The following is a 72,089-nucleotide window of genomic DNA, read 5'->3' as shown; positions in this document are numbered from 1 at the left end:
CATCACTCCATCTTAGATGATCTCGGGCCCAGAGAAGCCGGCTGCATTTCTGGATGTTGTTGATAAATGGCTTTTGCTTTGCATAGTAGAGCTTTAACGTGCACTTACAGATGTAGCGACCAACTGTATTTAGTGAAAGTGGTTTTCTGAAGTGTTCCTGAGCCCATGTGGTGATATCCTTTAGAGATTGATGTCGGTTTTTTGATACAGTGCTGTCTGAGGGATCAAAGGTCACGGTCATTAGATGTTGGTTTCCGGCCATGCCGCCTACGTGGAGTGATTTCTCCAGATTCTCTTAACCTTTTGATGATTATATGGAGCATAGATGTTGAAATCCCTAAATTTCTTGCAATTGCACTTTTTTGAGAAAGGTTGTTCTTAAACTGTTTGACTATTTGCTCACACAGTTGTGGACAAAGGGGTGTACCTCGCCCCATCCTTTCTTGTGAAGGACTGAGCATTTTTTGGGAAGCTGTTTTTATACCCAATCATGGCCCCCAACTGTTCCCAATTAGCCTGCACACCTGTGGGATGTTCCAAATAAGTGTTTGATGAGCATTACCGAACATTATCAGTATGTATTGCCACCTTTCCCAACTTCTTTGCCATGTGTTGCCGGCATCAAATTCTAAAGTTAATGATTATTTGCAAAAACATAATTAAGTTTATGAGTTTGAACATGAAATATGTTGTCTTTGTAGCACATTCAACTGAATATGGGTTGAAAATGATTTCCAAATCATTGTATTCTGTTTATATTTACATCAAACACAACTCAAATGGAAACATGGTTTGTAGACGGCCGACTTAGACGCTTTACTGTCCCATGCAGAGACAATTTGGTTAGGGAGTGAGCGGATGGACAGAAATGAACTGATTCAACATGTTAATGAAGGACATCAAAGTAGTTTTCACAAAAATGAAGTCCATTTTCTCTTCCTACGTCCTCCCTCCAGTCTACCAGAAGACAAGGCCACAGTCCTGAAGAGCCTAAGTAGTGGTGGCACTGTCCTGATGTTTAAACAACATTAAGAACTCTTTAAAAAGGTGAAGAGCATTATTTAATAAAAAGTTAATTCGATTGTAGATAACTTTTCATTTGCTATCATTTTAATAAACATTTATCAGCGTACAGATGATTATTGTCAATGGCATGTCTGTCTTGGCAAATAAAACTTATAAATGTTGGACATAAGACATCTTTTCAAACACTATGACAGAATCTTCTGATTAGTTATTTGATCGTTGTATTTTTGTACTTCCCAAAGACAGCAATGCAGGACACTCGTGAGAAAAATAAAGCTTAGCATTTGTGACCAATTGTTTATTATCATTTTCTGTCCAGAGATGAATTGTTGCAGATTGACGAAAACATTGCTCATTTTTTAAAACCAGACACTTGAACATGTCCTACTGTCAGTTGAAGCAGCGCCCTCTGGTGGCTCATTTGGACCACTGCACTGCCTCCACTTTGGGAACTTGATAGGCAAGGGCATCAAATTCTTCTCCAGGTTTTAGGTTTGGGCCCGGGAGCGCTACGGTCTGAAAGAATAATGGAAGACACGCTTTAAACCAGTGTTTCTGAACCCGAATCATTGTTGGACCACCAAACATAATCTGTTCCTCAGCTGTGGTGCTCACCTCTAATGTACAAACCCCGTTTCCTTATAAGTTGGGAAATTGTGTTAGATGTAAATATAAACAGAATACAATAATTTGCTAATAATTTTCAACCCATATTCAGTTGAATATGCTACAAAGACAACATATTTGATGCTCAAACTGGTAAACATTTTTTTTGTTGCAAATAATCATTAACTTTAGAATTTGATGCCAGCAACAAGTGGCAAAGAAGTTGGGAAAGGTGGCAATAAATACTGATAAAGTTGGGGAATGCTCATCAAACACTTATTTGGAACATCCCACAGGTGTGCAGGTTAATTGGGAACAGGTGGGTGCCATGATTGGGTGTAAAAACAGCTTCCCAAAAACTGCTCAGTCTTTCACAAGAAAGGTTGGGGCGAGGTACACCCCTTTGTCCACAACTGCGTGAGCAAATAGTCAAACAGTTTAAGAACAACTTTTCTCAAAGTGCAATTGCAAGAAATTTAGGGATTTCAACATCTACGCTCCATAATATCCTCAAAAGGTTCAGAGATTCCGGAGAAATCACTCCAGAAAACCACTGTCACTAAACACATTTGGTCGCTACATCTGCAAGTGCAATTTAAAGCTCAACTATTCAAAGCGAAAGCCATTTATCAACAACATCCAGAAACGCCCGAGATCATCTAAGATGGGCTGATGCAATGTGGAAAAGTGTTCTGCGGTCTGACAACTTTCAAAGCTTCAACAATTAGTTTCCTCGGTTCCCAAACGTTTGAGTGTTGTTAAAAGAAAAGGCGATGTAACACAGTGGTGAACATGCCCTTTCCCAACTACTTTGGCAAGTGTTGCAGCCATGAAATTCTAAGTTAATTATTATTTGCAAAAAAAAAAGTTTATGAGTTTGAACATCAAATATCTTGTCTTTGTAGTGCATTCGATTGAATATGGGTTGAAAATTATTTGCAAATCATTGTATTCTGTTTATATTTACATCTAACACAATTTCCCAACTCATATGGAAACGGGGTTTGTACATTTCCACCACTTGTGGCAGTAACGGTTGTATGAATGTCACATGACGACCTGTGTGAAGTTGTTCCTCCTTTGTCATTGAAAATACTAAAATAGAATTCCCATTTGTTCATGCTGCAAATGTTTTGTCTAATTATTACAGTTTTTATTGTATTAATGTTTTAACATCAGAATTACCATTCCCCACACCTTGTCAAAATACCCCCAAACTTGCTGCAAAAATATTTTTTGTAACTATTATAGTGTTAGTATTATGGAGCTGAATATGAATAATAAAACATCCATCCATCTTCTTCTGCTTATCCGGGGTAGGGTCGCGGGGGCAGCAGCCTAAACATGGTAGCCCAGACTCCCCTCTCCCCAGCCACTTCGTCTAGCTCTTCTCGGGGGATCCCGAGGCGTTGCCAGGCCAGCCAGGAGACACCTGAACACCTCCCTAGGGTGGCATCCTGTCCTGAATAGATGCCCGAACCACCTCATCTGGCTTCTCTCATTTGGGGGAGAAGCGGCTTGCTTTACTGTGAGTTCCTCCCGGATGGCAGAGCTTGTCACCTTACCTCTAAGGGAGAGCCCTGCCACCCGGCAGAGGTTGGGCCGCTTGTACCTGTGATCTTGTCCTTTCAGTCATAACCCAAAGCTCATGACCATAGGTGAGGATGGGAACGTAGATCAACCGGTAAATTAAGAGCTTTGCCTTCCGGCTCAGCTCCTTCTTCACCACAACGGATCGGTATAACGTCCGCATTACTAAAGACGCCGCACCGATCCGCCTGTCGATCTCACGATCCACTCTTCCCCCGCCCCTGAACAAGACTCCTAGGTACTTTAACTCCTCCACTTGGGGCAGGGTCTCCTCCCCAACTCGGAGATGGCACTCCACCCTTTTCCGGGCGAGAACCATGGACTCGGACTTGGAGGTGCTGATTCTCATTCCGGTCGCTTCACACTCGGCTGCGAACCGATCCAGTGAGAGCTGAAGATCCCGGTCAGATGAAGCCATTAGGACCACATCGTCTGCAAAAAGCAGAGACCTAATCCTGCGGTCACCAAACCGGAACCCCTCAACACCTTGACTGCGCCTAGAAATTCTGTCCATTAAAGTTATGAACAGAATCAGTGACAAAGGACAGCCTTGGCGGAGTCCAACCCTCACTAGAAACGTGTCCGACTTACTGAGTTACCAAGCTCTGATACTGATCGTACAGGGAGCGAACCGCATAATAATAATAAAACATTTATGACATAAAAACTATAACAGTTCGACAGAAGTTGTTTGCAACACAAACGTAGGATGTTTGGGACAAGTTTGGGGAGATTTGAACTAGGTGGAGGGGCTGGAAGACATTACTCGCCAGAAAATGTATTTTATCCATCCATCCATCCATCCATCCATCTTCTTCCGCTTATCCGAGGTCGGGTTGCGGGGGCAACAACCTAAAAAGGGAAACCCAGATTTCCCTCTCCCCAGCCACTTCGTCTAGCTCTTCCCGGGGGATCCCGAGGCGTTCCCAGGCTAGCCGGGAGACATAGTCTTCCCAACGTGTCCTGGGTCTTCCCCGTGGCCTCCTACTGGTTGGAGGCGTTCGGGTGGCATCCTGACCAGATGCCCAAACCATCTCATCTGGCTCCTCTCGATGTGGAGGAGCAGCGGCTTTACTTTGAGTTCCTCCCGGATGGCAGAGCTTCTCACCCTATCTCTAAGGGAGAGACCCGCCACACGGCGGAGGAAACTCATTTAGGCCGCTTGTACCCGTGATCTTATCCTTTCGGTCATGACCCAAAGCTCATGACCATAGGTGAGGATGGGAACGTAGATCGACCGGTAAATTGAGAGCTTTGCCTTCCGGCTCAGCTCCTTCTTCACCACAACGGATCGATACAGCGTCCGCATTACTGAAGACGCCGCACCGATCCGCCTGTCGATCTCGCGACCCACTCTTCCCTCACTCGTGAACAAGACTCCTAGGTACTTGAACTCCTTCACTTGGGGCAGGGTCTCCTCCCCAACTTGGAGATGGCACTCCACCCTTTTCCGGGCAAGAAGCATGGACTCGGAGGTGCTGATTGCCATTCCGGTCGCTTCACACTCGGCTGCGAACCGATCCAGTGAGAGCTGAAGATCCTGGTCAGATGAAGCCATCAGGACTACATCATCTGCAAAAAGCAGAGACCTAATCCTGCGGCCACCAAACCGGAACCCCTCAACGCCTTGACTGCGTCTAGAAATTCTGTCCATAAAAGTTATGAACAGAATCGGTGACAAAGGACAGCCTTGGCGGAGTCCAACCCTCACTGGAAATGTGTTCGACTTACTGCCGGCAATGCAGACCAAGTTCTGACACTGATCATACAGGGAGCGGACCGCCACAATAAGACAGTCCGACACCCCATACTCTCTGAGCACTCCCCACAGGACTTCCCGAGGGACACGGTCGAATGCCTTCTCCAAGTCCACAAAGCACATGTAGACTGGTTGGGCAAACTCCCATGCACCCTCAAGAACCCTGCCCAGAGTATAGAGCTGGTCCACAGTTCCACGACCAGGACGAAAACCACACTGTTCCTCCTGAATCCGAGGTTCGACTATCCGGCGTAGTTTTTAAGTTGTTCTAAAATATATTTTAGAACAACTTAAAAACTGTAACGGCACAAATAAATGGCAACTTCACACAGATCACATGACACCCTCAAACAATCAGACCAAGTTTAGTGCACAAGTCATTTTCTTAAAAACAAAAATGTCAAAAGTGGTGCCAAATGGCAAATAATAATAAAATATCTATACAATATTGGCATTATTTTTGTGATCAGTCTGACCTAAACCTTGTTCTTGCTTGTTGTTGTATGAGCCTGTTTATGAGTTCAATAAACAATCTTTGTGATTAACACATGCCTTCATATCATTTGGCAAGGACTTAGACCTGTTCAACTGTAAGTTAACACCATGAGAATCAAGAGTAATATAACAAATTTATCTTTATGGACGTTCTCATTGATCCAGCTATCCTCAGGGTATTCAATTGATCGCAACAGGACCCTTTGATTTGTCTTTGAAGACGTTTCATCCTTCATCAGTTCATACTCAGACTGAGATCGGTCAGATCTAGTCTTAAATTTAGATTGGTCGGATCTAGTCTAGTGGTTGGTGCCAAAACCAACAAACGTTTATAACCCAACGGTAGGAGAATGTGCCTGTAGAAAGATATTTTTGCCCTTTTTTAGTGAGAATAACAATCCCACAGTCAAAACCAAGTGGAATTTCCTCTCATTAACATTAAGGTATTGTGTGGCAGAACCCGAACTGTGGATCGACCACCACCAGTCACAATAGTCGGAATCACTCACGTTAGCATTCCATTAAGTTGGCACTACCTTGAACCCCTGAACCAGATGAATCCTCTGAAGTGTAAATCTCATATTGCACATGTACGGAAAAAGATGTCTAAAAGTATTTTTATATTAAAATTAAAGCTGCAAGCAGCGTTGGTCGTGTCCGCCTTTGGCTGCTGCCCCCGAGACCCACGGCCGGATAAGCGTTAGAAGAGGCCTTGGAGCCACTATTTTGAGAATCTAATGCATTGTGAAAGTAATGCAGTTGTTGTATTGAAGTGAAAATATCAAAATTCCTGTTGATTTTTGCTAAAGTATGTTAATTATTAAAATGTAGGTCTAAGTGAGACCTACATAGTGGTTTTTGTTTCATGTCTCTCTGACATTCCTACCGGAAGTTACAAGCAGTTTTGTCTGTGTTTTCTTCCTAGGAGCAGTTTGTCCGTGTTGTATTCCTAGGGGGGCGGTAGAGCGCAATTTTGAGTTTTGAGGTTAGGTTTTTTCATCAGATCGCAATTTTTGCCAGACCTGATGTGTGTGTCAAGTTTGGTGAGTTTAGAAGCATTTTAAGGGGGTCAAATAACAGTTCAAAGAGGCAAAAATTACATTTTTTAGGAGACTTTGCACAAGGGTTCTTTGAAGGCGCGTAAAATCAAAACCTGAGATCTTATCAAAACTCTGTTCTATACTTTTAATCAGAAGGGTTCACTCTCTTTCCTGTGCGAGTTTGAAGCCAAAACAACAAACGCACTCAGAGGAGATAATGTTTGAAGAAAGGTGACCGGTTTTTACAAAACTTTTGTTTTGAAGGGGGGATTGCGAACTTCCTGTTGATTTTTGTTGGGGGTTGTCAATCTATGAAATGTAGGTCTAAGCGAGACCTACATAGAGATTTTTGTTTCATGTCTCTCCGACATTCTTACCGGAAGTGACAAGCAATTTTGTCTGTGTTTTCTTCCTAGGAGCAGTTTTTTCAGTGTTTTATTCAAAAATAGCGCTAGAGCGCAATTTTGAGTTTTGAGGGTTGGTTTTTTTCATTAAATCGCAATATTTGCCAGTCCTTATGTGTGCGCCAAGTTTGGCGACTTTTGAAGCATTTTAAAAGGGGTCCAATTACAGCGCAAAGAGGCAAAAATTGCATTTTTTGGCGGAAATTTTATTTTGAAGGGGTTTTTGCCAACTTCCTGTAGATTTTTTCTGAAAGAAGTGAGTGTATGAAAATTGGGTCTAAGTCAGACCTACATAGGAGTTTTTGTTTCATGTGACTATGACATTCCTAACAGAAGTTACATGCAGTTTTGTCTGTAATTTTTTCTTAAGGGGCGCTAGAGCCCAATTTTCATTATGGGGGATTGGTTGCTTAATATGTTGGGAAGGTTTGCTATACCGACGTGTGTGTCAAATTTGGTGAGTTTTGAAGCATGTTAAGGGGGTCAAATTACAGCGCGTAGGTGCGGAATAATAATAAAACACAGCAGTTTCAATAGGGTCCTTGGCCCATGGGCCTGCATACCCTAATAAGGTAAAATATGTGATAGATTACAGGGCAATGTGTATATTGTATTGTGCACTTATATTGCCATATATCAGCTACTGTGTGGAAGTGTAGGGGAACACATAAGAGGAACATAAAGGCATTGTATCAACTACAAAAAAGAGCTATAAGGATTATTCATAAAGCACATTATCTAGAACACACTAACATATTATTTGTTAAATCTGCTTTATTGAAACTGCAGGAGCTAGTAAAGTTAGACATTATGTGTTATGTTTAAGGCTGAAAGTAAAACATTACCAACAAATTAACAAAAAATGTTTGTCACCACTTCTGAGAATGAAGAGCATAGAAGAAAAGGTCATGTCAAACATCAGTATTAAAGGACAACTTTAAAACAAATGTGTGCATCAGTGGTGGGAGTTCAACTACGGAATTATCTTTACAATGAGATAAGACTGTAGAAATATATTCCAATTGAATAAAAATATATAAAGACAGAACAATAAGATATGGACAGCCATACGTGTTTACATTTTGCTTTACATTTATTATTTTACTTCTTTATTTTGTCTGATTTTGTATTTGTTTCGTATCATCCCATGAGGTGTATATTATTGTCTTTTGTTCGGTTTGTACTTCATGAAGTTTTGCAATTGTGTTTTTTGTTTGTTTTCATTATATTTGGGTGTATTTGTTTGGTTTGGATGCTATCCATTAAGTAAGACTGCATATTATGTTGAAGGGGGCAGGAAAATATAAGATTTTCTTCATCCTGTTCCTTCTCAGGCATTGGTGTGTAAATGTGTGTTTAGTTGCTGAGGTTTAATTGTTAATTGATCCAAGATGCACATCAATGAAGGAGATAAATAAAAAATGAACATTTTAGTCAGAAAACAAATAACACAAAGCTGTCCTGCTTTTCTCTAACTATGTATAACATATATGCATATTGGATTGTTTTTATCTTTGTGTAGAAAATTAAAACGAAAAGGCCTTCCTGATTTAGTGTACACATCATTACTCACCTTGATGATGGGGTCCTTGGCGGGGGCCCAGGACGGCACAATCTTTCCATGGAGCCGCCATAGGCCGTAGGGGTTGACTAGGTGTCGCTCGAGGACCAAATACTCCAAGACGTCCTTGGGCTGCTCCTCGTCGCCCAACATCAACCTTCCAAAGCGGTCGTAGATGGCCAGAGTCTGCAGAAGGACACGTTTCACCTCAACTACAACCCTTTTGAGGCAGTCCTGTTTTAGTCGCCAACCCGTCAATATGTAGCACCAAATTCTACTGGCATCGCCGAATTAAAGGTAACATAACTACAAACTTAACCAACGTGAACATGGTAGATTCAAGCATAAAATAAAATAGAACAAACAACAAGTGTAGAAATACACATTTTTACAAAGGAGTTCAGGGTGCGCCTCATGCTGTCTAGCAATAATAAGCGCTTGTGTTGACTTAAGTCTTTACATCTTTCTATTGAGTTATTTAATCCGTTGAGTGGATAATTGACAATGAAAGAAGACTGCATCAGTCTGTCCTCATCTGCTGCCAGTCACAACAGGAGCAGCTGATTGCTTGCACCATGTCCTCTTTGGCAAGGCAAGACAACTTTATTTATACAGCACGTCCATCCATCCATCCATTTTCTACCGCTTATTCCCTTTCAGGGTGGCGGGGGGCGCTGGCGCCTATCTCAGCTACAATCGGGCGGAAGGCAGGGTACACCCTGGACAAGTCGCCACCTCATCGCAGGGCCAACACAGATAGACAGACAACATTCACACTCACATTCACACACTAGGGCCAATTTAGTGTTGCCAATTAACCTATCCCCAGGTGCATGTCTTTGGAAGTGGGAGGAAGGCGGAGTACCCGGAGGGAACCCACGCATTCACGGGGAGAACATGCAAACTCCACACAGAAAGATCCCGAGCCTGGATTTGAACCCAGGACTGCAGGAACTTCGGATTGTGAGGCAGACGCACTAACCTCTCTGCCACCGTGAAGCCCTTATACAGCACGTTTACAACAATTTTTCAATTGGACCTAAGTGATTTACAGGTTAAAAAGCATTGAGCAAAAAAACAAAACCAGAACAAACAAAGACCATAAGCAATGCATAAGCTAAAAAAAAACAGTACAAAAGCAATACAGTGAAAGGGTTCGAATAAAAAGTAAAATTGCCAGATAAAAATAATAAAACAATAAAAGCGAGTCCTTGCTGCTATTGGCCGCGTCTCACCTGTCGGGAGTGCATGCGCACGGTCACCTGGCCGTACAGGTTGCCCTTGGTCACCATGTCTGGGCAGCGGACGTGGACCACCTTGGGGGCCTCCAGGGACTCCACAAAGCGCCAGCGGATGGTCTTGTAGCGGTTGCCCCGGGTCATCTCCTGTGCGGCGGGACAGAGGCATGATGGGAGCTGCAGCGGAGGCGTGCTGGCAGGTGAGCGGAGAACTTACGGGGTAACATCGCTCCGTCACCAGCGAGTGAAGTTTCTCTTTGTTGTTCCTGAAAAAGAGTCGGAGCGTGTGGATGAAAAAGAGCACGTCATGCCGGCCTTGACGTTCCACATCTTACGTGCACAGTGCGCAGTGAGCTTCGATGAAGATTTCCTGGGCTCGCTCGGCAAACCCCTTTGAGGAAAATTGAGGGTCAAACTCTTTGACCTTGCGTATCCTGAAAGGACGACAAGACAAGGTGATCTTGGGAGTTCGACTCCCGAGAAGGGAGCTGCTGAGGCCATCTTACGCCAGCTGAGAGCCGGCGCTCTGTCGTATCTGCTCGGTGCGCTGCTTCAAGCCTTCTCTGGACAGAGACGACAGACGAGCGTCGCCCTCTGGAGGGATGTAGGGGTCAAAGGTTCCCGCTAACAAGCAGAAAGACAAGATTGGAGCACTGTTCTGCTGCAAAGATTGAAAGGAGGCTTGTGAAACAGCCGAGTACCTGAGCAGGAGATGTTGATGGGCCTCTCCACGAACTGCTGTCGGAACACGATGCCGGCCGCCCGGGCCTTGGTCTCCGGTTTTACTTTCCTGCCTTTCAGGCCCACCGCTGGGGGGATGAAGTAGCGCTTCTTGGTCCTCACGAACACGACAAGGGGCAGAGGGTGCCGCCGCACACCCACTGAGGTTTCCACAGCCTGACAGGAAACAAAACACATAATTTTAATTTTACACATGATCCAATCTGGTTTGGTGGCTGCAGGATTAGGTATCTGCTTTTTGACGATGGTGTGGTCCTGATGGCTTCATCTGGCCAAGATCTTCAGCTCTCACTGGATCGGTTTGCAGCCGAGTGTGAAGGCACTGGGATGAGATTCAGCACCTCCAAGTCAGAGTTCATGGTTCTCGCCCGGAAAGGGGTGGAGTGCCATCTACGGGTTGGGGAGGAGATCTTTCCCCAAGTGGAGGACTTCAAGTACCTCGGAGTCTTGTTCACGAGTGAGAGAAGAGTGGATCGTGAGATGGACAGGCGGATCGGTGCGGCGTCTTCAGTAACGCGGACGCTGTATCGATCCGTTGTGGTGAAAAAGGAGCTGAGCCGGAAGGCAAAGTTCTCAATTTACTGGTCGATCTACGTTCCCATCCTCACCTATGGTCATGAGCTTTGGGTTGTGACCAAAAGGATAAGATCACGGGTACAAGCGGCCCTAATGTGTTTCTTTCGCCGGGTGGCGGGTCTCTCCCTTAGAGATAGGTAACGTGAGAAGCTCTGTCATCCGGGAGGAACTCAAAGTAAAGCCGCTGCTCCTCCACATGGAGAGGAGCCAGATGAGGTGGTTCGGGCATCTGGTCAGGATGCCACCCGAACGCCTCCCTTGGAAGGTGTTTGGAGCACGTCCGACCGGTAAAAGGCCACAGGGTGGATCATGAGATCGACAGGCGGACAGGCGATAGGCGACTGGGATGGGAATCAGCACCTCCAAGTCTGAGTCCATGGTTCTCACTCGGAAAAGGGTGGAGTGCCATCTCCGGTTTGGGGAGGAGACCCTGCCCCAAGTGGAGGACTTCAAGTACCTCGGAGTCTTGTTCAGGGGTGGGGGAAAAGTGGTTCGGGAGATCGACAGGCGGATCGGTGCGGCGTGTTCAGTAATGCAGACGCTGTATCGATCCGTTGTGGTGAAAAAGGAACTGAGCAGGAAGGCAAAGCTCTCAATTTACCGGTCGATCTACGTTCCCATCCTCACCTATGGTCATGAGCTTTGGGTTATGACCAAAAGGACAAGATCACGGGTACAAGCGGCCCAAATGAGTTTCTTTCGCCGGGTGGCGGGTCTCTCCCTTAGAGATAGGGTGAGAAGCTCTGTCATCCGGGAGGAACTCAAAGTAAAGCCGCTGCTCCTCCACATCAAGAGGAGCCAGATGAGGTGGTTCGGGCATCTGGTCAGGATGCCACCCGAACGCCTTCCTTGGAAGGTGTTTGGGGCACGTCCAACCGGTAGGAGGCCACAGGGTGGATCGTGCGATCGACAGGCGGACAGGTGATAGGCTATAGGCGACTGGGATGGGAATCAGCACCTCCAAATCTGAGTTCATGGTTCTCACTTGGAAAAGGGTGGAGTGCCATCTCCGGTTTGGGGAGGAGACCCTGCCCCAAGTGGAGGACTTCAAGTACCTCGGAGTCTTGTTCAGGGGTGGGGGAAAAGTGGTTCGGGAGATCGACAGGCGGCATGTTCAGTAATGCGGACGCTGTATTGATCCGTTGTGGTGAAAAAGCAGCTGAGCCGGAAGGCAAAGCTCTCAATCTACCGGTCGATCTACGTTCCCATCCTCACCTATGGTCATGAGCTTTGGGTTATGACCAAAACAACAAGATCACGGGAACAAACAGCCGAAATTAGCTTCCTCCGCCGGGTGGCGGGGCTCTCCCTTAGAGATAGGTAACGTGAGAAGCTCTGTCATCCGGGAGGAACTCAAAGTAAAGCCACTGCTCCTCGACATGGAGAGGAGCAAAATTATGTGGTTTGGGCATCTGGTCAGGATGCCACCCGAACGCCTCCCTTGGAAGGTGTTTGGACCACGTCCGACCGGTAGGAGGCCACAGGGTGGATCGTGAGATCGACAGGCGATAGGTTATAGGCGACTGGGATGGGAATCAGCACCTCTAAGTCTGAGTCCATGGTTCTCGCCCGGAAAAGGGTGGAGTGCCATCTACGGGTTGGGTAGGAGACCCTGCCCCAAGTGGAGGAGTTCAAGTACCTAGGAGTCTTGTTCACGAGTGAGGGAAGAGTGGATCGTGAGATGGACAGGCGGATCGGTGCGGCGTCTTCAGTAACGCGGACGCTGTATCGATCCGTTGTGGTGAAAAAGGAGCTGAGCCGGAAGGCAAAGCTCTCAATTTACCGGTCGATCTACTTTCCCATCCTCACCTATGGTCATGAGCTTTGGGTTATGACCAAAAGGATAAGATCACGGGTACAAGCGGCCGAAATGAGTTTCCTCCGCCGGGTGGCGGGTCTCTCCCTTAGAGATAGGGTGAGAAGCTCTGTCATACGGGAGGAACTCAAAGTAAAGCCGCTGCTCCTCCACATGGAGAGGAGCCAGATGAGGTGGTTCGCGCATCTGGTCAGGATGCCACCCGAACGCCTCCCTTGGAAGGTGTTTGGAACACGTCCGACCGGTAGGAGGCCACAGGGTGGATCGTGCGATCGATAGGCGGACAGGCAATAGGCGACTGGGATGGGAATCAGCACCTCCAAGTCTGAGTCCATGGTTCTCACTCGGAAAAGGGTGGAGTGCCATCTCCGGTTTGGGGAGGAGACCCTGCCCCAAGTGGAGGACTTCAAGTACCTCGGAGTCTTGTTCAGGGGTGGGGGAAAAGTGGTCCGGGAGATCGACAGGCGGATCAGTGCGGCGTGTTCAGTAATGCAGACGCTGTATCGATCCATTGTGGTGAAAAAGGAACTGAGCAGGAAGGCAAAGCTCTCAATTTACCGGTCGATCTAAGTTCCCATCCTCACCTATGGTCATGAGCTTTGGGTTATGACCAAAAGGACAAGATCACGGGTACAAGCGGCCCCAATGAGTTTCCTCCGCCGAGTGGCGGGTCTCTCCCTTAGAGATAGGGTGAGAAGCTCTGTCATCCAGGAGGAACTCAAAGTAAAGCCCCTGCTCCTTCACATGGAGAGGAGCCAGATGAGGTGGTTCGGGCATCTGGTCAGGATTCCACCCGAACGCCTCCCTTGGAAGGTGTTTGGAGCACGTCCGACCGGTAGGAGGCCACAGGGTGGATCGTGAGATCGACAGGCGGACAGGCGATAGGCTATAGGCGACTGGGATGGGAATCAGCACCTCCAAGTCTGAGTCCATGGTTCTCACTCGGAAAAGGGTGAAGTGCCATCTCCGGTTTGGGGAGGACACCCTGCCCCAAGTGGAGGACTTCAAGTACCTTGGAGTCTTGTTCAGGGGTGGGGGAAAGTGGTTCGGGAGATCGACAGGCGGCGTGTTCAGTAATGCGGACGCTGTATTGATCCATTGTGGTGAAAAAGCAGCTGAGCCGGAAGGCAAAGCTCTCAATTTACCGGTCGATCTACGTTCCCATCCTCACCTATGGTCATGAGCTTTGGGTTATGACCAAAACAACAAGATCACGGGAACAAGCGGCCGAAATTAGCTTCCTCCGCCGGGTGGTGGGGCTCTCTCTTAGAGATAGGGTGAGAAGCTCGGTCATCCGGGAGGAACTCAAAGTAAAGCCACCCGAACGCTTCCCTAGGGAGGTGTATCGGGCACGTACGACCTGTAGGAGGCCACAGGGAAGACCCAGGACTCGTTGGGAAGACTATTGATTGATTGATTGATTGATTGATACTTTTATTAGTAGATTGCACAGTTCAGTACATATTCCGTATAATTGACCACTAAATGGTAACACCCGAATACATTTTTCAACTTGTTTAAGTCGGGGTCCACGTTAATCAATTCATGGTACATATATATACTATCAACATAATACAGTCATCACACAAGTTAATCATCATAGTATGTACATTGAATTATTTACATTATTTACAATCCGGGGGGTGGGATGAGGAGCTTTGGTTGATATCAGTACTTCAGTCATCAACAATTGCATCAACAGAGAAATGTGGACATTGAAACAGTGTAGGTCTTACTTAGTAGGATATGTACAGCCAGCAGAGAACATAGTGAGTTCACATAGCATAAGAACAAGTATATACATTAGAAATACATTTGATTATATAAGGTTATTTACAATCCGGGGAGATGGGATGTGAATGGAGGAGGGTATTAGTAAAGGGTTGAAGTTGCCTGGAGGTGTTGTTTTAGAGCGGTTTTGAAGGATAGAGATGCACTTACTTCTACACCTGTTGGGAGTGCATTCCACATTGATGTGGCATAGAAAGAGAATGAGTTAAGACCTTTGTTAGATCGAAATCTGGGTTTAACGTGGTTTGTGGAGCTCCCCCTGGTGTTGTGGTTATGGCGGCCATTTACATTAAGGAAGTAGTTTGACATGTACTTCAGTATCAAGGAGGTGTAGCGAATTTTATAGACCAGGCTCACTGCAAGTTGTTTTACTCTGTCCTCCACCCTGAGCCAGCCCACTTTGGAGAAGTGGGTTGGAATGAAGTGTGATCTGGGGTGGAGGTCTAAAAGTAAGCAGACTTAATTGTTCTGGGATGTTTGGAGTCTATATTTGAGGGTTTTGGAGGTGCTGGGGTACCAGGATGTGCAAGCGTAATCGAAAAAGGGTTGAATGAGAGTTCCCACTAGAATCTTCAAGGTGCTTTTGTTGACCAGAGAGGAGATTCTGTAGAGGAATCTCGTTCTTTGGTTGACCTTTTTGATCACCTTGGTTGCCATTTTATCACAGGAAAGATTAGCCTCTAGAATGGAAACTAGGGAGGTGATCTCCTCTTTCCTGGTGATAACAATGTCACCCACTTTTATAGTGAAGTCACTGACTTTCTTCAGGTTGATATGGGACCCAAATAGGATGGATTCCGTTATCTCTCCCGGTTGTGTCAGGCTTTCCCCTGACAGTTTGTCCTCTGCATTTGTCTGTTTCCTCTGTGTTTAGTATCTCCTATCTTTAGCTCCTGTCTAGTGCTCTTATTTTCTCAGCTTCCTGTCTTGTTCCCTGAGTGCTGTGTTCCTCCTCAGCTGCGGCTGATTGGCACCTGGCCACACCCGTTGCCAATCAGCCCGCTCCTATTTGTACCTGCTTTGTCCTGTGTCGGTTGCTGGATCATTCTGTCAAATTTAGTTGGTGATGAACCCCAAGTTGCAGAGATGGAGGCAGGCATTGGATACGAAGACATGATTTAATATAAATAATAGAACAAAAACAAACAAAAAGCACGCATGTGGGCGGAATAACAAACTAAGGGAACTAGCACTGGGAGCTAGAAAAACAAAAAGGAACTTTAGCAAGGAAGCTAGTGTAAAACAAACAGGAAAACTGGAAATAGCTAATGCTAACAGGAACAGCTTACCGCTACGACGACCAGGACAAAATGTAGCACGACAGGTAGCAGCTGTAACAGAACGACATGACACGATAGCAACGACAAGAGCAACATGTGGCGGTATAGCTCGGTTGGTAGAGCGGCCGTGCCAGCCACTTGAGGGTTGCAGGTTTGATCCCCGCTTCCGCCATCCTAGTCCCTGCCGTTGTGTCCTTGGGCAAGACACTTTACCCACCTGCTCCCAGTGCCACCCACACTGGTTTAAATGTTAAAATTAGATATTGGGTTTCACTATGTAAAGCGCTTTGAGTCACTAGAGAAAACGCGCTATATAAATATAATTCACTTCACTTCACAACGAGAATACAATGATCCAGCAACTGCCACAGGACAGAGCAGGTACAAATAGGAGCGGGCTGATTGGCAACAGGTGTGGCTAGGTGCCAATCAGCCCTCAGGGAACAAGACAGGAAGCTGACAAAATAAGAGCACTAGCTCGGGGGTTGCAGGTTCGATTCCCACTTCCGCCATCCTAGTCACTGCCGTTGTGTCCTTGGGCAAGACACTTTACCCACCTGCTCCCAGTGCCACCCACACTGGTTTAAATCTAACTTAGATATTGGGTTTCACTATGTAAAGCGCTTTGAGTCACTAGAGAAAAGCGCTATATAAATATAATTCACTTCACTTCACAACGAGAATACAATGATCCAGCAACTGACACGGGACAAAGCAGGTACAAATAGGAGCGGGCTGATTGGCAACAGGTGTGGCTAGGTGCCAATCAGCCCGCAGGGAACAAGACAGGAAGCTGACAAAATAAGAGCACTAGACAGGAACTAAAGACAGGAGATACTAAACACAGAGGAAACAAAGACAAATGCAGAGGAAAAAACTAAAACATAAACAAACTGTCAGGGGAAAGCCTGACAAGTTGGCCTGGGAACGCCTCGGGATCTCCCGGGAGGAGCTGGACTAAGTGGCTGGGGAGAAGGAAGTCTGGGCTTCCCTGCTTAGGCTGCTACCCCCCCGACCCGATCTCGGATAAGCGGGAGAAGATGGATGGCATTTCATGCATGTTAAAAATAAACTGAAACTGAACTGAAAGTACATTACGTATACGTTCTTGCAGTTGCATAAACACTCATGACCTCATTTACTCTTTATTATAACAATGAAGTTATTAATATACAAGCCAAGGGTGACGAAATTGTTGTGCTACACTTCCGGCCAGAGTTAGTATTGCTTGCTGGCTAATGTGGTCCACTAAACTTAATAAAGCGTCTCCTCCGCAGTTTAAAATCCGGGACAAAAAGTCGATAGCTACCTTTAAAGTCAAATTTAATAACTACCTTTAAACTGCTCCATGTTGCTCTCTGGAACGCGGCAAGCGTCCTCGTCAGGGACACCGCCATCTTGCTGTCAATGGGCGGAAGTGACGCGCCAAACAACATCCGCTAGTCCCTTCTTCTTCTTCTTCTTCTTTTGTTTTTATGGCGGTTGGCAAGCAACCTTCTGGTGTGCATTACCGCCACCTACTGTAATGGAGTGTGGACCGAGGTGGATCCCTACTCTATATTCTTTTACTTAACCCAGTGTTTTTTAAATATGTGTATATTGCTTTATATCCTATGTTTTCTGAATGCAATCCTAATATATCTCCCACTTCTAACCTAATATTTTCTTTTGCTAACTTATTTTCCAGTATTTCTCTTTCTCTATTATATTTCCTACATTGTATTAAGACATGGTCAACATTCTCTATCTGGTGGCAAAAATCACACAGCCCTGTAGTATGTTTGCCTATCAATTTTAGTGAACTATTTAGATATGTATGCCCTAATCTCATTCTAGTCATAATGTCTTCTTCCTTCCTATTTCTACCCCCTCCTCTCATTACACCTACTTTCCTCTGGACTTTGTAAAACTCTCTACCTTTTGTTTCCTTATTCCAATTATCCTGCCACTTTTTATTGTGTTCTATCTTAATTATGCTCTTCACTTCTTCTTTACTGTGCTTCATCTCCATGTTTACTTCTGTTTTAGTGGTTGCTTGTTTTGCGTATCTATCAGCTAACTCATTTCCCTCAACTCCTACATGAGCAGGAACCCAGAGAAATGTTACCACACCTCCCGCTTTATTTATTCTGTAGATTGCCTGAACTATTTCATAAACTATATCTAGTCTTGTTTCTGATGTTATGTTTTTTATGCTCGTCAATGCACTGCTGGAGTCCGAGCACACGACTACTTTCCTAGCTTTGTTTTCCTCTATCCAGTTAACTGCCATATAAATTGCTACCAATTCCCCCGTAAAAACAGATAGTTTATCACTAATTCTTTTATTCAACACTATATTTCTCTGTGGGATAACTGCAGCAGCTCCTACTTTACTATTTATAGTTTTTGATGCATCTGTGTATATCATAATATTATCAAAAAACATTTCCTCAATCCGTTGTTCTATTTGGTAACTATTCAAATGTCTATTCTTCAGTAACTGCATGTCTACCCCTCCAATGGGCTCACCACCCATAGCAGGGGCCATAGAGGTCGGGTGCATTGTGAGCTGGGCGACAGCCGAAGGCAGGGCACTTGGCGGTCCGATCCTCGGCTACAGAAGCTAGCTCTTGGGACGTGGAACGTCACGTCACTGGGGGGGAAAGAGCCTGAGCTAGTGCGCGAAGTCGAGAAATTCCGGCTGGATATAGTCGGACTCACTTCGACGCACAGCAAGGGCTCTGGAACCACTTCTCTCGAGAGGGATTGGACCCTCTTCCACTCTGGCGTTGCCGACAGTGAGAGGCGACGGGCTGGGGTGGCAATTCTTGTTTCCCCCCGGCTCAAAGCCTGTACGTTGGAGTTCAACCCGGTGGACGAAAGGGTAGCCTCCCTCCGCCTTCGGGTGGGGGGACGGGTCCTGACTGTTGTTTGTGCTTACGCACCAAACAGCAGTTCAGAGTACCCACCCTTTTTGGAAGCGCTCGAGGGAGTACTGGAAAGTGCTCCCCCGGGTGATTCCCTTGTCCTACTGGGAGACTTCAACGCTCACGTTGGCAACGACAGTGAAACCTGGAGAGGCGTGATTGGGAAGAATGGCCGCCCGGATTTGAACCCGAGTGGTGTTTTGTTATTGGACTTTTGTGCTCGTCACGGTTTGTCCATAACAAACACCATGTTCAAACATAAGGGTGTTCATATGTGCACTTGGCACCAGGACACCCTAGGCCGCAGTTCCATGATCGACTTTGTAGTTGTGTCATCGGATTTGCGGCCTTATGTTTTGGACACTCGGGTGAAGAGAGGGGCGGAGCTTTCTACCGATCACCACCTGGTGGTGAGTTGGCTGCGATGGTGGGGGAGGATGCCGGACAGACTTGGGAGGCCCAAACGCATTGTGAGGGTCTGCTGGGAACGTCTGGCAGAGTCTCCTGTCAGACAAAGTTTCAATTCCCACCTCCGGAAGAACTTTGAACATGTCACGAGGGAGGTGCTGGACATTGAGTCCGAGTGGACCATGTTCCGCACCTCTATTGTCGAGGCGGCAGATCGGAGCTGTGGCCGCAAGGTAGTTGGTGCCTGTCGGGGCGGCAATCCTAAAACCCCTTGGTGGACACCAGCGGTGAGGGATGCCGTCAAGCTGAAGAAGGAGTCCTATCGGGTCCTTTTGGCTCATAGGACTCCGGAGGCAGTGGACAGGTACCGACAGGCCAAGCGGTGTGCAGCTTCAGCGGTCGCGGAGGCAAAAACTCGGACATGGGAAGAGTTCGGGGAAGCCATGGAAAACGACTTCCGGACGGCTTCGAAGCGATTCTGGACCACCGTCCGCCGCCTCAGGAAGGGGAAGCAGTGCACTATCAACACCGTGTATGGTGCGGATGGTGTTCTGCTGACCTCGACTGCGGATGTTTTGGATAGGTGGAAGGAATACTTCGAAGACCTCCTCAATCCCACCAACACGTCTTCCTATGAGGAAGCAGTGCCTGGGGAATCTGTGGTGGACTCACCTATTTCTGGGGCTGAGGTCGCTGAGGTAGTTAAAAAGCTCCTCGGTGGCAAGGCCCCAGGGGTGGACGAGATCCGCCCGGAGTTCCTTAAGGCTCTGGATGCTGTGGGGCTGTCTTGGTTGACAAGACTTTGCAGCATCGCGTGGACATCGGGGGCGGTACCTCTGGATTGGCAGACCGGGGTGGTGGTTCCTCTCTTTAAGAAGGGGGACCGGAGGGTGTGTTCCAACTATCGTGGGATCACACTCCTCAGCCTTCCCGGTAAGGTTTATTCAGGTGTACTGGAGAGGAGGCTACGTCGGATAGTCGAACCTCGGATTCAGGAGGAACAGTGTGGTTTTCGTCCTGGTCGTGGAACTGTGGACCAGCTCTATACTCTCGGCAGGGTTCTTGAGGGTGCATGGGAGTTTGCCCAACCAGTCTACATGTGCTTTGTGGACTTGGAGAAGGCATTCGACCGTGTCCCTCGGGAAGTCCTGTGGGGAGTGCTCAGAGAGTATGGGGTATCGGACTGTCTTATTGTGGCGGTCCGTTCCCTGTACGATCAGTGCCAGAGCTTGGTCCGCATTGCCGGCAGTAAGTCGAACACATTTCCAGTGAGGGTTGGACTCCGCCAAGGCTGTCCTTTGTCACCCATTCTGTTCATAACTTTTATGGACAGAATTTCTAGGCGCAGTCAAGGCGTTGAGGGGTTCCGGTTTGGTAACCGCAGGATTAGGTCTCTGCTTTTTGCAGATGATGTGGTCCTGATGGCTTCATCTGACCGGGATCTTCAGCTCTCGCTGGATCGGTTCGCAGCCGAGTGTGAAGCGACCGGAATGAGAATCAGCACCTCCAAGTCCGAGTCCATGGTTCTCGCCCGGAAAAGGGTGGAGTGCCATCTCCGGGTTGGGGAGGAGACCCTGCCCCAAGTGGAGGAGTTCAAGTACCTAGGAGTCTTGTTCACGAGTGAGGGAAGAGTGGATCGGGAGATCGACAGGCGGATCGGTGCGGCGTCTTCAGTAATGCGGACGTTGTACCGGTCCGTTGTGGTGAAGAAGGAGCTGAGCCGGAAGGCAAAGCTCTCAATTTACCGGTCGATCTACGTTCCCATCCTCACCTATGGTCATGAGCTTTGGGTCATGACCGAAAGGATAAGATCACGGGTACAAGCGGCCGAAATGAGTTTCCTCCGCCGTGTGGCGGGGCTCTCCCTTAGAGATAGGGTGAGAAGCTCTGCCATCCGGGAGGAACTCAAAGTAAAGCCGCTGCTCCTTCACATCGAGAGGAGCCAGATGAGGTGGTTCGGGCATCTGGTCAGGATGCCACCCGAACGCCTCCCTAGGGAGGTGTTTAGGGCACGTCCAACCGGTAGGAGGCCACGGGGAAGACCCAGGACACGTTGGGAAGACTATGTCTCCCGGCTGGCCTGGGAACGCCTCGGGATCCCCCGGGAAGAGCTAGACGAAGTGGCTGGGGAGAGGGAAGTCTGGGTTTCCCTGCTTAGGCTGTTGCCCCCGCGACCCGACCTCGGATAAGCGGAAGATGATGGATGGATGGATGGATGGATTTCCTCAATCCGTTGTTCTATTTGGTAACTATTCAAATGTCTATTCTTCAGTAACTGCATGTCTACCTTTGGGTTTTCATACATCCACGGTGGTATTGCAGGAATTGGTACTGTAGGGCTCACTTTAATATTGTCAATTTGTGTTTTTTTACATATATCTCCTATTATCCACCCAAAACTATTCATTTTTTTCTTCCCTTTTTCTTGGCAATTTATTAGCACTTGACGGGTTGGATGTCCTTGCTTGGATCCTTTTAAGTTTGCCCAATAAACTGCTGAGAGTTGATCTCTCCTCATGTCCAAAGGTTTTTCATTCATTTCTACTTGTAATGCTGCCACTGGAGTAGATTTAGTAGCTCCACAACATAATCTTAACGCCTGCGACTGGATCCGGTCTATTTTCTCAAGTAGAGTTTTTGAAGCAGATCGATAAATAATGCATCCGTAGTCGATAACAGACCGAATTAAAGTGATATATATTGTTTTCAATGTCAACCTATCAGCCCCCCAATCTTTACCCCTCAAAGCCCTCATTATATTTAACACCTTTTTACTTTTCTCCACTATCTTGCTGATGTGGGTTGACCAGTTAATATTTTTATCAAACCATATTCCTAAATATTTAAATACTTGTACCTCTTCTATGTTTTCTCCATAGAGTTTTATTTGGAGCTTGTTTTGTATTTTCCTCTTCGTAAAATGTATGACTTTTGTCTTTCCAACAGAGAATCTTAAACCCCAAGCCGTCCCCCAGTCTTGAACATTATTTACCGCTTTTTGAATCTTCTTTTCTATATAATTTGTATTTCTACCTCTCTTCCACATCACTCCATCATCAGCAAACAATGCCACCTCCACTAACCCTTCCACTTCACTAAAAACTTCATTTATCATGATGGAAAATAGTACTGGACTTATTATACTCCCTTGTGGGGTCCCATTTTCCACTTTGTATTCTCTACTATATTCATTCTCTATCTTTACTAATAATGTTCTACTTGTTAAAAAGTCTTTTATCCATCTGTACATTCTTCCTCTAATCCCAATCCTATTTAGTTTCATCAGCAACCCCTGTTTCCACAACATATCATACGTTTTCTCTATGTCAAAAAATACCGCAATTATACTTTATTTATTTGTCCCTTTCTAATTTCCTCTTCCAGCTGCACTGCTGGGTCATTTGTGCTTCTTGCTTTGCGAAAACCACTTTGGTAGTTTTTTATAATTTCTTTTGACTCTAAATAATATATTAATCTTTCATTAATCATTTTTTCCATTACTTTGCCCAAATTTGAGGTCAATGCAATCGGCCTATAATTTCCTGCCTCTTCCGGATCTTTCCCTGGCTTGCATATTGGAATTATTACAGCTGTTTTCCACTCATCTGGTAATTTTCCTTCTTCATATATCCTATTATATAATTTCAAGACCACTTCTTTGCCGATGCTACCTAAATTTTTGATCATTTGATAACTCACCAGGTCTTTCCCTGGCGTCGTATTTTTAACTTTTTTTAAAATTCGAACCATTTCATCCAAAGAAAATGTCATATCCATAGTGTTGATAAAACTATTATCGTTGTCTTCCTTCATTTCCTCAATATTTACACTAATTGTTTCTTCTCTCTTTTGTTTTTCTACATTTCTCAAATTATCCTTACTGTGCACTTTAACAAAGGTTTTTGCTAAAAGTTCTGCTTTTTCTTTATTTCCTACCACACTCCGCATTCCATCTTTCATCACATGATTTTTATGTTCTTTTCTGAGCCCTGACATTCTCTTGATCATTCCCCACACCTGGCTTAAAGGAGTAGTTCTATTTAGTGTTTCACAAAAAGTTCTCCAATGGTGTTTTCTTGTTTTTTTAATAACATACCTTACTCTAGCTTGATGCCTTTTATATTGGATCATGTCTTGGAAATTATGTGTTCTTCTCAATATTCTAAATGCTCTATTCCGTTCTTGTATTGCATCTGTGCACTCTTGTGTCCACCACGGCACTATCTTCCTTCTTCTCCCTATACTATTCCTTGGTATGCTCTGTTCGGCTGCTTCTATTATGCACTTTGTAATATCTGTATTTAATTGTTCAATATCTTGATTTATATCTACTTCCTTTAAAGTTATGTCGGTAATTTCCCTAAATTTCTCCCAGTCACCATGATTATACTTCCATCTTCCTTCTATCCTAGTGCTTTCTGTCCTATGATTTATGTTTATGTGAATGACGATTGGATAGTGATCACTTCCCATTGTGCTGTATTTATTTACTTCCCACTCCACCTTTCCTGCTAACCCTTGTGACACTAGTGTTAAATCTATTGCTGTTTCTTTACCCGTGACGATATCCAACCTTGTTCCCGACCCATCATTCACACACACCAGTTCTTTTTCCTCCAAAAGTGCTTCCAATGTATCCCCATTCCAGTCATCCCTTTCACCCCACATTGTGCTATGTGCATTAAAGTCACCACACCAAATAATATTGCCACTCCAGTGCTCCATTATTGTTTCTAGTTGGTGAATTTCTAATTTCTTGCATGGATTATAGAAGTTTAGTACTTTGTATCTTTCTTTATTATTCCATACTTCTACTCCTACTATCTCTAGTTCTTGTTTTACTTTTAATATTGAATAATGCATATCTTCCTTAATAAATATGGCACATCCTCCTCCTTGCCCATCATTCCTATCTTTACGTATCGTTATATATCCTTTTATTATAAAGTTTAATTTTGGCTTCAGCCATGTTTCTTGAATACATATTATATGTGGTTTATTTTTCATATTATTAATATATCCCTTTAATTCCTGTCCGTTTGCTATCAGACTTCTGGCATTCCACTGAACAATTAACATGGCGTTGGATTGTGGTAACATGACTCGGTCTCGTCTACTCTCTGTAGCTCACCTTGCACCTGTTCCCAGGATAGTTCTTTTAAATTTAAAAACTTTGCTGCTGCTTTGACAATTATTTTGATTTTCTCAGTCTTGTTTCTAGCCTGTTCTGTACAATTTATTACATAAGCCAGGAATACAACTAGTTTGTCCATGGAAATTCCTGTATTTGCTGCCTCTTGTTTTTTATTTCTTGAACTATTTTCACTTCTGTCCTGTTCTGCACTTTCTTGATTTCTTATTTTAACTGCCTCTGCATATGTAATATTTCGTTCAACTCTGATTTGCTGTACTTCTGTTGCCTGTTTTCTTATGATGCAGCCCCCATACGCTGCTGTGTGATTCCCGCCACAATTACAACACTTGACCTGTTCATTTTCTCCACATTGTCCATATTCATGCTCCCCTCCACACCTTCCACATCTCATTTTAGCATGACACACACTAGCTATGTGCCCATAGCGTTGGCACTTGAAACAACGTACTGGGGGTGGCACGTAAGCTCTAACATAGAAGCTTAGATACCCAATCATGATTCTCTCTGGTAGGACCTCCTCTGCAAATTGCACTAGCACGGATTCGCTCTCAGTCTTTTCACCGTTCCTAAATGCCATCATTCTTTTCATCGTAGTGACAGTTCCTCCTTTTATTTCTCTTTTCAGATCATCTAAATTTTCTCCTCTTGGGATTCCTGTCACGACTCCTCTTGCCCCCTTTCGTTCTCCCACTTCGATTTTTTCCTTTATTATTTTGTTGCACAGTTTTTGCAATCGCATTGCTTTGTTCTTTTGCTCTCCATTTTTGCATTTAATCAACAGCCGTCCGTCCCTGAGCACCTTCGCTATCTCCACCTCTCCAATGTCCTTCTTTAATCCCTTAACCAGTGTCATCAAACTAATGTCATTCATATCTTGGTTTGATTTAAATGTATAAATTATCTTATATTCATCCATCATAACCCTTTTCCTCTTATCAACCTCTTCATCGTCTTCATGCACTCTTTTAGTACTCGCCTTTCCTTCACTCCCTCCTCTCCCCTTCTTTCCTCTCTCCCCTCTAGTCCTATCCATTTCCATACTATCCTCATACATCCCGTCACTATCCCCTTCCATCTCGATCCAGTCACAAAACAGCTTATGCTCAACCGCCAAAACAGATTTAGATACTCTCGCCGCCGCCAAATTCACTCCAAATGTTTGGTAGTTCCGCGTCTCTCCTTCCGGAAGCTTCCCCAAACAACATCCGCTAGTCCCTTTCAAGTTAAAAGGGCTTTTGTTTCGCAGGAGCACATTTGTCAAGGTGTATTCCGGGCGCCCCATTAACTCTGTACGCCGGAAAATATTAGTATTTGTTTATGACGCATATTTCAAGCTTGTGCGGGATATCGTCCCCGGTATCATTGATATCATCACAACACTTTTTGCCGCCGTGACGATCGTCACACGGACGCGTTCTGTGACGTCACACGGCTCACGGACGGGCGGACAAAGGGTGACGTCGCACAAACCGGTATGACGTCACACGTGCCTCGCATGCACACGTGCTCCTTTGCCCGCCGTCCCGGCCAGCGAAAAAGTTGATCTCCCGCAAAACCATGAGTCTTCCCAATCTTAAGAATAATGGTAATAATGGTGATGAGGGAGATGAAAAGTTACCCACAGTGCATATTGTGCTCCAGTAACGCTAACGTTGTTGATGTCTCGACGCAGCCCAGCTAATCTGAGTGAGTAGAAATGATTGACAGGTTATTCAGTAGTTCTGGTGATTGTGTTGCAAAAAATTGGGTCCGACTCCTACCTATTAACCGTTTGTATCCATCCATCCATCCATCTTCTTACGCTTATCCGAGGTCGGGTTTGTATGTTATTAAAAAGTTATGATTCGTAGCATGGGGCAAGAGGGGGCTCTCTGCCCCCTTAAAAAAATGTCTTGCCCCCTCAAATCAAAATTTGAGAAAGTAAATTTGAATAAACTCACAAAATTACTACATTACAAGTTGACAAAATGATCTGCACTAGCGGAAAAATCCGCCGAAAAAGGGACACACACGATATAGTAGTGTCGGCCTCCCTCTCATTCCTCCCTCCGCTGTGCGTGTATTCACCATTCCACAGGCTGCGCAGCAGGCACACACCCCTCAGCCCTCAGTAAACATCCAATCACTGTTGCATTATGAAAGTAAAAGAAAAGGAAAAGTTGTCTACATTTTTCATATACTTGTTAGGATGGGTGTCTGTGTGTAGTCTTATCTGTCATAAGCACGTTTATCGTCGCGGACTTTCGGTGCTACGGAGTTCCTTTTTTTTTTTTTTACAACTTGATGAGAGCAGTGACAGCGGAGGCTCTGAGCAGCAGTGGTTTGGAAGGCAGAGAGCCTCCACTGTCCCTGTAACAAGCTACAAGTCTTTTATGATGCTGTTAATGAGGGTAAAAATGAAACATAAGCAGTCTTCCTCTGCTGTCCTCTGTTCAGAGCGGAGTCCCTAGTAGCGGCCCGTTTTACTTAGCAACGGTCTGGCAATCGACTGCTGGAATTCTTTTTCTGTAGTTTTTCTTGTAAGTCTACATTGTCAACCTTTAATGTTTCAATCTACATTTTGTAATAAACAAATTATAAGTTTCATTTGATATGACCAAGACACCTAAAAACAAAAACATTGCCGTTTTCATCAATTTACAAGCAAGTGGGCAACACACATACATTGGAGTGAATGAAATTTGTGCCCAAAGGAGTGCCCACGTTCTGTTTTATGAACTAGTTTGAGATTCTTTTTTATCATTATTCATCAGACTACCTTTCAGTTTTGTAAATATTGACTGTAGTGTGTGAAGTCCTACTTTGGGTCAAAATTTGAGAGTTAGGCCATCCAGTTAGGATAAATGTTATGTTGTTGGTTGATAAAATCTGGATGAAGGATGTTTTATTTTATTTTATTCATTTATTTTTATTTTTCAGTTTCCCCCCCTGAGGGATTGCCACCTTATTGTGGTCAGGGGGTTTGCGTGCCTCAGTGACCGTAAGAGCTAGACCAGCAGGAGCTTAGTCTTCAGGTGGGACACCCAAGTTGGACAGGTCTGAAGGTAGAGGCCTGACAAAGTGCGATCCACTACTCCAGGCTGGGGTTGGACACATAGCTAAAGACCCATTTCAATGAAGAAAGCATCGTTACTATAAGCACAAAAAAAAAAGTGCTGGAGCATGATGTGTACACATGATGCCCCCTTCACATTTCTGACTGCCCCCTCATATAAGCATGCCTAGAACCGCCCCTGGTCCAAAAAGTGACCAAACCAGTCAGGAAAGGAGGAGGGAACTGCTGTGGACTTAGACTTTGAGAAGAGAGGGGACCCACACACATATAAGCATGCCTAGAACCACCTCTGATTCGTAGCCACTCCTCCCCACATGCACACACCTTATTAGAATTCCCCCAAACTAGTACCAAACATTTGTGCTGCAGAAATTTTAGGTCTACAATCTGCAAAAATTTTAATGTATATTAACATTTTATTTTTTTCATGTTATTAATATTAGGTAGACCAAAACTTTTTGCAGCACAAACGAACTGGACACGTTTGGGGAGATTTTGACAAGTTTGGAGGGCTGGTTATGAAAAATGTTGAATTTGAAATACCAATAATTGACACAAACATGTATTTGGAAGTGGGAGGAAGCCGGAGGGAACCCACATAGTCACGGGGAGGACATGCAAACTCCACACAGAAAGATCCCCAGCCCGGGATTGAACCCTGACTTCTCAGGACCTTCGTATTGTGAGGCAGACGCACTAACCCCTTTTCCACCGTGCCCCTGGGGATAGGTTGATTCCATCCATTTCTATTTTCTACCGCTTATTCCCTTGTGGGGTCGCTGGCGCCTATCTCAGCTACAATCGGGCGGAAGGCGGGGTACACCTTGGACAAGTCACCACCTCATCGCAGGCCCAACACAGATAGACAGACAACATTCCCACTCACATTCACACACTAGGGACCATTTAGTGTTGCCAATCAACCTATCCCCAGGTGCTTGTCTTTGGAAGTGGGAGGAAGCCGGAGTACCCGGAGGGAACCCACGCAGTCACATGCAAACTCCACACAGAAAGATCCCGAGCCTGGATTTGAACCCAGGACTGCAGGAGCTTCGTATTGTGAGGCAGACGCACTAACCCCTCTGCCACCGTGAAGCCGATAGGTTGATAGGCAACACTAAATGGTCCCTAGTGTGTGAATGTGAGTGTGAATGTTGTCTGTCCTTCTGTGTTGGCCCTGCGATGAGGTGGCGACTTGTCCAGGGCATACCCATTCTTCCGCCCGATTGTAGCTGAGATAGGCACTAGCGCCCCCCGCGACCCCTAAGGGAATAAGCGGTAGGAAATGGATGGATGGATAACACACACATATACACTGGGTGTGGCGAAATTATTCTCTACATTTTTACCCGGTTTAGCTCGGTTGGTAGAGCGGCCGTGCCAGCAACTTGAGGGTTGCAGGTTCGATTCCCGCTTCCGCCATCCTAGTCCCTGCCGTTGTGTCTTTGGGCAAGACACTTTACCCACCTGCTCCCAGTGCCACCCACACTGGTTTAAATGTAACTTAGATATTGGGTTTCACTATGTAAAGCGCTTTGAGTCACTAGAGAAAAAGAGCTATATAAATGTAATTCACTTCACTTCACTACCCATCACCCTTGATCACCCCCTGGGAGGTGAGGGGAGCAGTGAGCAGCAGGGGTGGCGGCGCCCGGGATTAATTTTTTGTGATTTAACCCCCAATTCCAACCCTTGATGCTGAGTGCCAAGCAGGGAGGTAACAGGTCCCATTTTTATAGTCTTTGGTCGGGGTTTGAACTCACGACCTACCCATCTCAGGGCGGACACGCTAACCACTATAACACGTTGATACCATAAAACGTTAGTAACTTCAAAACCGTAACAGGACAAAGGCAGATTTTTTTGCAGTACAGAGGTAGCACAAATAATGGGACACATTAGGGGAGATTTTTTATTTTTATTTTTGGGGGGGAGGAATCTTATAAACTTTTATTCATCATATGCAACATTTACAACACAATCAATAAATAATAATAATTAAAAATAAAAGTACAGAAATAGTACAAAAACAGAACAGAACAGCGCCAGTGGGTTGTAAACTCAATAAAGTAACAAAAATACAATGCAATCTATATATAATTGTAACAAAATGTAAAGCCATAGGCTCACACAAGTTCCGTAAATATCGAAAATTTGGAGCACAGCATCAAAGTTTGCACAGCTTTTCGGTTGTCAGAGGTAGAAAGCGTTCTTAAAGTAAAGTTCTAATTATTTGTTAAAGGCACTGGCGACTTGTCCAGGGTGTGCGCCGCCTTCCGCCAGATTGTAGCTGAGGTAGGCATCAGCGCCTCAAGAAACTCAAGAAAGTAACTAACATTTGGGGAGCTTTTATTATTTTTTTTTTTTTTCAATTTTAGAAACCTTTATTTATGCATTTCTAAATATACAAACAGTTTTTTGATTGATTGAAACTTTTATTAGTAGATTGTACAGTACAGTACATATTCCGTACAATTGACCACTAAATGGTAACACCCCAATAAGTTTTTCAACTTGTTTAAGTCGGGGTCCACGTTAATCAATTCATGGTAAGAGTAAAAGTAAGCTGAGAAATAATAATCAAAATATGTACAAAAACAGTACAAAACAGCGCCAGGGGGTTGTAAATTCAAAGTAACTAAAATAGAATGATATATACATATATATATATATTTTTTTTTTCTACTGCTTTTTCTCTTCGGGTATATATATATATATATATATATATATATATATATATATATATATATATATATATATATATATATATATATATACATATATATACACACATATATATATACATATATATATATATATACATATACATATATACACACATATATATACATATATATATATATCTATATATATATATATATATATACATATATATATAGATATATATATATACATATAAAACAAAGTGTACAGCCATATGCTCACACAATTTCAGTAAATATCTTAATTTTGGAACTTACACTGTATGGAAAAGAAAATTTAACAATAATTTTACCTTTGCAACCTCATTATACTATTGGCTAGGATATGTATATATATGTATATATATATATATATATATATATATATATACATATACATATATATATATATATATATATATATATATATATATATATATAAAACAAAGTGTACAGCCATAAGCTCACACAATTTCAGTAAATATCTTAAATTTGGAACTTACACTGTATGGAAAAGAAAATTGAACAATAATTTGACCTTTGCAACTTCATTATACTATTGGCTAGGATATATATATATATATATATATATATATATATATATATATATAAAACAAGGTGTAAAGCCATAGGCTCACACAATGTCAGTGAATAATTTTAATTTGGAACACAGCATCATAGTTTTCACAGCGTTTTGGTTGTTGGAGATAGAAAGCATTTATTAAGTAAAGTTGTAATTAGTTTTTTAAAAGCACAAAAAATAGGTCGGGTATTATACTTACATTTATGAATATAAAACTTAGCCAATAGTATAATGAGGTTGCTTGCAAAGGTAAAATTAATTTTCTTTTTTTTTTTTTTCCATGCAGTGTAAATCCAAATAGCACATCTTTAACATTTGGGGAGCTTTTGACAAGTTGAGGGGGTTTGATGACGTCACGAGTCAGAAAAGAGGTCTTGGCAGCTTACCACGTGACTGGGGGTGGGAGGAGGGGGGGCGGGGGCGGCTCCGGTGAGTGACCGGGAGGAGACTAACGTAGCGCAGGGAGGTTTCCGGTTGATGTCGCTCCTTCTGACGCAGACGCTGGTGCAAACGATCCGTGTCCGCCCGCCCGTCCTCCGGTGTGCCGCGGTAATAAAAGTCCTCCTCCTTGCAGATAAGACGGTGAGAGCGGCCGGTCACTGTTCAGCAGCCATGGCCAAGAGGAGGCCCTTCGAGCGGCTACCCGCCGACGTCTTCCCCGTCAACTACGGGCTGTCCCTCAAGCCCGACCTGATCAACTTCACCTTCCTGGGCAAGATGGAGGCGAGGGTGCAGGTATGTTGGACGCGGGTGTGCTGGGTGGAGGTATGTTGGATTTCAACACCTGGAGGACGTTTGCAGTCTGCAACATGGGCTTGAGCTAGCCCGCTTGTCCTTAAAGGGCCACCGGCACGTAAATGACGCGCTATTTTCCCCCTTTCTTACATATTATAACTTATATAATGACACAAGCGAATAAAATATTATTATTATTATTATTATTAATGTAGTGTGTGTTACTAGCCATGTTAGCTTAGCAACACATGCTAACTGTAGCATGCTAACGCCGTTTTATTATCATTATTATTATTGTTATTTTCCCGGCCTCCTGGCTCAGACTTTGTGAACGGCCGGACAAAATAAATGTTTGCCTCGACGCCGTTGTCGAGCGTGAGTCCCGGGTTGGGTGACTTTGGTTGTCGGGCGACAAGTGGCGGCGAGCTAGCCCGTTAGCTTAGCTCGCTGGTGTTTGCTAAATCATGGCATCGTCACGTCGCCCCCTCCCACCCGCCACACGCTCCATTCCGCCGGGGTCAAATGTTGTTTTCACGGCGAGATGGTGAAGTCGGACCACAGTTGGACGGTGCGTGTTTGCTTCGTCGACCACGTCCCTTTTTAACCAAATAAACCAGCTCACTTTAGTTACATTCAGGGTTCGCAGGGGTGCTTAAAACCTTGAAAATGATTGGATTTTAAAGGCCTTCTGAAAGCCACTACTAGCCACCACGCAGTCTGATAGTTTGTATATCAATGATGAAATATTAACATTGCAACACATGCCAATACGGCATTTTAGTTTACTAAATTGCAATTTTAAATTTCCCGGGACTTTTTTCTTGAAAACGTAGCGTAACGATGATGTGTACTCGTGACGTCACGGGCTGTTATTAATGTAGCCGAGTGTTCTGGGTTCGCATAATTTGGGTACTGATAAAATAAAATAATAAAAGGGAGTCATGAGAGCAGGTCCGGTCTCCACCACTTTATTGTTCCCTTCTTTACACCTATCTCCATACACATGTCTCACCTTCTTCAACAACCCACCTTTATATAGACCTCTTACGGCAACACTGGAGGGACACCCTGAACTGTTTGTTACACACGTCCCCCCCTCAATTAGAAACGTCCCCGTTTCATCACAAACAAAATAGGTAACAAACAAGGGGAAATAGAACAGAGAAAAGAAAAAAAATTCACAATAAATCAACAATATATTTTTTTTAAACCGTATTGCATAGGCTAACACACTGGCCCCTCCAAAACATGCAAAAACTCCCATATGCGAAGGATGTCACTCCAATCGCCCCATTTGTAAGATAGTTCAATTGTGTGAAGGAGGTCGCCCCCAGCGAGATGGTCCGATGGTGCGCAGGAGGGTTACCCCAGTCGCCCACTGCGAGATAGTCCGATTGCGCGCAGGAGGTCGCCCCAGTGACCCCCTGCAAGATAGTCCGTTTGTGAGATAGTTCGTTTATGACGCTCCATCATGCCATTAGACTTGGGGTTATAGGCAGTGGTGCACGTCCTTTTTTTTCAAGCAACATACAGAGTCTAATTGAAGGGGAAACACCCTGGGGCCCTCACGGCCCCCATGGGAACCTCCGGGCCACATCCAGAAGGTCCATGACCACCCTACGGGTGGGCTGACAAACCTGGGACCCGCCCACGGGGACGTTAAGGGCACCGACGGGTCCGACACGCTCTGTACTTCTCACGCCACCGTCGGCTGTCTCTCAGCGCGAAGGGCCAGCAGCAAGACCGCGGGAACGCCTCCGCAACCAGCCGGGCCACGCCCGCAGCAAACACCTCCACGCTCTCCCCCGGAGCACGCACACTCGCCGACAGGTTGGCCCCCGAACCGGTCCATTAATTGTCTTTGTTTAAAAGCTGCCCCCAGTCTCCCACGGGACGAGTCGGGAGGATCCGAAAATCCTCACCAGCTCCTGGTTACAGTTGCGGTCGGCTCCCTCCGTCGGTGAAAGGAGCGGTTAAACAAAAAGTCCACTTTCGACATTCATGCCGTGTGAGTGTCCGTCAAACAGCGCCTCCGGGCTTAAAAAGAGTCGTGGTCACCACACCACGTGTCCGCAAAATGGCCGGGAAGCTTAGCAGTTAACTCGAAACTCACGTGTCCCGTGTAAAACTTTCTTCTTCTTTTTTTTCAACACAGCAGTTAAAATAATCCCACCGCTGCCACCAATGTAGCCGAGTGTCCTGGGTTCGCATAATTTGGGTACTGATAAAATAAAATAATAAAAGGGAGTCATGAGAGCAGGTCCGGTCTCCACCACTTTATTGTTCCCTTCTTTACACCTATCTCCATACACATGTCTCACCTTCTTCAACAACCCGCCTTTATATAGACCTCTTACGTCACAGCCTTACGGCAACACTGGAGGGACACCCTGAACTGTTTGTTACATAAATATGAACGCTGCACACACACACAGCTAAAAGTCGTCTGCTTTAACGGCATAATTACACAGTATTTTGGCGATCTGTGTTGCTGAATCTTTTGCAATTTCTTCAATTAATAATGGAGAAGTCAAAGTAGAAAATAAATGATAAATGGGTTGTACTTGTATAGCGCTTTTTTACCTTCAAGGTACTCAAAGCGCTTTGACACTACTTCCACATTTACCCATTCACACACACATTCACACACTGATGGAGGGAGCTGCCATGCAAGGCGCCAACCAGCACCCATCAGGAGCAAGGGTGAAGTGTCTCGCTCAGGACACAACGGACGTGACGAAGTTGGTACTAGGTGGGATTTGAACCAGGGACCCTCAGGTTGCGCGCGGCCACTCTCCCATTGCGCCACGCCTTCCCTAAAAGACGGATTTGGGAAGCTTTAGCCCAGGGGTAGGGAACCTATGGCTCCAGAGCCAGATGTGGCTCTTTCGATGACTGCATCTGGCTCTCAGATAAATCTGAGGTGACGCTGCTTAACACAATAAGTAATGAATAATTCCACTTGTAATCAATGTGTTAAAAATAACGATCAAAATAGAAAACATGCTAATGCATTAGAATCCACTTGTCCTTTTTTCTACCGCACTCGTTCAAGAAGTTGCATTATGGGTTAGTTTAGGGCTTGCTCTCCTGGGGGTTCTTCAGACCACCAAACACCGACACGAGAGCCTATTTCAGGATTACAATATTTTTTTTATTTTTCAATAAGTCTCTCAGTTGGTTTCCAGCAGTTGTCTTTTTTTTCGTTCTCGCTCTGGCTCCAGCTCCAACCCCGTCTCTACTCCTGGCTGCGGCTTATAAACAGAGCGACAGGGATTGAGACAACAAGGCGCAGGGGGGCCATCCACGCACCTTTCGCTGATTTTGAGGCTGGTCCTGGCAACACCCTGCTTCGCTGCTGGCCCGCAGGCCACGCCCCCTCCACAGTTAGCTTCAGAATAACAATGTTATTACAAAGAATAAGAGACCTGTTATACTCTAGAAATGTTACTCTTACTTAAAAATGCACACGTTTGTGTTCAGTGTTAAAAAATGTTTTATGGCTCTTACGGAAATAGTGAAGTGAAGTGAATTATATTTATATAGCGCTTTTCTCTAGTGACTCAAAGCGCTTTACATAGTGAAACCCAATATCTAAGTTACATTTAAACCAGTGTGGGTGGCACTGGGAGCAGATGGGTAAAGTGTCTTGCCCAAGGACACAACGGCAGTAACTAGGATGGCGGAGGCGGGATTCGAACCTGCAACCCTCAAGTTGCTGGTACGGCCACTTTACCAACCGAGCTATACCGCCCCACATTTTTAATACATTTTTAAAATATTTGGATTCTTGGCTCTCGCAGCCAAAAAGGTTCCCGACCCCTGCTTTAGCCTTTAGCCACACGAGCACACGGTGATTCCTTGTTTAAAATTTACGGAGTTGAAACTTTCGTATGGATCACAGCGGACATGGACATGTCAACCAGCAGGTTTCGGTGAGAAAATTTTGGTTAAAAAGTCGCCACTTACCGGATATCAGCTGAGCTTCTGCCTCCCGTACAGCTGCCGTCGACTTCCCCGAGACACTGCGCGTCAACACCCGGCCGTGGACGTACACTTCCGACTATCAGGTACTGTTAAACTCACTAAAACACTAGGAACACAATAGAAAATTAAAGCTGCAAGCAGCGTTGGTCGGGTCCGCCTTTGGCTGCTCCGCTTTGGCTGCTGCCCCCGCGACTCAAGCCCTGGTCTTAGTCAGACCTACATAGAGGTTTTTATGTCATGTATCTACGACATTCCTAACAGAAGTTACAAACAGTTTTGTAATAGATGGTCTTTTTTCTGCACCATCAAGGTATATATTGACGCTTACATAGGTCTGCTGATAATGTTCCCCTTTAAAGGCACTGCCTCAAGCGTCCTCTAAAACCTTTCGTCACGTCCGCTTTCCTACGTAAAAACAGCGTGCCGCCCTAGTCACACACACACGCTAATGCAATGCAAGCCATACAGGTCACACTGAGGGTGGCCGTATAAACAACTTTAAGACTGTTACAAATATGCGCCACACTGTGAACCAACACTAAACGAGAATGACAAGCAAATTTCGGGGGAACATCCGCACTGTAACACAACATAAACACAACCGAACAAATACACAGAACCCCTTGCAGCACTACCTCTTCCTGGATGCTACAATATAAAAATGTATTATTAGCCTGTGGGAAAAGTTTATTTTGATATTTACCTGAAAAAACTGCAAATAGAAAAGAGGCATTCAATTTCTATTTAAATTTGATTTGATATGCCATTGCTATTTTTAAATTATTAGTATTATTTGTAACTGGATTTTGCATGTCACTATAAAGTTATATAAGTCTTGCTTGTTCAATATTCAATGCAAAACTTGTTTTAAAAGGTTAAAAGGTTAATTTGTTCAACCTCGGCCCGCGGCTTTGTTAAGTTTAAAATTTTGGCCCAGTCTGTACTTGAGTTTGACACCCCTGGTCTACACAAACACTGCTTCATTTTCTATGCCCCATTCAGTCAATGAAAACTGCTGTTAGGCTTAGGTTTTAGCATATTTCCCATATTTTTTCTACAGACAGCATTTGGTGACCTCAAACAAAAAGGCTATGGATTGATTCACACTGGTTTTCGCCTTTGGTACTGGAAAAACTGGAAAATTGATCTTGAAAGTCTTTAAAAAGTGCTTGAATTTGGCCATGGAAAAGCTCTACAAACCCTGTCTGATGGGGTTGCCAACCCCACAGTAAGGAAATCAGCTATTGGCTGCCATGAAAGTGGCAAAATGATGTCATCTAATTTGCATAAATACCTGTGAGTATACAACACCTTTACGGCCCAGTTTCGCGATCTTTCTCCTGTTTCGGATCAACGATTAAAAGACGAGTTGAAAGGGGAACTGCTCTGTTTTGGAATGTTGTCTATCATTCACAACTCTTATGTCAGGCATGTGTTTTTCTTTTTTTTAATGCATTCTAACTAGTAAATAAACACTAGCAAAAGTAAGATCGCAATGGGAGTCGCTCTAAAAAACATCCCAACACCTCCACCTAGGTTTTATTTCCACGCTGTAAGTATAGATTTAATTGCGGAGGTTAGTTTGTCTTTATTACGAAAGCTTTTTTTGACGCTGAATTTATGGAACTGAGTTTTTAGCGTTTGATATTTTTGATCTGAATTTTTTCATTGAAAACCTTTTTTTTTTTAGCAAAATGTTTTAAAAGTTGTTTTGAAATTTTTGTGTCTAAAAAATATTTGTTTAAAAAATCTGTATTTTAGAGTTCTGTGCATAAAAAAATTTGTGTTGTAAAATTCAGTGGTTTTAAATTGGAGTGGTAATTCAGTTGTATAATTTTTAGAACCATTATACTTCGAAAGCATGACATTTTATATTTGTTTACAAAATACATTGTTGCCGTTTTCTTAATGTTTAATATAAGACAAGAGTCAGGTAGTCATCATCATCATTTATTTTTATTCCTTTCATGAAAATGCATATTTACAAGCCACGTACAATTGACACTTTCATTGTTTTTGTTGTTTTTCTTTCTTATACATTTTCATGATCAGAAAGGAGCAGATGGAAGAATGATATTCTTATATTTATCTGCCCCTTTTTTAACACAAATTACAGTATTTTAGATGAATTATAACTGTTCCCTCCACCAACACCCAAACTCCAACATACTTTTCCATTTTCCTTTAAGCACTTTCACAATGACACGTCCAATCTAAATCAAAACTCAATTTTGATATAATTTCAGTTTTCTCTTTTTATAACTTTTTTTAAATACAAATATATTCTTACACCTTAGAGAATTCCATGCTTTCACACCAACAACAGACAAGCACATTTGTTTCAAATTTGTTCGCGCTCTCTGATGTTTAAAGTCATACGGCCTTCTGTGTTTCTCATCTTCAGATGTGAACACAAATAACTCTTGTATGTCCTTCGGAAGAACTTTATTTCTCGCTTTGAACATCATTAATAGTGTATTCAATTCTACAATGTATTTTAGTTTTAGTAATCCTGTGTGGTCTCTATATCCTACTTTAAGAATGATTCGAATTGCTCTTTTCTGTGAAAGAAATAAAGGCATTATGTTGCTATGATATTTATTTCCCTGTATTTCTGCACAATAATTGAAATAAGGTAGAATAATTGAGCAATATAACATTCTCATTGTGTTGTATGGAAAACTATATTTAACCTTGTTCAAAATAAATAAGCTTTTAGATACCTTATTTTTCACATGCATTATATGAGCTTTCCATGTCAACTTTTCATCTAAGATCTGATTTCAGACACCTTCTCAATTTTCACATCTTGCCACCTTCTCCATGGCTGCTGTAAGTTCTCTAGCAACCGTTTCAGCACCTTTTCCCCAAGTATAAATAACCGTGTCATCTGCATACATCTGGATATTTACATCCTCACATACAGATGGCAGGTCCAAGCCCATTTATCAATGGGGTTGGGACCATCAGTTATGTTGTGAATGAGAAGGTGTGTCCAAACAATTGCTGCATACTCTTAATGTTTAAATAACTTTTACTCCAAATGTCGGTTTTTGGCCAGCTTGACTACTAATTGTCTGTATCGGCTCTGAAAAATCCATATTAGTGGATCTCTACCACACGCACACTATGTTCCTAACGAAGTCATGTTTCTTCTACACGTGCAGGTGACACAGGCCACTAATCAGATTGTGATGAACTGCGCTGACATCGACATCATCACAGCCTCTTTTGTGTCCAACGGAGGAGATGGTGAGCGGTTGATTCCTTCACCACCATCATCATCATCATCAGTTCATGTCATGTGATGTGCCGACCTCTGTTTGTTTCTCAGAAATTGACGCCACGGGGTTCAACTATCAAAACGAGGACGAAAAAGTGACCTTGTCCTTTCCGAGCGCTCTACAAAAAGGTGACGCGTGAAATGTTTGAACCACCCTCGGAAGCCATTGTGTGTAACGTGCGCCTGTTGTCGCCGTGTGCTCGCGTGTGCAGGCTCCGGTGTGTTGAAGATCAAATTTGCCGGAGAACTGAATGACAAAATGAAAGGATTCTATCGAAGTAAATACACAAATTCCGCAGGAGAGACCCGCTACGCTGCAGTTACACAATTTGAGGTGAGATGGGGACGTAGACACTCGTTTGTATCAGTAAAAAAGTGTTCACGTGTTCTTGTTTTGCAATAAGTTTGACGAGCCGAGACGTGATGATGCGGGAGCAGCAGGACATCACAGTAAAGCAGCAGTGGACTACTTAGCTGTCATGGCGCAGCTAAGAAATAGTTTGTCTGCGTTAGTGCTTGTAATAACATTGCTAATATTTTGGCTAATATTCAGGTATTGATTGTTAGTGGGTTTTGGATTGTTATTTATAGGGTTTTGTGGGCAAAATAGAGAGCCCCCATTGACAACATTATTAGTAAACTTTTTATGTATTTATTTACGACGTAAGGATTATCATTTGTAGGCAAAATTCCCTCCAAAAGTACAGTTCCCCATTAAGACTACATGAATGTTCCTCATGTACTTCCCAGGCAACCTCTTAGGCATGTTTTACATTTAACAAAACAGTAAAAATGGAACAAGGGCTGCGTAACTGTCATTGCGCCGCTAAGAACTAGTTTGTGTGTGTTAATGCTACTAATAACAACATTGCAAAAATTTGGTTAATATTCAGGTCATATGTATGAAGAGTATTGTTAGTGGGTTTTGGATGGTTATTTGGAGGGTTTTGTGGGCAAAATAGAGAGCCCCCATTGACAACATTATTAGTAAACTTTTTATGTATTTAAGACATTAGGATTATCATTTGTAGGCAAAATTCCCCCCAAAAGTACAGTTCCCCATTAAGACTACATGAATGTTCCTCATGTACTTCCCAGGCAACCTCCTAGGCATGTTTTACAATTAACAAAACAGTAAAAATGGAACAAGGTCTACGTAGCTGTCATTGCGCCGCTAAGAAGTAGTTTGTGTGTGTTAATGCTAGTAATAACAACATTGCTAAAATTTGGTTAATATTCAGTTCATGATATGTATGAAGAGTATTGTTAGTGGGTTTTGGATGGTTATTTAGAGGGTTTTGTGGGCAAAATAGAGAGCCCCCATTGACTACATTATTAGTAATTTTTTAATGTATTTATTTACGACATAAGGATTATCATTTGTAGGCAAAATTCCCCCAAAAAGTACAGTTCCCCATGTACTTCCCAGGCAACTTCCTAGGCATGTTTTACAATAAACAAAACAGTAAAAATGCAACAAACACTGACACTTGAAAGTAAAGTTTATAAAACACCGTGTCAGATTTCAAATATCAGTTTTGTTAGGGTTCTTTTTTTCAAGTTGAGTTGAACAATTTGCTGCAATGAATCAGAATTCATAAGTGTGATTAATCGGATTTAAAAATTAATCGTTTGACAGGGCTAGTAAGAATATGCCCGTATCATTTTTCTATCTGCTTTTAAATTGTGATTAGTGTTCTGTGTCTTTCAATGTCTTGTAATGTCCAATGTTATGTATTTTACTATGTACTGCTTTTATATTTCCTGTATTTTATATTATTACTTTGAACTGTTTTATATTTAAATATTTATCCTGTAAATAGTCTGAGTACTCTGAAAAGCGCTATACCAAATAAAATGTATTATTATTATTATAATAATAAATACCAAGGTTTGAGAGGAGAGATGCATGCACACTTCACCCATGGCTAACCACATTCTTTGTGCGTAGCAACCTTTTTATAAAGGAGGCCCCGGGTGGGTGGAAGGTGAGCAGAACTACCATTCCATCTAAGGCGCTGTTTCTTAAAAATTGTTAGGCTGCGAGCGTTCCCTAGAGCAGTGGTTCTCACCCTTTTTTAAGTGATGTACCCCCTGCGGAATTTTTTTTTAATTCAAGTACCCCCTAATCAGAGCAAAGCATTATTGGTTGAAAAAAGGAGATCAAGAAGTAAAATACAGCACTATGTCATCAGTTTCTGATTTATTAAATTGTATAACAGGGCAAAATATTTCTTATTAGTAGTGGTCTTTCTTGAACTATTTGGAAAAAAAGATATAAAAATAACTAAAAACTTGTTGAAAAATAAACAAGTGATTCAATTATAAATAAAGATTTCTACACATAGAAGTAATCGTCAACTTAAAGTGCCCTCTTTGGGAATTGTAATAGAGATCCATCTGGATTAATCAACTTTATTCTAAACATTTCTTTACAAAAAAAGAAATCTTTAACATCAATATTTACAGAACATGTCCACAAAAAAATCTAGCTGTCAACACTGAATATTGCATTGTTGCATTTCTTTTCACGGTTTATGAACTTATGTTCATATTTTGTTGAAGTATTATTCAATAAATATATTTATAATATTTTTGGATTTGTTGCTATTTTTAGAATATTTAAAAAAAATCTCACGTACCCCTTGGCATACCTTCAAGTACCCCCATTTGAGAACCACTGCCCTAGAGGACAGCCCAAAAATGTTGTAATGCTCGTTTCCACCACTTGTGGCAGTATTGACAATATCAAACAAACAGAAGAAGCCTGGCGTTAAAGTCGTAGAGAAGTTCATTAAGCGCAAAATTTATGACTAAAGTTTTGAATCTGCATTTTCATTTGTACTTGAATTTTGTTTAAGAAAAATTTGTTAATTATCAACTTAATTGGAACATTATTTTTTTAGCATTTGTAATTGTATGTAAAAAAAATGTATATATATTTAATCCCTTCTTTAGCAGTGTATTAGATATTTTATCTAATTTTGTCTGACCTAAGCCTTGATAAGTCTTTGTGATTAACACATGCTTTCATATCATTTCACTAGGTTGTAAACTTAAACTGTAAATAGGTTACATATAAACAATTGGGTTGAATTACATTAAAATCAAGAATAAGTTTACTGAATCAGTGTTGTTATTTGAGTGACTTAGTGTGTTTCTTACAAATGAGATAACGTTGATGTCAACAGTCTATGGGACTCATTGGTTATTATTTTGTTCAGCATTCCCACTGCTGTCTTATGTCTCATTTTTAACCAGCATTTTGGTTCAACCATAGTTGATGTGAGGGGCTTTGTAATGATTAATTAATTGAATGATTGATTGTATGTGTGTCCTGCCCCACTGCTGCAGGCCACAGACGCTCGCAGAGCCTTTCCCTGTTGGGACGAGCCCGCCATCAAAGCCACCTTTGACATCACTCTGATCGTCCCCAAGGACCGCGTCGCCTTGTCGAACATGGTATGTGTCACGCCGTCGGGTTTTTGACCACATTCTCTCCCAGAACCATCTTAGTCATGGCAGGGAGAGGAAACATCGAATATCATGTCCGCTTCATGAAATGCAGACCAATAAGCCAGTTGTAGTCAAGTCTGATATTGAATGGTGGTATTTTGCAGGTGTAAAACCACACCAAATCGCACTTTGATTCACAATCCTTATGTGAGTCGACAACATCCGAGTCTTTCCCTTTTCTGTGCGTACTAAATAGTGAAAAACTAAACAATACAGATCTTTGGGGATTAATCTATTCCGCCCTTTTAAAACACATCCAACAACGCATGCATATTAACAAAGCTACAGCGACATTGTTATTGTCAGCGCTAACACAGAGGCGCTACCTTTAGCAACACAGTCATACAGCATGTTTACAACCGGGGTGTCCATACTATGGCCTGCCAGCATAAGTATAATTAGGAACCTGACCGCAGGGAGATTAAAATAGATTTTTAAAGTCAAATTATATCGTTGCTTTGTCGCCTTCTTGCAGACAACATGAACAATTCCGGTCTTTAAGCACATAAGATTAGAATACAAACAAGCGCAGCATTTACTTGTATGACACAATTCAAACAACCTTCCCTAGTCATGGTACAAAAGAGGAAAACAACTCAAAAAAAGGCAACATGCCTACAGACATGCTCACACAGAACACAATTTGTCGGTATTATAAAAAAAGCGTCCATGCACCGCTTGATGGATTGTCAGAAGATTACAGCTACCATAGTCAGACGAACTGTGCTTCAACATACGGTATTATGGCATGTGTACAAGGTCCCCAAAGTGGCACCTCGTATGGGACATAGCTGACGTTTTGTTTTGCAATATTATAACTAAAACCTCTGTTTTGTCCCGCTTGAGCTGTAGGAAAATAAATAAAAGGGTTTACAAGTATCAACTTGTATGTAAAATGTCCGATATTAGCAGTCCTGCAGCGTGTTTACTTGTGCAAAAATGGACAGCCAGTAATCGTCTAAATGTCCTCCAATAGGCACACAATAGCATGCAAGTTAATCATGCGTAATAGCCATTGAACAATATTATGGTGTAAAACAGCACATTTGTCAATATAAACAATTATCAAATAATTTTAGTTGCTTGCTACTTTAATACCTTGTATGTGTAAGTATCCAGTAACAATTGTGTCCGCATCATTCAATTTTCTGCGTCATGAACTCAACTTGATGAATTATTGTGACCACTAGGTGCCGCTTAAACAACAATTACCCCTGCACTTCAACCTAAAGACCGCATTGGTCCATTCCAGACGGGGAATTGTACAAACTCCGTTTCCATATGAGTTGGGAAATTGTGTTAGATGTAAATATAAACGGAATACAATGATTTGCAAATAATTTTCAACCCATATTCAGTTGAATATGCTACCAAGACAACATATTTGATGTTCAAACTGATAAACATTTTTTTTTTGTGCAAATAATCATTAACTTTAGAATGTGATGCCAGCAACACGTGACAAAGAAGTTGGGAAAGGTGGCAATACATGCTGATAAAATTGAGGAATGCTCCTCAAACACTTATTTGGAACATCCCGCAGGTGTGCAGGCTAATTCGGAACAGGTGTGTGCCATGATTGGCTATAAAAACAACTTCCCCAAAAATGCTCAGTCTTTCACAAGAAAGGATGGGGCGAGGTACACCCCTTTGTCCACAACTGCGTGAGCAAATAGTCAAACAGTTTAAGAATAACGTTTCTCAAAGTGTGATTACAAGAAATTTAGGGATTTCAACATCTAAGGTCCATAATATCATCAAAAGATTCAGAGAATCTGGAGAAATCACTCCACATAAGCGGCATGGCCGGAAAACAACATTGAATGACCGTGACCTTCGATCCCTCAGACGGCACTGTATCAAAAACCGACATCAATCTCTAAAGGATATCACCACATGGGCTCAGGAACACTTCAGAAAACCACTGTCACTAAATACAGTTGGTCGCTACATCAAAGTGCAAGTTAAAGCTCTACTATGCAAAGCGAAATCTATTTATCAACAACATCCAGAAACGCTGCCGGCTTCTCTGGGCCTGAGATCATCTAAGATGGACTGATGCAAAGTGGGAAAGTGTTCTGTGGTCTGACGAGTCCACATTTCAAATTGTTTTTGAAATATTCGACATCGTGTCATCCGGGCCAAAGGGGAAGCGAGACTGTTATTGACGCAAAGTTCAAAAGCCAGAATCTGCGATGGTATGGGGGTGCATTAGTGCCCAAGGCATGGGTAACTTACACATCTGTGAAGTCACCATTAATGCTGAAAGGTACATACAGGTGTTGGAACAACATACGCCGCCGTCTAAGCGCTGTCTTTTTCATGGACGCCCCTGCTTATTTCAGCAAGACAATGCCAAGCCACATTCAGCACATGTTACAACAGCGTGGCTTTGTAAAAAAAGAGTGCGGGTGCTTTCCTGGCCCGCCTGCAGTCCAGACCTGTCTCCCATGGAAAATGTGTGGCGCATTATGAAGCGTAAAATAGGACAGCGGAGACCCCGGACTGTTGAACGACTGAAGCTCTACATTAAACAAGAATGGGAAAGAATTCCACTTTCAAAGCTTCAACAATTAGTTTCCTCAATTCCCAAACGTTTATTGAGTGTTGTTAAAAGAAAAGGAATGTAACACAGTGGTGAACATGCCCTTTCCCAACTACTTTGGCACGTGTTGCAGCCATGAAATTCTAAGTTAATTATTATTTGCAAAAAATAATAAAGTTTATGAGTTTGAACATCAAATATCTTGTCTTTGTAGTGCATTCAACTGAATATGGGTTGAAAAGGATTTGCAAATCATTGTATTAAGTTTATATTTACATCTAACACAATTTCCCAACTCATATGGAAACAGGGTTTGTACTATTACTCGTCTGGAATGGACCTATGCGGTCTTTAGGTTGAAGTGCAGGGGTAAATGTTTGACTCGTTTCCCTTGATTAAACCTTTTCTAACATTCCACCTTAAAAAGTACTGAAAGCATGTATGGTTTGCGCAGATATCATATTGGATTTTTATCAATAAGGCCAAAACTGAAGGCTTCAATATCGGTATTGTATCAGAAAGTGAACAAGTTGTACTGGGACAGCCTTAAAAATGGAAGTAATGGCCGCCGTTAAACAGGTAAGCGGGTTTATAAATCCCTCTCAAATCCCTTGCCTTTAGCAGAACAGATTTTAATCCCAAGGAGTTGAATCAAGGATAATAAAATTAATTCAAACTGCTTCCCTGATTTTCTCCGTCCTATTTCTGCATAAGAGGTTTGAACCTGAAAAAGGGGGCGGCTTTACTCTTGTATTAAATCACATGACATTTTTTTGGAGGCCATGAGAAGCCACTCTTCTTAGATATAAGTCGTGCCAGAATAAACAATGGTGGACTTGTCCGACAGCGCGTGCAAGGACTTTGTTTCCGATGAAACGGGAGTTGCCACGGCAAGTTGCCGACGAGCTTTACGCTGTGACGTCTTTGCAGGAGCAGTGGGAAAGAGTCTTCAGATATGCAGCCGCGGTTGTTCTGATGTCGTGCTCTGCTCTGTCCAGAATGTCGTTGAGCGACTGCCGTACCCCAGCGACGAAGACCTGGTGGAAATCCAGTTTGCCACCTCCCCCGTCATGTCCACTTACCTCGTAGCGTTTGTCATCGGCGAGTTTGACTTTGTGGAGAGTCAGTCGTTGGACGGCGTGCTGGTACGCGTCTACACGCCGACGGGCAAGGGGGAGCAAGGGCGCTTTGCCCTGGAGGTGAGCCCGCCGTCGGACGGCCACATAGCCGCCGCCGCCTGGTTTCAGCTGGCCTCAGACGCCGAGTGTTTGTGTCTTCTCAGGTGGCCACAAAGACTTTGCCCTTTTACAAAGACTACTTCAACGTCCCTTACCCTTTGCCTAAGATTGATCTCATTGCAGTTGCCGATTTTGCTGCTGGTCAGTTGTCCTCTCAACAACATTCCATCCCCAAGTATTTGGATTGAAAGTAACGTGTTTGCGCTTTTCCTCGCAGGTGCCATGGAAAACTGGGGCCTCGTTACTTACAGGTAAAAACTGTTCAGGGATTATTTCCCCTCCTTTTGAAGTCAATCAATCAATCAATCAATGTTTACTTATATAGCCCTAAATCACTAGTGTCTCAAAGGGCTGCACAAACCACCACAACATCCTCGGTAGGCCCACATAAGGGCAAGGAAAACTCACACCCAGTGGGACATCGGTGACAATAATGACCCAGTGGGACGTCGGTGACAATGATGACTATGAGAACCTTAGAGAGGAGGAAAGCAATGGATGTCGAGCGGGTCTAACATGATACTGTGAGAGTTCAATCCACAATGGATCCAACACAGTCGCGAGAGTCCAGTCCAAAGTGGATCCAACACAGCAGCGAGAGTCCCGTTCACAGCGAGTCACTCGCTTTGACCTTTGTTTTGCTCAAAGAGATATAAACCCAATGATCGCACCCTTATCTTCTTACCTATATGGACTACGATTGTCCCGATACCAACATTTTGGTACCGGTACCAAAATGTATTTCGATACTTATCAAATCAATCAATATTTATTGCAGCATCCAAGTAGACGTACAATCACATACAGTACATAAAACAAACAAACAATACTGTATAAAAGGCATTATCAGACCCGTCAGCGATCCTGTTCTGTCTCCCTGTAAAGTTTGTCTGATCTTGAATGGGATTGTGCTGAAAATTGTAGTTTCCCCTCGGGGATTACCGCATTTTTCGGAGTATAAGTCGCACCTGCCGAAAATGCATAAAAAACAAGGAAAAATGTCGCACTGGAGTATAAGTCGCATTTCTGGGGGAAATTTATTAGATAAAATCCAACAAGGACAGACATTTAAAAGGCATTGAAAATGTCCACCTTGGATTGGAAGTCTGCTGGCAGTTTCTGGCACATTGTTGTCCCTGCTCTGATGGAGAGGCGATTGCGTTGCATGAAGCGGTAACACCAAGAAGATCCTCCCGCAAAGTCATTTATATTCATCTCCTTAGCACAGAGGTAGGGAACCTATGGCTCGGGAGCCAGATGTGGCTCTTGATGACTGCATCTGGCGCTCGGATAAATCTGAGCTGGAATTGCTTAACACGATAAATAATGAATAATTCCACTTGTAATCACAGTTTTAAAAATAATGTTCAAAATATAAAACATTCTCATGCATTTTGAATCCATCCATCCGTTTCTACCGCACCTGTTCAAGAAGTTGCGTTAATGCTAAGAAGTTATTTATATATTATTGGTTAGTGTGGGGCTTGCCCTCCTGGGGGTTCTTCAGACCACCAAACACCAACATGAGAGCCTGTTTCAGGGTTACAATATTGTTTTATTTTTCAATAAGTCCCTCAGTTGCTTTCCAGCAATTGTATTATTCTCTTTCGTTTTAGCTCTGGCTCTGGCCCCAGCCCCGTCTCTCCTCCTGGCTGCTGCTTATAAATAAATAAATAAATGGGTTGTTCTTGTATAGCGCTTTTCTACCTTCAAAGTACTCAAAACGCTTTGAAACTACTTCCACATTTACCCATTCACACACACATTCACACACTGATGGTGGGAGCTTATAACAGAGTGACAGGTGATTAGATTACAAGGCCCAGGTGGGCCGTCTACACACCTGTCGCTGATTTAGAGGCCGGTCCTGGCACACCCCAGTTCCATGCAGGCCCACAGGCCACGCCCCCTCCACAGTTCGCTCCAGAATAACAATGTTATTACAAAGAATAAGAGACCTATTATACTCTAGAAATGTTGGTCTTACTTAATAATGCACGCGTTTAGTTGTGTTCAGTGTTAAAAAAATATTATATGGCTCTTACGGAAATACATTTTTAAATATTTGACTTTTTGGCTCTTTCAGCCAAAAAGGTTCCCGACCCCTGCCTTAGCAACTACCTGGGCGTGGAGACGCAACCGTACGGTGGACAAGCCTCTCCCGGCAACACGTTGTTCAAGCACCCATTTGTGAATTCGTTCCTCGAGCTGTGGCCACCTAGCTTTTTGCCCGCGATTAGCTTTTTTAGTTTTCTTCATTTCAGTAATAGTAGTCTCCGCTTTTCGCCAGTCCCTTACAACTTTCTCGTTTACTCCAAACTTTTCTGCCGTTTCCTGCTGCGTATTTCACAACTTCCAGCTTGTAACTTGCAGTATATGCTTTCCTTTTCGGTGCCATTTTTGTTCAGCCCTTTGTTTTTATAAGTTACCGCCAATGTACCGTGGCAGGTAGCGTCTTCTTTCCCACAATGCAGTTCTGCCAAGACCCGCCTCCGCCGAATTTTCATTGGTTGACATGTGTGTGACGATTGCTGTAGCACAGGGGTAGGGAACCTATGGCTCTAGAGCCAGATGTGGCTCTTTTGATGACTGCATCTGGCTCTCGGATAAATCTGAGCTGACATTGCTTAACACGATAAGTAATGAATAATTCCACTTGTAATCACAGTGTTAAAAAAAAAGTTCAAAATATATAACATTCTCATGCATTTTTAATCCATCCATCCGTTTCCTACCGCACCAGTTCAAGAAGTTGCGTTAATGGTAAGAAGTTATGTCTTTGTTATTGGTTAGTGTGGGGCTTGCACTCCTGGGTTTTTTTTTAGACCACCAAGCACCGACATGAGAGCCTGTTTCAAGGTTATAATATTGTTTTATTTTTCAATAAGTCTCTGTTTCTTTCCAGCAATTGTCTTTTCCTCTTTCGATCTCGCTCGTGCTCTGGCTCCAGCCCCAACCCCGTCTCTCCTCCTGGCTGCTGCTTATAAACAGAGCGACAGGTGATTAGATAACAAGGCCCATATGGGCCATCTACGCACCTGTCGCTGATTTCGCGGCCGTTCCTGGCAACACCCCACTTCGCTGCAGGCCACGCCCCCTTCACAGTTAGCTTCAGAATAACAATGTTATTACAAAGAATAAGAGACCTATTATACTTTAGAAATGTTGGTCTTACTTAAAATGCACGCATTTAGATGTGTTTAGTGTTGAAAAAAATATTATATGGCTCTTACGGAAATACATTTTAAAATATTTGGATTCTTGGCTCTCTCAGCCAAAAAGGTTCCCGACCCCTGCTGTAGCATCTTCTTTTCCCACAATGCATTTCTGCCATGACCCGCCTCCGCCGAATTTTCATTGGTTGACGTGTGTGTGTGACGATTGCTGACATCCGGCTAGTCTCATACGTGAATGAGATAAATAATATTTGATATTTTACGGTAATATGTTAATAATTTCACACACAAGTCGCTCTGGAGTATACGTCGCACCCCCGGCCAAACTATGAAAAAAAAACTGCGACTTATATTCCGAAAAATACGGTAATCAAGTATTTCTCATCTCATCACATATTAAAACAGTGCTTTTGCATATTCAGTAAAAGCATCTTATAAATATATAAAAGCATTAATAGAAAAAAAAAATATATATATATACATATACATTGGGGGTGTGGGAAAAAATTGATTCAAATACGAATCGCGATTCTCACGTTGTGCGATTCAGAATCTTTTTTTTTTTTTTTTAATCAATCCAACAAAACAATAAAAAGCGATACCATAACAATGCAATCCAATTCCAAAACCAAACCTGACCCAGCAACACTCAGGACTGCAATAAACAGAGCAATTGAGAGGAGACACAAACACCACACAGAACAAACCAAAAGTAGCGAAACAAAAATGAATATTATCAACAACAGTATCAATATTAGTTATAATTTCAGCATAGCAGTGATTAAAAATCCCTCATTGGCATTATCATTAGACATTTATAAAAATAATAAAAAAGAACAATAGTGTCACAGTGGCTTACACTTGCATGGCATCTCATAAGCTTGACAACACACTGTGTCCAATGTTTTCACAAAGATAAAATAAGTCATATTTTTGGTTCCTTTTAATAGTTAAAACAAGTTTACATTATTGCAATCAGTTGATAAAACATTGTCCTTTACAAATATAAAAGCTTTTTTTTTTAAATCTACTACTCTGCTAGCATGTCAGCAGACTGGGGTAGATCCTGCTGAAATCTATGTATTGAATGAATAGAAAATTGTTTTGAATCGGAAAAATATCGTTTTTGAATCGTGAATCGAAAAAATCGATATATTATCGAATCGCGACCCCAAGAATCGATATTGAATCGAATCGTGGGACACCCAAAGATTCGCCGCCCTAATATACATACATACAGGTACACTTTAAAAGTGCGTCTAGACCAGGGGTGCCCACACTTTTTCCGCAGGCGAGCTACTTTTCAATTGACCAACTCGAGGGGATCTACCTCATTTATATATATCATTTATATTTATTTATTTATGAAAGAGACATTTTTGTAAACAAGTTAAATGTGTTTAATGATAATACAAGCATGTGTAACACATATAGATGTCTTTCTTTCACGAAGACAAGAATATAAGTTGGTGTATTACCTGATTCTGATGACTTGCATTGATTGGAATCAGACAGTAATGATGATAACGCCCACATTTTCAAATGGAGGAGAAAAAAAGTTGTCCTTTCTGTACAATACCACATGAAAGTGGTTGGTTTTTGGCATCTAATTCATCCAGCTTCCATACACTCTACAAGAAAAACATTGGCGGCAAATTCCGTAGCTTGCTTGATTGACATTCACGGCACCCGAGGGTCTTGTGAGATGACGCTGGCTGCTGCCAGTTCATTATTATGAAAAAATGACAGAGAGGAAGGCGAGAAACACTTTTTATTTCAACAGACTTTCGCGCCGTCCCTTCCGTCAAAACTCTAAAGGCCGACTGCACGTTTCCTATCTTCACAACAAAAGCACTGCTTCATGCTGCCTGCGCTAACAAAATAAGAGTCTCAGAAAGCTGGCGTGCACAAGTGATGTGCACGCCAGCTTTCTGAGGGATCGCTTGTGCACGCCAGTTTTCCGAGACTCTGTATTTAGTTAGCGCAGGCAGCATGAAGCAGGGCTTTTATTGTGAAGATAGGAAATGCGCAGTCGGCATTTAGAGTTTTGACGGAAGGTACGGCGCGAGAGTCTGTTGAAATAAAAAGTGTTTCTCGCCTTCCTCTCGGTCATATTTTCATAATAATGATCTTGCAGCAGCCAGCGTCATCTCACAAGACCCTCCGGTGCCGTGAATGTCATTTAAGTGACGTCTTGGTGAAGATTGATGATCACTCATTTTTAAGTCTATTTTTTTTTAAAAGCCTGGCTGGAGATCGACTGACACACCCCCCGCGGTCGACTGGTAGCTCGCGATCGACGTAATGGGCACCCCTGGTCTAGACATTCAATAAAAGGCACAGATACCAGTGTTTCCATATATATGATTGGTACCTAACAGAACTACACCTAGGAATGGTTATGTATATGATAAGATAATTCTCGGACCCCTGAAGTTTACATATAAAGTTAAACATCAGTTTTCTCAGGGTAGCGTGGAAGGTGTTTATCCCTAAATCACAAAAATGCTTGCTGGACTACGACCTCCTGGGCTTTCCAAGCAGGATTCTGAGGAGTCATGAAATAAAGGGACCACATAAATGGCATTATTGGCTTTATTCTAACAAACAATCTTAGGGTACATTAAACATATGTTTCTTACTGCATTTAAAGAAAACATTTTGTCCTTAAATAAAATAGTGAACATACTAGACAACTTGTGTTTTAGTCGTATGTCAACGAACAAATACTACTAATATGTCTGCTGATGTACAGTACAGCCCAAAAGTTAGGACACACCTAACTTTAATGCATTTTCTTTATTTTCATGACTATTTACATTGTAGATTGTCACTGAAGGTATCAAAACTATGACACCAGAAGTAAAAACCATATCAAGTAACTACTTCCTGAAGCTCATTGAGAAAATGCCAAGAGTATGCAAAGCAGTTATCAGAGTAAAGGGTGGCTATTTTGAAGAAACTGGAATATAAAATATGTTTTCAGTGATTTCACCTTTTTTTTTTTTTATGTACATAACTATACATGTTTTCATTCCTACTTTTGATGTGACAATCTACAATGTAAATAGTCATGAAAATAAAGAAAACCCATTGAATGAGGTGTGTCCAAACTTTTGGCCTATGCTGTATGCAGTAACATTTTGTAATTTTTCATTCTATTTTTTCTTCAAAATGATGATTGATTATTAATCTAATTGTTCATTTACTGTTAATATCTGCTTACTCCCTGTTTTAACATGTCCTAGCAACACTTCGGCTATTACTTAATCTTCACTTGTTTGATACTTTGCATTAGTCTTGGCTGATACCACAAAGTTGGGAATGATCCAATACCAAGTAGTTACAGGATCATACATTGGTCATAATTAAAATTATCCTGTGTCCAGGGAAGTATTCCCTGACTTTGTATTTAGATAGATAGATCGTGAGTTCAAATCCCGGCCGAGTCATACCAAAGACTATAAAAATGGGACCCATTACCTCCCTGCTTGGCACTCAGCATCAAAGGTTAAATCACCAAAACTGATTATCGGGCGCGGCCACCACCGCTGCCCACTGCTCCCATCACCTCCCAGGGGGTGATCAAGGGTGATGGGTCAAATGCAGAGAATAATTTTGTCACACTTAGTGTGTATGTGTGTGACAATCACTCGTATTTTAACTTAATATATATGATGTTTTCTCTGCCAATAAAGTATATTGTGTATTTATTTTACTTACAGCTTTGTTAATAACAATTAAGTTTGTTTATAAGTACTTTTTGATCCAATTCAACAATACCTCGATAATAGTGATAACCGTGATCATGTTGGTCATGATTACTTTATTTAGCCATTTTGTTTTGGTTGTGTCCCCCACACCCCTCCTTAACAGAGACAGAACCTATTTTATGGCTTTTTGGTTGTGATGTTTTTATTAAAGAGCAACATTTTGGTTACGGACCATATATTGAATTTGTATTTTTTTTTATTTAACTTGGTATTTAAATGTTTACATATATATTACAGTGTTAAAACATAGGATAAATACAAGTTAATTGCATTTGAAAGGCTATACTTTCATTATTATTATGTGTTGTCGTCGCATCAGTGGTTACTTTGGTCCCAAGTTATTAATGGCAATTATATCGTTTTATTGGAAATATGAGGTCAATATATCATCCAGCAATATGTGTTATTGGCCCAGGCGTAGTCTTTACTGCTGGTATTGCAATTGTATGTACTTAGTGGAATACATTCCAGTCTACTCATTACTTACACAGCCTTAGGCGATATGGCCTTTTATTAATATCTCGATATTTTTAGGCCGTGTTACGATACACCATATATATCTGGATAGTTTGCCTTAGCCTTGAGTGATCACTTGATGCATATAATCACAGCAGTATGATGATTCTATGTGTCTACATTAAAACATTCTTCTTCATACTGCATTAATATATGCTTATTTGAAACTTTCATGCAGAGAGGGAACCCACAATTAGGCCAATTTACCAATACTGTATTTATTAAGCAGTGGCACAAACATGTCATTTCCAAAACAGAAAGTGCAAGATGGTCAGAGACATTTTAAAACAAGCTATTTTGTGCATGATGTCACTAAGATGACATATCAAAACAGCACTAAATTAAAGTGCACTTTTTTGTACAGAACGCATCAACACTAGTTTAAAACAAATGAAGTGCACTTTTGTGCATGATGTCACAACATATTTCAATAACCGTCAAAAAAAAAAGAGCTGCATAATAGGTAATCAAATAGTGTATGTCCTTCGCTATGTGGTAGGTTCCTGCAGACGTTATCTCCTTTTGTTGATTAGTTTTTTCATACGATGTTAATCTGGAAATGGTTGCTTCGGCATTTTGTGGGTATTGCACCGAATGGAGATGTTGACATGCGGAGTTTCAAGCACTCGTCATTCTCTAGCGGGGGACTTTTCAAATGATGCTACACATTAGCAGTAGGTGCTACTTTTTGAAGCCAAACCACCGCCAGACGATGGACCCTGTGCTGTTTTTCTTAGGAATTAATTCTTCCTTCATTTGTTACCAGATTTGCACCTTCTTTCTCTCGTATTACCACTCCGCTAGCATCAATCAATCAATCAATGTTTACTTATATAGCCCTGAATCACTATTGTCTCAAAGGGCTGCACAAACCACAACACAAACCACTACAACATCCTCGGTAGGCCCACCTAAGGGCAAGGAAAACTCACACCCAGTGGGACGTCAGTGACAATGATGACTATGAGAACCTTGGAGAGGACGAAAGCAATGGATGTTGAGCGGGTCTAACATGATACTGTGAAAGTTCAATCCATAATGGATCCAACACAATCGCGATAGTCCAGTCCAAAGCGGATCCAACACAGCAGCGAGAGTCCCGTTCACAGCGGAGCCAGCAGGAAAACACAAGGGAGAGTGGGACATAGGAGAAAAAGAAAAGAAACGGCAGATCAACTGGTCTAAAAAGGGAATCTATTTAAAGGCTACAGTATACAAATGAGTTTTAAGGTGAGACTTAAATGCTTCTATTGAGGTGGCATCTCGAACTGTTACCGGGAGGGCATTCCAGAGTACTGGAGCCCGAACGGAAAACGCTCTATAGCCCGCAGACTTTTTTAGGGGCTTCGGGAATCACTAATAAGCCGGAGTCTTTTGAAGGCAGATTTCTTGCCGGGACATATGGTACAATACAATCGGCAAGATAGGATGGAGCTAGACCGTGTAGTATTTTATACGTAAGTAGTAAAACCTTAAAGTCACATCTTAAGTGCACAGGAAGCCAGTGCAGGTGAGCCAGTATAGGTATATATGTATGTATATATGTATATAAAGGTATATACAGTATAGATATATATGTATGTATATATGTATATAAAGGTATATACAGTACAGGCGTAATGTGATCAAACTTTCTTGTTCTTGTCAAAAGTCTAGCAGCCGCATTTTGTACCAACTGTAATCTTTTAGTGCTAGACATGGGGAGACCCGAAAATAATACGTTACAGTAATCGAGACGAGACGTAACAAACGCATGGATAATGATCTCAGCGTCTTTAGTGGACAGAATGGAGCGAATTTTAGCGATATTACGGAGATGAAAGAAGGCCGTTTTAGTAACGCTTTTAATGTGTGACTCAAAGGATAGAGTTGGGTCGAAGATAATACCCAGATTCTTTACCGTGTCGCCTTGTTTAATTATTTGGTTGTCAAATGTTAGAGTTGTATTATTAAATAAAGGTCGGTATCTAGCAGGACCGATAATCAGCATTTCCGTTTTTTTGGCGTTGAGTTGCAAAAAGTTAGCGGACATCCATTGTTTAATTTCATGAAGACATGCCTCCAGCTGACTACAATCCGGCGTGTTGGTCAGCTTTAGGGGCATGTAGAGTTGGGTGTCATCAGCATAGCAGTGAAAGCTAACACCGTATTTACGTATGATGTCCCCTAGCGGCAGCATGTAGATGCTGAAGAGTGCAGGGCCAAGGACCGAACCCTGGGGAACTCCACACGTTACCTTAACGTAGTCCGAGGTTACATTGTTATGGGAGACGCACTGCATCCTATCAGTAACATTAGCATCACAGCTAATGTTTCCCATGCTGCTACCTCTCTGCTCAGCGAGGGCGTATGACGTGACGTATGTAAGTCTCTGTGAGAAGGAGACATGAAAAAGTGAAAAAAGCCTGCAGTGTAATGCCAGCAGCTAAAAGCAACTGCGTGAGAACGTATACTCCAATATCACGATATAGTCATTTTCTATATCGCGCAAAGACAAACCCGCGATATACCGCCCAGCCCTACTCAGAACTAAAGAATCTGGGAGGACTCCTCCCTGAAATAGTGAGAGTTCCGTCCCTACAAAGCTGTTTTTTTCCTCTAGTCCAGGGGTCGGGAACCTTTTTGGCTGAGAGAGCCAAAAAGCCAAATATTTTAAAATGTATTTCCGTAAGAGCCATATAATATTTTTTTTCTACACTGAATACAACTAGACGTGTGCATTTTTAAGTAAGACCAACATTTCTTGAGTATAATAGGTCTCTTATTATTTGTAATAATATTGTTATTCTCGAGCTAACTGTGGAGGGGGCGTGGCCTGCGGGCTTGCAGCGAACTGGGGTGTGCCAGGACCGGCCTCAAAATCAGCGACAGGTGCGTAGACGGCCCACCTGGGCCTTGTTATCTAATCACCTGTCGCTCTGTTATAAGCAGTAGCCAGGAGGAGAGACGGGGTTGGGGCTGGAGCCAGAGCGCGAGCGAAAACGAAAGAGAAAAATACAATTGCTGGAAAGCAACTGAGAGACTTATTGAAAAATAAAACAATATTGTAACCCTGAAACAGGCTCTCATGTTGGTCCTTGGTGGTCTGACAAACCCCAGGAGGGCAAGACCCACACTAACCAAGAATAAATAAACAACTTCTTACCATTAACGCAAATTCTTGAACAGTTGCGGTAGCAAACGGATGGATGGATTAAAAATGCATGAGAATGTTTTGTATTTTGAACATTATTTTTAACACTGTGATTACAAGTGGAATCATTCATTACTTATCATATTAAGCAATGTCAGCTCAGATTTATCCGAGAGCCAGATGCAGTCATCAAAAGAGCCACATCTGGCTCGCGAGCCATAGGTTCCCTACCCCTGCCCTAACGCAACACGAACATAAGATTTTGCCAAATCTGTATGAAACGTTTCATTTGTGCCCTTTATTTACATTCTTTCCCGACTGTGTGTGTTGCAGGGAGACAGCGCTGCTGATCGACCCAAAGAACTCCTGCGCGTCCTCCAGGCAGTGGGTGGCGCTGGTGGTGGGTCACGAACTCGCCCACCAGTGGTTCGGAAACTTAGTCACCATGGTAACTGTCCAGAACTCCCTCATAATAGTCCAAATGCCATGAAATGTATGCGTGTAACGTGTGTCTGCAGGAATGGTGGACACACTTGTGGCTTAACGAGGGCTTCGCATCCTGGATCGAGTATTTGTGCGTGGACCACTGCTTCCCAGAATATGACATATGGACTCAGTTTGTGTCTGCAGACTACACGCGTGCTCTAGACCTGGACGCGCTGGACAGCAGCCATCCCATCGAGGTATGTGGGGACCGGTGGAGGTTGCGTAAAGCTGTGTGTCTCAAGTGGAACACTTAGACCTGAATACATGCACTGTGTACGCTGTACTTGAGTCCTGACTTCTTAGGTCATTCAGTCCATCGTAGGTGGGTGGTTCACTTTGTTTTAGACCAGGGTCAGTTTCCACTGAGAAATGAAAGCATATCAATAAATCAATCAATCAATGTTTACTTATATATCCCTAAATCAATAGTGTCTCAAAGGGCTGCACAAACCACTACGACATCCTCGGTAGGCCCACATAAGGGCAAGGAAAACTCACACCCAGTGGGACGTCGGTGACAATGATGACTATGAGAACCTTGGAGAGGACGAAAGCAATGGATGTCGAGCGGGTCTAACATGATACTGTGAAAGTTCAATCCATAATGGATCCAACACAGTCGGGAGGGCATTCCAGAGTACTGGAGCCCGAAATGAAAACGCTCTATAGCCCGCAGACTTTTTTTGGGCTTTGGGAATCACTAATAAGCCGGAGTCCTTTGAACGCCGATTTCTTGCCGGAACATATGGTACAATATAATCGGCAAGATAGGATGGAGCTAGACCGTGTAGTATTTTATACGTAAGTAGTAAAACCTTAAAGTCACATCTTAAGTGCACAGGAAGCCAGTACAGGTATATATGTATGTATATATGTATATAAAGGTATATACAGTATAGGTATATATGTATGTATATATGTATATAAAGGTATATACAGTATAGGTATATATGTATGTATATATGTATATAAAGGTATATACAGTATAGGTATATATGTATATAAAGGTATGTACAGTATAGGTATATATGTATGTATATAAAGGTATATACAGTACAGGCGTAATGTGATCAAACTTTCTTGTTCTTGTCAAAAGTCTAGCAGCCGCATTTTGTACCAACTGTAATCTTTTAATGCTAGACATGGGGAGACCCGAAAATAATACGTTACAGTAATCGAGACGAGACGTAACAAACGCATGGATAATGATCTCAGCGTCTAGTGGACAGAATGGAGCGAATTTTAGCGATATTACGGAGATGAAAGAAGGCGGTTTTAGTAATGCTTTTAATGTGTGCCTCAAAGGAGAGAGTAGGGTCGAAGATAATACCCAGATTCTTTACCGAGTCGCCTTGTTTAATTGTTTGGTTGTCAAATGTTAGAGTTGTATTATTAAATAGAGGTCGGTGTCTAGCAGGACCGATAATCAGCATTTCCGTTTTTTTGGCGTTGAGTTGCAAAAAGTTAGCGGACATCCATTGTTTAATTTCATTAAGACACGCCTCCAGCTGACTACAATCCGGCGTGTTGGTCAGCTTTAGAGGCATGTAGAGTTGGGTGTCATCGGCATAACAGTGGAAGCTAACACCGTACCAGTGCCGCTTGGATATTTTTATTTTAAAAGCCATGAAGGCTCCCCTCAATTTCAGTGAATGTTAATAAAGGGTCTTAGTCATTAAAGTGTTAAAAATAAGAAGTTGTAGATTGTCACTAAAGGCATCAAAACTGTGAATGAACACATGTGGAGTTATGTACTTAACAAAAAAAAAGGTGAATTAACTGGAAACATGTTTTATATTCTAGTTTCTTACAGTTTCTAGGGGACGGCGTGGCGAAGTTGGTAGAGTGGCCGTCCCAGCAATCTAAGGGTTACTGGTTCAATCCCCACCTTCCACCATCCTCGTCACGTCCGTTGTGTCCTCGAGCAAGGCACTTCACCTTTGCTCCTGATGGGTCCTGGTTAGCGCTTTGCATGGCAGTTCCCGCCATCAGTGTGTGAATGGGTGAATGTGGAAATACTGTCAAAGCGCTTTGGGTTCCTTTTTAAAAAGGGGTAGAAAGGCGCTATACAAGTACAACCATTTACCATCTACCACTTTCTTCAAAATAGACACCCTTTGCTCTGATTACTGCTTTGCACACTCTTGGCATTCTCTCAATGAGCTCCGAGAGGTAGTCGCCTGAAATAGTTTTCACTTCACAGGAGTGCTTGAAGTAGAGCTGGGTGATAAGGCCTTTTTTTTAATATCTCGATATATAATAAGGCCATGTCACGACGCACCATATATATCTCCATATTTTGCCATAGCCTTGAATGAACACTTGATGCATATAATCACAGCAGTATGAGGATTCTATGTGTCTACATTAAAACATTCTTCTTCATACTGCATTAATATATGCTCATTTTAAACTTTCATGCAGAGAGGGAAACCACAATTGGGCCAATTTACCAAATGCTGTATTTATTAAACAGTTGTTAAGCGGTGGCAAAAAAACATTCATGTCATTTCAAAACAAAGCGCAAGATTGTCAGAGACATTTTAAAACAAGCTAATAGTGCACTTTTGTGCATGATGTCACTAAGATGCCATATCAAAACAACACTACATTAAAGTGCACTTTTTGTACAGAACGCCACTACAATTGTTTAAAACAAAGTGAAGTGAATTATATTTATATAGCGCTTTTTCTCTAGTGACTCAAAGGCTTTACATAGTGAAACCCAATATCTATTTTTAACATTCAAACCAGTGTGGGCGGCACTGGGAGCAGGTGGGTAAAGTGTCTTGCCCAAGGACACAACGGCAGTGACTAGGATGGTGGAAGCGGGGATCAAACCTGCAACCCTCAAGTTATTGGCACGGCCGCTTTACCAACCGAGCTATACCGCCCCTTTTGTGCATGATGTCACACAAGATATTTCAATAACTGTCAAATGGAAATCAAATCGCTATTTGGTAGTTTACTGCGGTCGTTATCTCCTTATGTTGTTGACAATTTTTTTCATACGGTGTTGATTTGGAAATGGTTGCTTCTGCATTTTGTTGGTGTGGCACAGAATGGAGATGTTGACATGCGAAATAAGCACTCTTCCTTCTCTCGCAGGTGACTTTTCAAATGATGCTACATATTAGCAGCAATGCTACTTTTTTGTCGCAACGCTTTTGCCCCACACTTGTCTGTTCGACATATTCCTTCTTGAAGCCAAACCACCGCCAAACGATGGACACCGTGCTGTTTTTCCTGGGAATTAATTCTTCCTTCTTTTGTTGCCAGATTCGCACCTGCTTTCTCTCGTATTACCACCACAGCTAACGTTACCCATGCCGCTACCTCTCTGCTCCGCGAGAGCGTATACGTTTGTGACGTGTTGTAGGTAGGAAGGTGCGCTTGCCGTCTGTGAGAAGGAGAGACAACAAAGATAAAAGCAACTGCGTGAGAACGTATACTCCAATATCGCGATATAGTCATTTTCTATATCGCACATCGACAACCCCGCCATATATCGAGTATATCGATATATCACCCAGGCCTAGCTTGAAGCTCAGTAAAAGAGTGCAAAGCAATAATCAGAGCAAAGGGTGGCGTTCTCTCAATGAGCTGTAAAGCACACTTGTGAAGTGTTGGATCCGCTTTGGACTGGACTCTTGCATCTGTGTTGGATCCATTATGGATTGAACTTTCACGGTATCATGTTAGACCCGCTCGACATCCATTGCTTTCCTCCTCTCCAAGGTTCTCATAGTCATTGTCACCGACGTCCCACTGGGTGTGAGTTTTCCTTGCCCTTATGTGGGCCTACCGAGGATGTCGTAGTGGTTTGTGCAGCCCTTTGAGACCCTAGTGATTTGGGGCTATATAAGTAAACATTGATTGATTGATTGAAGTGAAAACCATTTCAGGTGACTACGCCTTGAAGCTCATTGAGGGAATGCCAAGAGTGTGCAAAGCATTCATCAGAGCAAAGGGTGGCTGTTTTGAAGAAACTACAATATATTACCTTCCGCCTGAATGTAGCTGAGATAGGCGCCAGCGACCCCTAAAGGGGAATAAGCGGTAGAAAATGGATGGATGGACAATATATTACATGTGTTCGTTCATAGTTTTGATGCCTTCAGTGACAATCTACAATGCAAAATAAAGAAAATGCATTGAATCAGGAGGTGGTGTGTCCAAACTTTTGGCCTGTACTGCACATCCCCAACTGTGAGTGCACTTGTGTAGTCCAAAGTCAAGGTGCACCTATGAGTGTGCATGGCGGCTTGTTCTGACTGTGACGCTGCGTGTCTTCCCCAGGTGAACGTCGGCCATCCCTCTGAGGTGGATGAAATCTTTGACGCCATCTCGTACAGCAAAGGAGCGTCCGTGATCCGAATGCTGCACCACTACGTAGGAGACGAGGTGGGCGACGCGTTATGGGAAGCTCTTAGGGACGGCGTGGCGCAGTGGGAGAGTGGCCGTGCGCAACCCGAGGGTCCCTGGTTCAAATCCCACCTAGAACCAACCTCGTCACGTCCGTTGTGTCCTGAGCAAGACACTTCACCCTTGCTCCTGATGGGTCCTGGTTGGCGCCTTGCATGGCAGCTCCCTCCATCAGTGTGTGAATGTGTGTGTGAATGGGTAAATGTGGAAGTAGTGTCAAAGCGCTTTGAGTACCTTGAAGGTAGAAAAGCGCTATACAAGTACAACCCATTTATTTATTTATTTATTTCACATCCTTGCCGTTTCCTCATCTACTCCTTTTTGCGCGTGCAGGACTTCAGGAAAGGGATGAACTCGTATCTGTTGAAGTTCCAGCACAGAAATGCCTCGACAGGTAAGACATGGCCTGGAAGACGGCGCTTAAACAAATGTGTAGTTTGACCTGCTCCGTGCTGTGCAGAGGACCTGTGGGACTGTCTGGAACAGGCCAGCGGGAAACCCATCGCCAGGGTGATGAGCTCCTGGACCAAGCAGATGGGCTTCCCCATTATTGTGGTGGAACAAACTCAGGTGAGGTCCACCTGAAAGCGGTTGCACCTTCCCTCACACTGACTTCCTGCCCGTTAAAAGGATGACAACGACCGCGTGCTGAAGATATCCCAGAAGAAGTTCTGTGCCAGCGGACCACATAATGGCAAGTGATTGACTCCGTACCCTTAAATGACCCTTCCAAGTCCTTGTGTGGCTGACGTGGGGCTTGGGTGGCGACAGGTGAGGATTGCCCCTGCTGGATGGTACCCATCAGCGTTTGTACCAGCAAGGACCTCAAGTGCTCCAAACTCCAGGTTCTACTGGACAAGCCCGAGATCACCGTCACCCTGCCAGGCGTGAGCCCAGACCAGTGGATCAAGGTGTGTGTGTGTGTGTACAACAGGGGTGTCCAAATGTTTTCCACTGAGGGCCGCTCACCGAAAATGAAAGCATGCGGGGGGCCGTTTTCATATTTCTAATTTTCGAAACCATTATGGTTCCTCTCAATTTTGGTGAATGTCATTGGTCCCTGGGACCCAAAAGGGTCTCAGTCATTAAAGGGTTATAAATATCCAACCATCCATCCATTTTCTACCGCTTGTCCCTTTTGGGGGCGCAGGTGCCTATCTCAGCTACAATCGGGCGGAAGGCGGTGTACACCCTGGACAAGTCGCCACTTCATCGCAGGGCCAACACAGATAGACAACATTCACAGTCACATTCACACACAAGGGCCAATTTGTAGTGTTGCCAATGAACCTATCCCCAGGTGCATATTTTCGGTTATAAATATGTAGTATATTAATATTTTTATTGCTTTCTACTCTTAAATATTTATAAATTGCACAGGTGTCAAACTCAAGGCCCGCGGGCCAGATGTGGCACACCACTTATTTTTTTTTGGCCCTTGAAAGCCTGGAAATATGTATCACTGAAGTATTGTAACTTTTTTTACTAAACGTATTCTTTCTATTCTGGGAGAAAAAAATATATGTACTCCTTATACCAGGGGTGTCAAACTCAAATACAGAGTGGGCCAAAATTGAAAACCGAACAAAGCCGCGGGCCGAGGTTGAACAAATTAACCTTTTTAATAGGGACCCAAACAAGTTTTGCATTGAATCTTGAACAAGCAAAGCTTACAGTATTTAACTTTATAGTGACATGCAAAATCGAGTTTCAAATAATAATAATAATTAAAAAATATCAATGGCATATCAAATAAAATTTAAATAAAAATGGAATGCCTCTTTTTGGTGGGGGGGTTGAGATAGATAGGGTTTGGTGATAGCGGGGGGTGTATATTGTAGCGTCCCGAAAGAGTTAGTGCTGCAAGGGGTTATGGGTATTTGTTCTGTTGTGTTAAGGTGCGGATGTTCTCCCGAAATGTGTTTGTCATGCTTGTTTGGTGTGGGTTCACAGTGTGGCGCATATTTGTAACAGTGTTAAAGTTGTTTATACGGCCACCCTCAGTGTGACCTGTACGGCGGCTGCTGACCAAGTATGCGTTGCATTCACTTGTGTGTGTGTGTATAAGCCGCATATATTATGTGACTGCGCCGGCACACTGTATGGAGGAAAAGCGGACGTGGCGACAGGTGGTAGAGAACGCCAAAGGCAATGTCTTTAAGGCCCACCCCCAATATTGTTGTCCGGGATGTATATTGTAGCGTCCCGAAAGAGTTAGTGCTGCAAGGGGTTATGGGTGTTTGTTCTGTTGTGTTAAGGTGCAGATGTTCTCCCGAAATGTGTTTGTCATTCTTGTTTGGTGTGGGTTCACAGTGTGGCGCATATTTGTAACAGTGTTAAAGTTGTTTATACGGCCACCCTCGAGTCTTCCGGGAAAATCGGGAGGGTTGGCAAGTAAAAGTATTAGCGGTGAATGCGGTGTTACAGCGGCGGGCCAGCTCTAATGTTAATTTGATATTGTCTCAAGGGCCAAATTAAATTACGCGGCGGGCCGGAGTTTGACACCCTTTGCCTTATACCGTATTTTTTGGACTACAAGTCGCGTTTTTTTTCATAGTTTGGACGGGGGTGCGACTTACACTCAGGAGCGACTTTTGTGATAGATTATTAACACATTACCGTAAAATATCAAATATTATTTAGCTCATTCATGTAAGAGATTAGATGTATAAGATTTCATGGGGTTTATGGATTAGGAGTGACATTGTTTGGTAAAGGTATGTCATAGTTATTTGAATGCCTCTTACCATAATATGTTATGTTAACATAGCAGGCACCTTCTCAGTTGGTTATTTATGCCTCATATAACTTACACTTATTCCGCGTGTTGGTCACTATTCTTTATTTATTTTAAATTGCCTTTCAATAGTCTATTCTTGGTGTTGGGTTTTATCAAATAAATTTCCCCCAAAAATGCGACTTATACTACAGTGCGACTATATATGTTTTTTGTCCTTTATTATGCATTTTCGGCAGGTGCGACTTATACTCCGGAGCGACTTATACTCCGAAAAATACAGGAATCGCAAATTATGTTGACTTAAATATTGTCTAAATATGCAAAAATGTATTATCAAACATTCAAACCATTTTTTAAATAGAAATAAATACTAATAATAATGATACCAAAGCAAGTCATCCATCAAATTGTGCAATGTAAAATTAACAATAGTATGGTAAATTTAACAGTAATTTTATTTTATTTAATTTGATAGTAATTGTAAAATTTGCTGTGCTTTTTACAGCATTTTTCTCTAAATGGAAAAAACTGTCCTTTTTTCTACTGTAATAATCTGTGGTGCCGTTTTGGCATTTAAAGTAATACACCAAAATTGTACAGTTGTTGATTTGCAGTAAAAAAAACAAAAAACTGTCAGCTCAGGTGCGAAAATTTTACTGTAAAATTTAAATTTTTTTATTTACAGTAAAAAAATAATTTTACAGTAAAATTATTTTATTAAAAATTATTTTTTACCATTAAAACAGCAGTGCTCCTTTTCCATTTACAGTAATATACTCTACATTTTGAAGTGAAATTATTGCAACTTAGTTGCCTTAGCATGTATTTTTTTACGTTTTAGTTGAAAAAAAAATCTACTAATAAAACGCATAACATTTTTTATAATAATTGTGTTCACTGTTAGAAGCGGCCCTCTTGGGCCAAACATAACTGGCTTGTGGCCCTCAGTGAAAACAACTCTTGACACCATCTATTGCATAATGTTGTTTTATGTTTTACGCTCTTTATCCCCCCTAAGAAAACCCTTAATATTTGATGTGAAGTAATTGTAGCTCAGAATATCTCAATAATTCATAACATTTCTTTTGATTCATTATTCTTTTTGAAACAATGACAGCTAAAAAACACAAACTAAAGGTACTGAGGATCAAAAAGTCCTCCATTCATAAGTGTTAAAATTAAGCCATACATCATTTTTTTATTGCATAAATCTCTTCAACTTCAGATAAATCCAAAAACTGAGTTTTTAATATTTTTTAATGTATTTTTTTGTTTATTTTATGCCCTTTTTGTCATAGAAAACTTAGTTTTTTTTATGGAAAAAACACAAAATATGTAATATTTTCACCAAAACATTTTTCAAAATGTAATATTTAATGTTAGGCAATTGGAGCCTCAACTATGTCCATAATTCATAACAATGCTTTTGATTCATTATTATTTTTGAAACAATGACAGTTAATTAAAAAGTCGCACTAAAGATCTCGGGGATCCAAAAGGCCCCCAACCCTAAAAGTGTTAAAAATAAGTCATACCTCCCTGTACATTTATTTTTACTCTCAACACTTTCAATCTCTAGGTCAGTGCTTCTCTATTATTTTTTGTTCCGCCCCCTTCATATACTCTCTGCTGGTATCATGTGTCTACAAAATTGTAATGAATCTGCAGAACACTTTATCCTTAACATTGAAGGGGACAAAATAACTAAGATCAACTTAAGGCAAAAAAATACTTTTTCTTAAAATAAAATGTGTGTTCACTATACTTCAACTTAAAGACAGCATAAGTCCATTCTAGACAATTAATCGTAAATAGGTTAGTGTTTTCATGCCTAACATTGTTGTCTGTTTGACACGTTTCACTTGATCAAAACTTTTAATATTTCACTCTTCTAAAAAATAAATGCATAAACACATTTGTCAATATAAACATAGTTGCGTTTTACTTAAAGGGGAACATTATCACAATTTCAAAAGGGTTAAAAACAATAAAAATCAGTTCCCAGTGGCTTGTTGTATTTTTTGAAGTTTTTTTCAAAATTTTACCGGTCTCAGAATATCCCTAAATAAAGCTTTAAAGTGCCTTATTTTCGGCTCTCTGCGAAGACACTGGCCATTTCCCTGTGACGTCACACAGTGCTGCCAATGTAAACAAACAATGGGAATACCACAGCAAGATATAGCGACATTAGCTCGGATTCAAACTCGGATTTCAGCGACTTAAGCGATTCAACAGATTACGCATGTATTGAAACAGATGGTTGGAGTATGAAAATATTGAAGAAGAAACTGAAGCTATTGAGCGAATAGCTATTGACGCTATTCATAGGCATAGCATGGCCGAATAGCTGCGTTAGCATCGCCAGTAAAATGTGCGGACCAAACGATCAGGACTTGCCCCCCTCAAATCAAAATTTGAGAAAGTAAATTTGAATAAACTCACAAAATTACTACATTACAAGTTGACAAAATGATCTGCACTAGCGGAAAAATCCGCCGAAAAAGGGACACACACGATATAGTAGTGTCGGCCTCCCTCTCATTCCTCCCTCCGCTGTGCGTGTATTCACCATTCCACAGGCTGCGCAGCAGGCACACACCCCTCAGCCCTCAGTAAACATCCAATCACTGTTGCATTATGAAAGTAAAAGAAAAGGAAAAGTTGTCTACATTTTTCATATACTTGTTAGGATGGGTGTCTGTGTGTAGTATTATCTGTCATAAGCACGTTTATCGTCGCGGACTTTCGGTGCTACGGAGTTCCTTTTTTTTTTTTTTACAACTTGATGAGAGCAGTGACAGCGGAGGCTCTGAGCAGCAGTGGTTTGGAAGGCAGAGAGCCTCCACTGTCCCTGTAACAAGCTACAAGTCTTTTATGATGCTGTTAATGAGGGTAAAAATGAAACATAAGCAGTCTTCCTCTGCTGTCCTCTGTTCAGAGCGGAGTCCCTAGTAGCGGCCCGTTTTACTTAGCAACGGTCTGGCAATCGACTGCTGGAATTCTTTTTCTGTAGTTTTTCTTGTAAGTCTACATTGTCAACCTTTAATGTTTCAATCTACATTTTGTAATAAACAAATTATAAGTTTCATTTGATATGACCAAGACACCTAAAAACAAAAACATTGCCGTTTTCATCAATTTACAAGCAAGTGGGCAACACACATACATTGGAGTGAATGAAATTTGTGCCCAAAGGAGTGCCCACGTTCTGTTTTATGAACTAGTTTGAGATTCTTTTTTATCATTATTCATCAGACTACCTTTCAGTTTTGTAAATATTGACTGTAGTGTGTGAAGTCCTACTTTGGGTCAAAATTTGAGAGTTAGGCCATCCAGTTAGGATAAATGTTATGTTGTTGGTTGATAAAATCTGGATGAAGGATGTTTTATTTTATTTTATTCATTTATTTTTATTTTTCAGTTTCCCCCCCTGAGGGATTGCCACCTTATTGTGGTCAGGGGGTTTGCGTGCCTCAGTGACCGTAAGAGCTAGACCAGCAGGAGCTTAGTCTTCAGGTGGGACACCCAAGTTGGACAGGTCTGAAGGTAGAGGCCTGACAAAGTGCGATCCACTACTCCAGGCTGGGGTTGGACACATAGCTAAAGACCCATTTCAATGAAGAAAGCATCGTTACTATAAGCACAAAAAAAAAAGTGCTGGAGCATGATGTGTACACATGATGCCCCCTTCACATTTCTGACTGCCCCCTCATATAAGCATGCCTAGAACCGCCCCTGGTCCAAAAAGTGACCAAACCAGTCAGGAAAGGAGGAGGGAACTGCTGTGGACTTAGACTTTGAGAAGAGAGGGGACCCACACACATATAAGCATGCCTAGAACCACCTCTGATTCGTAGCCACTCCTCCCCACATGCACACACCTTATTAGAATTCCCCCAAACTAGTACCAAACATTTGTGCTGCAGAAATTTTAGGTCTACAATCTGCAAAAATTTTAATGTATATTAACATTTTATTTTTTTCATGTTATTAATATTAGGTAGACCAAAACTTTTTGCAGCACAAACGAACTGGACACGTTTGGGGAGATTTTGACAAGTTTGGAGGGCTGGTTATGAAAAATGTTGAATTTGAAATACCAATAATTGACACAAACATGTATTTGGAAGTGGGAGGAAGCCGGAGGGAACCCACATAGTCACGGGGAGGACATGCAAACTCCACACAGAAAGATCCCCAGCCCGGGATTGAACCCTGACTTCTCAGGACCTTCGTATTGTGAGGCAGACGCACTAACCCCTTTTCCACCGTGCCCCTGGGGATAGGTTGATTCCATCCATTTCTATTTTCTACCGCTTATTCCCTTGTGGGGTCGCTGGCGCCTATCTCAGCTACAATCGGGCGGAAGGCGGGGTACACCTTGGACAAGTCACCACCTCATCGCAGGCCCAACACAGATAGACAGACAACATTCCCACTCACATTCACACACTAGGGACCATTTAGTGTTGCCAATCAACCTATCCCCAGGTGCTTGTCTTTGGAAGTGGGAGGAAGCCGGAGTACCCGGAGGGAACCCACGCAGTCACATGCAAACTCCACACAGAAAGATCCCGAGCCTGGATTTGAACCCAGGACTGCAGGAGCTTCGTATTGTGAGGCAGACGCACTAACCCCTCTGCCACCGTGAAGCCGATAGGTTGATAGGCAACACTAAATGGTCCCTAGTGTGTGAATGTGAGTGTGAATGTTGTCTGTCCTTCTGTGTTGGCCCTGCGATGAGGTGGCGACTTGTCCAGGGCATACCCATTCTTCCGCCCGATTGTAGCTGAGATAGGCACTAGCGCCCCCCGCGACCCCTAAGGGAATAAGCGGTAGGAAATGGATGGATGGATAACACACACATATACACTGGGTGTGGCGAAATTATTCTCTACATTTTTACCCGGTTTAGCTCGGTTGGTAGAGCGGCCGTGCCAGCAACTTGAGGGTTGCAGGTTCGATTCCCGCTTCCGCCATCCTAGTCCCTGCCGTTGTGTCTTTGGGCAAGACACTTTACCCACCTGCTCCCAGTGCCACCCACACTGGTTTAAATGTAACTTAGATATTGGGTTTCACTATGTAAAGCGCTTTGAGTCACTAGAGAAAAAGAGCTATATAAATGTAATTCACTTCACTTCACTACCCATCACCCTTGATCACCCCCTGGGAGGTGAGGGGAGCAGTGAGCAGCAGGGGTGGCGGCGCCCGGGATTAATTTTTTGTGATTTAACCCCCAATTCCAACCCTTGATGCTGAGTGCCAAGCAGGGAGGTAACAGGTCCCATTTTTATAGTCTTTGGTCGGGGTTTGAACTCACGACCTACCCATCTCAGGGCGGACACGCTAACCACTATAACACGTTGATACCATAAAACGTTAGTAACTTCAAAACCGTAACAGGACAAAGGCAGATTTTTTTGCAGTACAGAGGTAGCACAAATAATGGGACACATTAGGGGAGATTTTTTATTTTTATTTTTGGGGGGGAGGAATCTTATAAACTTTTATTCATCATATGCAACATTTACAACACAATCAATAAATAATAATAATTAAAAATAAAAGTACAGAAATAGTACAAAAACAGAACAGAACAGCGCCAGTGGGTTGTAAACTCAATAAAGTAACAAAAATACAATGCAATCTATATATAATTGTAACAAAATGTAAAGCCATAGGCTCACACAAGTTCCGTAAATATCGAAAATTTGGAGCACAGCATCAAAGTTTGCACAGCTTTTCGGTTGTCAGAGGTAGAAAGCGTTCTTAAAGTAAAGTTCTAATTATTTGTTAAAGGCACTGGCGACTTGTCCAGGGTGTGCGCCGCCTTCCGCCAGATTGTAGCTGAGGTAGGCATCAGCGCCTCAAGAAACTCAAGAAAGTAACTAACATTTGGGGAGCTTTTATTATTTTTTTTTTTTTTCAATTTTAGAAACCTTTATTTATGCATTTCTAAATATACAAACAGTTTTTTGATTGATTGAAACTTTTATTAGTAGATTGTACAGTACAGTACATATTCCGTACAATTGACCACTAAATGGTAACACCCCAATAAGTTTTTCAACTTGTTTAAGTCGGGGTCCACGTTAATCAATTCATGGTAAGAGTAAAAGTAAGCTGAGAAATAATAATCAAAATATGTACAAAAACAGTACAAAACAGCGCCAGGGGGTTGTAAATTCAAAGTAACTAAAATAGAATGATATATACATATATATATATATTTTTTTTTTCTACTGCTTTTTCTCTTCGGGTATATATATATATATATATATATATATATATATATATATATATATATATATATATATATATATATATATATATATATACATATATATACACACATATATATATACATATATATATATATATACATATACATATATACACACATATATATACATATATATATATATCTATATATATATATATATATATACATATATATATAGATATATATATATACATATAAAACAAAGTGTACAGCCATATGCTCACACAATTTCAGTAAATATCTTAATTTTGGAACTTACACTGTATGGAAAAGAAAATTTAACAATAATTTTACCTTTGCAACCTCATTATACTATTGGCTAGGATATGTATATATATGTATATATATATATATATATATATATATATATACATATACATATATATATATATATATATATATATATATATATATAAAACAAAGTGTACAGCCATAAGCTCACACAATTTCAGTAAATATCTTAAATTTGGAACTTACACTGTATGGAAAAGAAAATTGAACAATAATTTGACCTTTGCAACTTCATTATACTATTGGCTAGGATATATATATATATATATATATATATATATATATATATATATATATAAAACAAGGTGTAAAGCCATAGGCTCACACAATGTCAGTGAATAATTTTAATTTGGAACACAGCATCATAGTTTTCACAGCGTTTTGGTTGTTGGAGATAGAAAGCATTTATTAAGTAAAGTTGTAATTAGTTTTTTAAAAGCACAAAAAATAGGTCGGGTATTATACTTACATTTATGAATATAAAACTTAGCCAATAGTATAATGAGGTTGCTTGCAAAGGTAAAATTAATTTTCTTTTTTTTTTTTTTCCATGCAGTGTAAATCCAAATAGCACATCTTTAACATTTGGGGAGCTTTTGACAAGTTGAGGGGGTTTGATGACGTCACGAGTCAGAAAAGAGGTCTTGGCAGCTTACCACGTGACTGGGGGTGGGAGGAGGGGGGGCGGCTCCGGTGAGTGACCGGGAGGAGACTAACGTAGCGCAGGGAGGTTTCCGGTTGATGTCGCTCCTTCTGACGCAGACGCTGGTGCAAACGATCCGTGTCCGCCCGCCCGTCCTCCGGTGTGCCGCGGTAATAAAAGTCCTCCTCCTTGCAGATAAGACGGTGAGAGCGGCCGGTCACTGTTCAGCAGCCATGGCCAAGAGGAGGCCCTTCGAGCGGCTACCCGCCGACGTCTTCCCCGTCAACTACGGGCTGTCCCTCAAGCCCGACCTGATCAACTTCACCTTCCTGGGCAAGATGGAGGCGAGGGTGCAGGTATGTTGGACGCGGGTGTGCTGGGTGGAGGTATGTTGGATTTCAACACCTGGAGGACGTTTGCAGTCTGCAACATGGGCTTGAGCTAGCCCGCTTGTCCTTAAAGGGCCACCGGCACGTAAATGACGCGCTATTTTCCCCCTTTCTTACATATTATAACTTATATAATGACACAAGCGAATAAAATATTATTATTATTATTATTATTAATGTAGTGTGTGTTACTAG

General features: G+C 42.4%; 3 protein-coding genes across 3 annotated transcripts in view; 2 read left to right on the top strand and 1 right to left on the bottom strand.

Annotated features, from left to right (window-relative positions):
* Positions 1 to 1,309: 1,309 nt before the first annotated feature.
* On the bottom strand, positions 1,310 to 17,360 carry mrpl45 (mitochondrial ribosomal protein L45). Its single transcript, XM_061915678.1, has 8 exons — positions 17,258 to 17,360; positions 10,421 to 10,616; positions 10,226 to 10,343; positions 10,055 to 10,153; positions 9,937 to 9,985; positions 9,717 to 9,866; positions 8,494 to 8,667; positions 1,310 to 1,542 (listed from the first exon to the last, which is right to left on the bottom strand). Exons 1-8 carry the CDS (start codon positions 17,357 to 17,359, stop codon positions 1,444 to 1,446), a joined length of 987 nt encoding a protein of 328 aa, XP_061771662.1. The 5' UTR covers position 17,360; the 3' UTR covers positions 1,310 to 1,443.
* A 13,783-nt stretch (positions 17,361 to 31,143) lies between these two features.
* Positions 31,144 to 62,573, top strand: LOC133561935 (puromycin-sensitive aminopeptidase-like protein). The gene is made up of 15 exons (XM_061915651.1): positions 31,144 to 31,470; positions 38,625 to 38,709; positions 38,792 to 38,869; positions 38,953 to 39,074; positions 42,095 to 42,202; positions 45,800 to 46,000; positions 46,084 to 46,180; positions 46,257 to 46,290; positions 56,971 to 57,085; positions 57,156 to 57,320; positions 61,423 to 61,527; positions 61,882 to 61,942; positions 62,009 to 62,118; positions 62,179 to 62,242; positions 62,320 to 62,573. Exons 1-15 carry the CDS (start codon positions 31,213 to 31,215, stop codon positions 62,556 to 62,558), a joined length of 1,842 nt encoding a protein of 613 aa, XP_061771635.1. The 5' UTR covers positions 31,144 to 31,212; the 3' UTR covers positions 62,559 to 62,573.
* An 8,965-nt stretch (positions 62,574 to 71,538) lies between these two features.
* Positions 71,539 to 72,089, top strand: part of npepps (aminopeptidase puromycin sensitive) — a 54,176-nt gene continuing 53,625 nt past the window's right edge. The window contains exon 1 of the mRNA XM_061915637.1: positions 71,539 to 71,861. Within this exon, the coding sequence (XP_061771621.1) occupies positions 71,604 to 71,861 (258 nt within the window). The 5' untranslated portion in view covers positions 71,539 to 71,603. The remainder of the gene's footprint in view (positions 71,862 to 72,089) is intronic.

Source organism: Nerophis ophidion, linkage group LG01 (genome assembly GCF_033978795.1).
Source record: "Nerophis ophidion isolate RoL-2023_Sa linkage group LG01, RoL_Noph_v1.0, whole genome shotgun sequence".
Taxonomy (NCBI): Eukaryota; Metazoa; Chordata; class Actinopteri; order Syngnathiformes; family Syngnathidae; genus Nerophis; species Nerophis ophidion.
This window is presented reverse-complemented; position numbering and strand designations above follow the sequence as displayed.

Bases quoted from the DNA above. Each gene is read 5' to 3' on its own strand.
- mrpl45 (XM_061915678.1), bottom strand. From the start codon at position 17,359: ATGTTGTTTGGCGCGTCACTTCCGCCCATTGACAGCAAGATGGCGGTG. The intron at 9,986-10,054 runs GTAAGATGTGGA...ACTCTTTTTCAG, and splicing joins GCTCACTGCGCACTGTGCAC to GAACAACAAAGAGAAACTTC. The intron at 1,543-8,493 runs GTGAGTAATGAT...TTATTCTTTCAG, and splicing joins CCAAGGACCCCATCATCAAG to ACCGTAGCGCTCCCGGGCCC.
- LOC133561935 (XM_061915651.1), top strand. From the start codon at position 31,213: ATGTCGCTCCTTCTGACGCAGACGCTGGTGCAAACGATCCGTGTCCGC. The intron at 46,001-46,083 runs GTGAGCCCGCCG...GTGTCTTCTCAG, and splicing joins AAGGGCGCTTTGCCCTGGAG to GTGGCCACAAAGACTTTGCC. The intron at 46,291-56,970 runs GTAAAAACTGTT...TGTGTGTTGCAG, and splicing joins TGGGGCCTCGTTACTTACAG to GGAGACAGCGCTGCTGATCG.